The 72089-nt window shown below is 39.9% G+C and overlaps 1 protein-coding gene across 3 annotated transcripts; it reads left to right on the top strand.

Annotated features, from left to right (window-relative positions):
- The first annotated feature begins 25295 nt into the window (after positions 1-25295).
- FAS (Fas cell surface death receptor) lies at positions 25296-52965 on the top strand. 3 transcript variants are annotated; one of them, XM_081226286.1, is made up of 9 exons: positions 25296-25651; positions 38586-38748; positions 44864-45001; positions 46051-46159; positions 47890-47948; positions 48108-48179; positions 49391-49452; positions 50508-50532; positions 51270-52965. In XM_081226286.1, the coding sequence occupies exons 1-9, from the start codon at positions 25622-25624 to the stop codon at positions 51599-51601; spliced, it is 990 nt and encodes a 329-aa protein (XP_081082412.1). In that variant the 5' UTR covers positions 25296-25621; the 3' UTR covers positions 51602-52965. The 3 variants fall into 3 exon arrangements, with proteins under 3 accessions (XP_081082412.1, XP_081082411.1, XP_081082413.1); XM_081226285.1 differs by having other exon boundaries at positions 48093-48179; XM_081226287.1 differs by lacking the exon at positions 25296-25651 and adding an exon at positions 25903-26123 and having other exon boundaries at positions 48093-48179.
- Positions 52966-72089: the final 19124 nt, after the last annotated feature.

Below are 72089 nucleotides of genomic sequence, written 5' to 3'. Positions count from 1 at the left end.
TTGTACCAATAGGCCTCTTTCCTTCTATGTTGCTGTAAGAATTCAACTATCAGGAGAGCAAGAACATTCAAAGGAGGCTTCCTTCCACGCCTCCCATTTGCTGCCCCCTTGCAATTTCCACTTCAAGCTTTACAAACTTTTTTTTGTGTGTGTGCGGGCCTCTCACTGTTGTGGCCTCTCCCATTGTGGAGCACAGGCTCCGGACGTGCAGGCTCAGCGGCCATGGCTCACGGACCCAGCCTCTCCATGGCATGTGGGATCCTCCTGGACCGGGGCACGAACCCGTGTCCCCTGCATCGGCAGGCGGACTCTCAACGACTGCGCCACCAGGGAAGCCCTACAAACATTTTTAATGTCCTGAGTTTCCTCTTTCCTTCAAATTTAGACCGTTCTGCCTCAGAGCCCTCATGCATCCAATTTCCAGAGCCTGAGATACCCTCCTACTTCTTATTCTGCTAAATCAGGTTCCTGCCTTATTTCAAAAGCCTGCTCAAATAAAGCTTCTTAGATTAATTTTTCCACATGGAGAATGTTCTATCACTCCAGTGATTCCCTCATCACATTTCCTTGTTATAAGCCTCTACATTTTCTCATGTGTGCCCTGCGTCCACCATTAGCTTGCCAACTTTTACAGGCAGCCTGTGTGTTCATTATTCCCCGAGGGCACAGAGCCTTTCCACACAGAGTGGGAACTCAGGAATGCAGTTAAGCAACTTCCTATTTCCCCCAAACCTTAAAAGAGCTGCAATGACCATCTCAGACATTGAAAATAACATTGTTATTTTCAGAAAGTTTTCCTAACTTTTTTAAAGAAAAGAACAGATAAGATGCATACGATAAGGAAGTGCTCTGGCTCCAGGCTTTCTTTAGCACATTTCAGGGTTATTACAACATTCTAGCATGGCCCTCTTTCTCTTAAACAGTGTGGCTGTCTAGTATCGCAGCCTTAGGAGGTCAGGCACACTAACTGTATCAGTACACAGCCGCTGAAGCAAACCAATGCCCAGAACAGAGCCCTCGGCCAAGCAGGCTGGACCACACAGTTTGGGAGGTCAGGTTACTCAGCAAAGCAGCCAAGGGTGGCTATTAGGCTTCCCTTTGCACTTCTGCTGCAAGGGGCAGATTTTCCCAGGATTGTTGAACAGAGGAACTTTTTACTAAAGGAACAACAGACTCATTGGAGGAGTCGCTATTTTATGATACACCACTGGTTTGGGTTGACTTGCTGCTAACCGATTACTGATCACCATTATAACTGGTCTCTGGGACAGCCTTACAAAAAGTAAGGCTTAAGTGTAGTTAACCAATGCATTTCCCAACCCAGTCCTTGAAAATAGTGAGTTAGAGCAGAGTTTCTTAAAGCGTGGCCTAAGTTTATAGAACCTTAGCCATTGGAATTACTCATTAGTTTCTCAAAATGAACATTCCTGGGGTTCACCTGAAACAGATTCTTTGGGGTGGGGCTTGAAGATGTGCATTTAAACAAGAGCAACCCAGAAGCACTGGAGCAGAGTGTAGGGAGATAATGTGACATAGAAGTATCGAAAGTATAGGAAAATTGTGTAGGTCGGTTCATTACTATCATTATCATCTCTCGTTAGATTACAGGTCCCAGGCACATGTCTCCAGAGAGCAGACACAGAGACAGGGGAAGGCAACTAGGCAAGACCAGAAGGCTTTGTTCTATTTTAGGCTCTGTCACTAATTGTCTGTGTGGCTTTGAACAGTTCACTAACCCCTGTGGCCTTGGATTTGTCATCCATAACTATAAGTTTGTGGGCCTATATATATATATATTGTGTGTGTGTGGTACGCAGGCCTCTCACTGTTGTGGCCTCTCCCATTGCGGAGCACAGGCTCTGGACACGCAGGCTCAGCGGCCATGGTGCACGGGCCTAGCCACTCCATGGCATGTGGGAGCTTCCCAGACCGGGGCACGAACCCGTGTCCCCTGCATCGGCAGGCGGACTCTCAACCACTGTGCCACCAGGGAAGCCCTGGGCCTATATATTTTAATGTCCTTTTTACTTCCACTTATCTCTGATTGAAATATTAAATCTGAAAATATACAGTATAAACTGGCCTGATGGCATCTATGAGGTAATAGGCTAAAGAGGTTGATAGTTTTCACAGAAGGAAAGTGTGACCCAGATACAGTGGCTGAAATTCTGCCCCAAGAGCTGGTACCTTATTATCCACTGGCTGTGTGTGACTTGCACCCCAGTCTCCTCATTTGCAAAATGACAACGACACTGGCTCAACCACTGCACTGGGTTCCTGAGCTAGTAGAATTTACAGAAAGACATAGACTACCCGAGTGTCTTGAAAACTATAAAGTGCCAATCCAGGGGGCATATGATAAGCTGTCACCTAAAGGAGGATTAATTCAGCTGAATATCAGGTGTCGGGAGATGCTTAAATGTTTGTTGTCCAGAGTGCCATGGGAAGCTTTGGAAACTTAGGGTTCTGTAAGATGATCCTGAGGTTTGAGTGAGATGATTCCATAGAGAGAAAACGTGGCTTGATTGGCACTGAGGGAGGGCAGGCTGTGTGCCGAGATCGGCCGGGAGCTTACACAACACTCTCTCTCTAGCATCAGACACATTTTTAGTCCCTAGAAAAGAAAGTGAACAGGAAGGGCCCCATGAGATATCTTCGGATGCTTCAAGAAGTCTAAATGCTACAATTTGGAATTCAAGGCATTCACTTCCTTTTCCAACAAAATTGAGACCCTATAGGGTAATTTCAGGCTGAGGAACTCCCAAATCTTTAAAACCTGATTGGAATTTGAGATAGTTGGAACAGGCCAAAACTCTCACTGTATGTGATGAAAAGCTTCATAAAGTAGGAGAAAGCATATGGGTTTTGGAATTAAGTTGGATTCAAATACCAGTCAGTTGTGACTCAAACACAAGCTAATTTGAGTCATTGGGCAAATTATCCAGCATCTCAGCTCCTCAGTTTTCTCATCTGTAAAACAGGAATATTGTAACATCTACTCCATCAAACTGTTGTGAGTACTGACAGGAGAACGCAGTGGAATACTGAATTCTGGTGACTTTCAATAGAATGTTCCTCAGCACTGTTCCATTCTTATATGCATTTGATCACAATCCACATTGCCTGAACCCAAATTGCAAATGCAGCACATCTTGGCAACCTTCAAACACAAACAAAAATAAGCCTAAGAACCCTTGTTTCTTAAACTTTCAAAGATTAAAGATAAATGTATAAAGTAGAACAAATTTTTTCATAATTTTCTTATCATAGGCCATGTCTTATAAAGGCCAATAAAAAAAAAAAAGGCTGAATCTCTGTGAATACTTCAGCCAGTCCAGAAGCCATGAAGCTTCACATCCCTAAATCCAGTTTATTTTATTTTTCTGGTGATATATCTGATTACCTTATGCATTTATACTTTTTCTTTTATTGAAGTATAGTTGATGTACAATGTTTTGTAATTACAGGTGTGCAACATAGTGATTCACAATTTTTAAAGGTTATACTCTGAACCCATTTTAATCATCACTAAATTAAAAAATAGGAAGATGGTTGACAATTTTCCCCCATCCCCTAACTTGGGACCTTACTAGAAATAAATATAAATTTGAGTTTTTTAAATGAATCTCAAGATTTTGTTGGTATTATCATCATACTGCAATCTTATATTTTATCCAGAATTCAAACTATAGTGTCCAAATAACAACTGTTTATTTTTTTTGGTGTAACATATAACAATAATTGAGATTTTTCAGTTGTGACCTGAAGGTGTGGCATGGTCCTGACAGTTCTTCAGAAATAAAGCATTCAATTCAGTAGGAGTGTATATATAATTATTTGTGGACAGCTTGCATGTTGTATAGTAAATCTATATGTAAGTCTTTGAAAACTTCTAACTCAGATATGTTAGATATGGCAACTCTCATTTATCCAGACTATCTGACTAATCACAATATTTAATTATGTTTCCATAATGGTCACATCTATGCATTAATGAAATTCTTTATTTTGCAGTAATTTTCTTATATGTAATATAGATGATTCCTCACAGGCACAGGAACCCAGGAAGACTTCAGGCAGGGTCTTTGGTCACCTTGGGTTTAAAATTCATAATAGAGCAATAAAACATGTTTGTTTTCCTGAACCCATGACAACGAAGACTTTACCCAAAAACCCACTGTGGATGCTGGTAACACAGGCACTCCGCTGACCTGAAAGAATGCAGGCAGGGTCTGTATCTTGCGCACATATTTGTTGATGGAGTACTTTTTTGGTAGAGAGGAACAAAAAGTTCTGGCTTCTTCAGAGAACTGGATGTAGGCAACCCCTCCTCCAAAAGTAGTCAAAATACCACTTGGGAGAACCTTGACTTTATAAGGGAAGGCAGCTTCTGAGTCACAGAAAGTCTTTTCCTGCTTAATTCTCACTGGCTGGCCTGGAATGAGGCTCTGCTAAAAATGTTTCAGGCAACTGCTGATTTAGGAATTTCTGTCCTCTTTTCTAGTAACGAAATGTGTATGTGTTGTGGAAATTCTACAGATCCCTATACCTCATTCACCCCTTTTAAAGTCTTTTTCTTGGAAAGTGGATGTGGATGGAAGATTTCCCAGACATACAGAAGGAAAAGTTTCTGTCCATCAGAACTTTATATGGGTTTGGCATTTGGTGGTAAAACACTACATTATTTTATTTTTTTCCCAGACTACATACAGACGGAAAATGTGTCTGGGTAGAAGATCCTTCTGAATAAAAAGAAACATCCCAGAAAACATAAAGGTTTAGGGGGTTGGAAAATTATTATCTACGTTGCATTAGGATCTTTTCCCTCACATTGAATGGTACTCAAGACAATTTAAAAGTAGGATCTGGATGGTTGAACCAACAAGTATAATCCTAAGTGATGGGAGTGGGGGAAATGGGGACACATTATTTCCATAAAATTAAAATAGCTTTTTCCAATTCCCTGTATGCCCTGCCACTTATCTCCTGAAAAACTTTCTTAACTTTAGTGCCAATATTCCATCTTTAAAAAAAAAAAACTGCTTTGTAAGAAACAAATATTTCCACATTCTGGTATGTTTGGGGCATCAACTGTGCCTAAACACATGTTGTAACCTGAACATCACTCTGCCTCAATATGACTTTGATGTCTCTATTTGAAGGGAAACAACCCGCCCAGAATAGCGTATTGTCTTATTGTGCAAAGGAAACTTTCAGATCTTTTGGTTTCATCTCTTATCATCCTTTTCTGGCTGGTTTACTCCCACTCAGATTTTTCAGATCTCTGAGATGATCAACTTCTTGGAAGGCTTTCCTGAGCACCACACTCCCTCTCAACTAGATCTCAATATGTACTTTAAGAGCATTCAACCTTCCCCTCATAGTACTTTTCAGTATTTGTGATAGTGTATGATTATTTCATTATACCCACCTTTCTCACTAGGCTAGGGCAGGGACCCTGACTGTTCATCACGGTATCTCCAGTGTCTATTAAGTGCCAAGGGCACAGCAGGTGCTCAGTAAACGTCTCTCACGTGAATGTTGATAAATGATCAACTCTGCCTGGACTTTGATAATGAACGAATGCCTCTAATCCTTCAGGAAATAGGCGCTTTTTGCAAAATATGCTGATAGCAGACTACACTAATAACTAAAGAAAGATGAACTTAAATGCATTTCTAGTGATAGAACAGTGTTTTCAATATTCAGGGAATCCATCAATTCCTTACGTTTAACGTTAAAATGCAGGATATGATGCTTAAGAAAAATTTTTACTTTTATGTAAAAAAGTAAAGCTTGCAGCTTACCAGCTCTTTCTCCACTCACAGGCAAAGTCACCAGTCCATTCAAGTAGATCTATTTCTCCAAGAAGCATCACTCCAATCTCCATATCCTATTCCACTCTTCAGAAACACTCTGAAATCCCAGCAAAGTCTTTTTGACCTGACTGTCCTCTCCTCTGAGTTCCCTTTTGAATACAGCAAATTGCTGAGTGTTCTCTGACTTCCATCCCCACGTTTATCCCAAGGTTTCCTTGGAGCTCAGGCCCCTGCTCCTAAGAGAGGGCATTCAGTTAGGAATGTGGGGACCATCTGAATAGAGCTAGTTCTAGCTAAAAACAACTCAGCCCTAGCAGTGAGTACTAGGGGGTGGGAAGAAGGACATCATACCAGAATATTAATATTGCATTTGGATAGTCCTGAAACTAGACACTTTGTGCAGCTTTAGAATTTTCCACTTGGTATTTATGAATCCAAAAATCTGACAAAGAGATATGTCTGAATTTCTGTCTGACACTGGGATTTTACCACCAAAACACAACAAAATGTAATGACAAACTTTGTCTTCGCTTACTCTTATCCATAAAAGGGACAAATAGTAGACATATTCCTGAGTGATGGAGTCTGATTTTTAAGCTCTTCTCAGACAACTGTGGATTGGGGCAGGAAAGGGTTTTCCAGAACACCTAAGCTGGAGAAGGCAGGCTCCAACCAAAAGACATAGACTTGCTGAATGGATACAGAAACAAGACCCATATATATGCTGTCTACAAGACTCCCACTTCAGACCTAGGGACACATACAGACTGAAAGTGAGGGGATAGAAAAAGATATTCCATGCAAATGGAAATCAAAAGAAAGCTGGAGTAGCAATTCTCATATCAGACAAAATAGACTTTAACATAAAGACTATTACAAGAGACAAAGAGGGCACTACATAATGATCAAGGGATCAATCCAAGAAGAAGATATAACAATTGTAAATATTTATGCACCCAACATAGGAGCACCTCAATACATAAGGCAAACGCTAACAGCCATAAAAGGGGAAATCGACACTAACACAATAATAGTAGGGGACTTTAACGCCCCACTTTCACGAATGGACAGATCACCCAAAATGAAAATAAATAAGGAAACACAAGATTTAGGTGACACATTAGAAAAGATAGACTTAATTAATATTTATAGGACATTCCATCCAAAAACAACAGAATACATTTTCTTCTCAAGTGCTAATGGAACATTCTCCAGGATAGATCATATCTTGGGTCACAAATCAAGCCTTGGTAAATTGAAATTGTATCAAGTATCTTTTCCGACCACAATGCTATGAGACTACATATCAATTACAGGAAAAAATCTGTAAAAAATTCAGACACATGGAGGCTAAACAATACGCTACTAAATAACCAAGAGATCACTGAAGAAATCAAAGAGGAAATAAAAAAATACCTAGAAACAGATGACAATGAAAACACGATGACCCAAAATCTATGGGATGCAGCAAAAGCAGTTCTAAGAAGGAAGTTTATAGCAATACAATCCTACCTCAAGAACAAGAAACAAGAAAAATCTCAAATAAACAAACTAACCTTGCACCTAAAGCAAATAGAGAAAGAAGAAGAACAACAAAAAAAAACCCCAAAGTTAGCAGAAGGAAAGAAATCATAAAGATCAGATCAGAAATAAGTGAAAAAGGAATGAAGGAAACAATAGCAAAGATCAAAAAAACTAAAAGCTGGTTCTTTGAGAAGATAAACAAAATTGATAAACCATTAGCCAGACTCATCAAGAAAAAAAGAAAGAAGACTCAAATCAACAGAATTAGAAATGAAAAAGGAGAAGTAACAACTGATGTTGCAGAAATACAAAGGATCATGAGAGATTTCTACAAACAACTATATGCCAATAAAATGGACAACCTGGAAGAAATGGACAAATTCTTAGAAAAGCACAACCTTCCGAGACTGAACCAGGAAGAAATAGAAAATATAAACAGACCAATCACAAGCACTGAAATTGAAACTGTGATAAAAAATCTTCCAACAAACAAAAGCCCAGGACCAGATGGCTTCATAGGTGAATTCTATCAAACATTTAGAGAAGAGCTAACACCCATCCTTCTCAAACTCTTCCAAAATGTAGCAGAGGGAGGAACACTCCCAAACTCATTCTACGAGGCCACCATCACTCTGAGACCAAAATGAGACAAAGATGTCACAAAGAAAGAAAACTGCAGGCCAATATCACTGATGAATATAGATGCAAAAATCCTCAACAAAATACTAGCAAACAGAATCCAACAGCACATTAAAAGGATCATACACCATGATCAAGTGGAGTTTATCCCAGGAATGCAAGGATTCTTCAATATATGCAAATCAAACAGTGTGATACACCATATTAACAAACTGAAGGATAAAAACCATATGATAATCTCAATAGATGCAGAAAAACTTTTGACAAAATTCAACACCCATTTATGATAAAAACTCTCCAGAAGGTGGGCATAGCGGGAACCTACCTCAACATACTAAAGGCCATATATGACAAACCCATAGCCAACATCATTCTCAATGGTGAAAAGCTGAAACCATTTCCACTAAGATCAGGAAGAAGACAAGGTTGCCCACTCTCACCACTACTATTCAACATGGTTTTGGAAGTTTTAGCCACAGCAATCAGAGAAGAAAAAGAAATAAGAGGAATTGAAATTGGAAAAGAAGACAGTAAGGCCGTCACTGTTTGCAGATGACATGATACTATACACAGAGAATCCTAAAGACACTACCAGAAAACTACAATAGCTAGTCAATGAATTTGGTAAAGTAGCAGGATACATAATTAATGCACAGGAAACTCTTGCATTCCTTTACACTAATGATGAAAAATCTGACAGAGAAATTAAAGAAACACTCCCCGTTACCATGGCAACAAGAAGAATAAAATACATAGGAATAAACCTACCTAAGGAGACAAAAGACCTGTATGCAGAAAACTATGACACTGATGAAGTAAATTAAAGAAGATACAAACAGATGGAGTGATATACCATGTTCTTGGATTGGAAGAATCAACATTGTGAAAATGACTATACTACCCAAAGCTATCTACAGATTCAATGCAATCCCTATCAAACTACCAATGGCATTTTTCACAGAACTAGAACAAAAAATTTCACAATTTGTATGGAAACCCAAAAGACCCCGAATAGCCAAAGCAATCTTGAGAAAGAAAAACGGAGCTAGAGGAATCAGGCTCCCTGACTTCAGACTATACTACAGAGCTACAGTAATCAAGACAGTATGGTACTGGCACAAAAACAGAAATATAGATCAATGGAACAGGATAGAAATCCCAGAGATAAACCCATGCACATATGGTCACTTTATCTTTGATAAAGGAGGCAAGAATATACCATGGAGAAAAAAAAGCCTCTTCAATAATTAGTGCTGGGAAAACTGGACAGCTACATGTAAAATAATGAAATTAGAACACTCCATAACACCGTATACAAAAATAAACTCAAAATGGACTAAAGACCTAAATGTAAGGCCAGACACTATAAAACTCTTAGAAGAAAACATAGGCAGAACACTCTTTGACATAAATCACAGCATGATCCTTTTGACCCACCTCCTTGAAAAATGGAAATAAAAACAAAAATAAACAAATGGGACCTAATGAATCTTAAAAACTTTTGCACAGCAAAGGAAACCATAAAGAAGACGAAAAGACAAGCCTCAGAATGGGAGAAAACATTTGCAAATGAAGCAACTGACAAAGGATTAATCTCCAAAATATACAAACAGCTCATGAAGCTCAATGTCAAAAAAACAACCCAATCCAAAAATGGGCAGAAGACCTAAGTAGACATTTCTCCAAAGAAGATACACAAACTGCCAACAAACACATGAATGGATGCTCAACATCACTAATCATTAGAGAAATGCAAATCAAAACTACAATGAGAGATCACCTCACACCAGTCAGAATGACCATCATCAAAAATCTACAAACGATAACTGCAGGAGAGGGTGTGGAGAAAAGGGAACCCTCCTGCACTGTTGGTGGGAATGTAAATTGGTATAGCCACTATGGAGAACAGTATGGAGGTTCCTTAAAAAACTAAAAATCCCACTACTGGGCATACACCCTGAGAAAACCATAATTCAAAAAGAGTCATGTACCACAATGTGCATTGCAGCTCTATTTACAATAGCCAGGAAATGGAAGCAACCTAAGTGTCCATAGGCAGATGAATGGATAAAGATGTGGCACATATATACAATGGAATATTACTCAGCCATAAAAATAAACGAAACTGAGTTATTTGTGGTGAAGTGGGTGGACCTAGAGTCTGTCGTACAGAGTGAAGTAAGTCAGAAAGAGAAAAACAAACACCGTATGCTAACACTTAAATATGGAATCTAAATAAAACTACCTAGGGGCAGGACAGGAATATAGACACAGATGTAGAGAATGGGCTTGAGGACACAGGGAGGGGGAAGGGTAAGCTGGGATGAAGTGAGAGAGTAGCATTGACATATATACACTACCAAATGTAAAATAGATAGCTAGTGGGAAGCAGCCACTTCACACAGGGAGATCAGCTGGGTGCTTTGTGACCACCTAAAGGGGTAGGATAGGGAGGGTGTGAGGGAGATGCCAGAGGGAGGGGATATGGGGATATATGTATACATACAGCTGATTGTTATACAGCAGAAACTAACACACCATTGTAAAGCAATTATACTCCAATAAAGATGTTAAGAAAAAAATAATAATAACCCTTCCATTGTACTGATCTAATTCAAGATTTTGGTTCTCAAATTCTGTAATTCTATAGTTAAAATACACTTCCTCTTCAGTGATTTGAAAATGACTAACATTATCTGTAATGAATGCTGAAGTCATTACGATTCAGCGAAATTATGTTAAAATGTATTATTTTTAAATGTATGCTAAGTATTGAGACTCTAATTTTAAATGAATACAACTGTGTTCTCTTGGCATTTTAAAATGTATATTCATAATTAAGAAATTATGATAGAAAGAAAATGTTGAACAGAATTCCTTGAAAATGTTTCATTAAATAAAGCAAAATGTAAATGTCCAGGCACTTGGGTAGAATTGAGGTTTGAAAATTAAATAATTATTTCTTTTGTCCAACATTTAAGTCTCTTAGAGACTTAAATCAATACTATGTTTGTAGAAGAGGTTTACATTGAGATGCTTGACTCTGGTTCAGGGAGTTTTGCCTATGCCCCATAGATTCCTTTGAATAAGCAGCAAAATGTTCTCCTCCAGATCCCAAAGGAAAAACTTATTTCAGACATCTTTGGCATTGAATGAATTAACACTTTTGTGGACTGAATTATTAAAAAGCTAAAAGGAGTCTTGACTCACACTTTCATATAAATAGGTGAAGCTGAGAAAACATAACTGTCAATACACTTGTTGGAACTCTACACATCTGCACAAGCCTGTTTTCTGTGGACACTGGGAGAACTTGTGCACACCTCATGCAACCTGTCAGCTAGTGGAAGGAGAGAGAAAAGACTCTGTACTATTGGTAGCAACCACAAAGGAAGGAAAAATTAAAGCTGTCAGGCTTGTGCTGAGAGCTAGTCATCAGTCAGGCCCGGTCCATTTGCACTAAAGCTCCAGCTTACCCTACTGCCAGGGAACCTAGAAGTTCCAAGGTATCTGGGGACCAACCTGGGAAGGGGATTTTATTAAAGTAGGTCTTCTCTCCCATGAACACACAGTAAATTGTGCCACTCCTGGCAGCAGCTTCTCCATAAATCCTTCTGTGGTACCTGAAGCTATTACAGAAGCAACCCTTTGTCCTCTTGAATCTCTTAGCAATTTTGCCCTTCTTATACTAATAATAACACAAATAGGAACTAATATTCATCAAGAAATGACTATGTGTCAGATTCTGTGCAACATCCTTTCCATGAATTACCTCTACCTTCATAACAAGCATATAAAGTACTTTCTGTTGTTAACATCTTCTTTTCACAGACCAAACTAAAAGCTCAGAAAAACTAAGTAACTGTTCCATGACCACCTACTTGATGTTTATGGAGTCAGAATTTGACTTCCAGAATCCATGTTATGAGCCCATCGATTATACTGGCTGCCTCTGTTCTTCTAGGAGTCAGGACCCATGTCCTGTCCATCTCTACATCCTAAGTCTTCCCTTTCTCCTGCCGCTGCAAAGGTAGAAACTTGCCCAAAATGCAATACATAGTTTTAGAATTAAAGCCCAGAAGTGAATTGGTCTTCAGTTTCACTTCTGGGTGGGGACAGCCTGGCTTGTTATTACTTCCTCATTGAGGGACATGAAAGGGTCATGTAGCAATGTGAACTATTTGGGTACAGAATTGAAAGAAAATAAATTTTCTCCATATACCTTCAGAATTATAAACCAAGTGAAAACCAAACCGTGGTTGATAGTCAGGGTAACCTAGAAAGGACCCCTTCTCCCTCACCCTGTTTAATAAAGCAAATCTGTTTTCACTTGGCCACCCCACTGTATACACCCAGAATTCTACCACCTTCCATAAGACAACAGTAGAGAAAGGCCCTTTGATACAAGTGAGCCTTTGAAAGCAGTCGGTATGGGAAAATGTGGTTTGTACAGACAAAAGTTTCAGTCCTAAGAGGATGCTGGCAGCCGACACTCTCCCAGAGCAGACCTGAGGACACAGCCTTTTCCTTGTCCTGACGTTCATCCACACTAAGCCAGTTGTCCTTCTGTCTCTTTTGTGTATTGCAGGAAAAAGTAGGATGACCAGAAGCAGAGAAAGGAGAAGAATAAAATGTGCGTCAAAAAAATGTGCATTGGGCTTCCCTGGTGGTGCAGTGGTTGGGAGTCCGCCTGCCGATGCAGGGGACGCGGGTTCGTGCCCCGGTCCGGGAAGATCCCACGTGCCACGGAGCGGCTGGGCCTGTGAGCCATGGCCGCTGAGCCTACGCATCCGGAGCCTGTGCTCCACAACGGGAGAGGCCACAACAGTGAGAGGCCCGCATACCGCAAAAAAAAAAAAGGGCACTGGTGAGAAAAAAAAACATGCTATTTTATGTTTAGGAACACGGTCCAATGTCTGAAACACTGGAAAACAGAGAAAAACGAGCACAATTCAAATTATAGATTCTTTAGCTGCTATTAAGCCAGTTCTAATGGGCTGCACGGGTGTGTGTGTGTTGGGGTGGGCGACACAGACGGGGGAGGTGAAAGCTGAGATAAAGGGAAGAAAAAAATGGGGTCAGTGAGTTTCCAGGCTCTGCAGCAGAGAGGTTTGGCAGCCTTGGCTCCTAAGGAAGCCAGGCCTTGTGATTCATCACAGACCAGATTCCTGCTGACTTCAAAGAGAGATGTTCACGAGAAGATGCCAGCTTTCAGGAGGGAGGAAAGTCTGGCCAAGTAATTGTCATGAACCCTTAAAATGTAGGCTCCTCATCTTGAGATGATATTAAACTCTGGTTAGTGTAGTAGTCATAAGCCTAGCAAAGAATGGGAAAGAGAACATAATGGTCTCAAGCTGAGACATCTCTCTCTTTCCCTCTCTGTCTCCCTGCTTTTCTATTGTTGATGATGACATTGTTGTTTATCTTAACATGTCTGCAAGCCCTGAGTTTTGGGAAAAGACAGCATGGATGTAATTATTTTGATCTTTCTGTCAAAAATCAGGACAAAATGAAAACCTCATTCAATCAGAAAACGATAAAGGGGCTTGACCTTATGATTTGCTAGCCATCTGGTAGTGCGTCTACAATCAAATGCCAGGTGAGGCCATGAAGAAAGAGCAAAAGCCATTTCCAGTGTCTGTGTCCTTATCACACACCTCCTCATACAGTAGAAAGTGCTTGGGAGACTTTGGGGGGAGACTCTGACAATACAGAATAGTAAAAGTTACACTTCCTACTTTTAAGGAGCTTCGAATCTAATTATGGAGATTGACAGACAGAAGCAGCAAAACAGAGTTGCAAAGTCTATGGGTTCTGAAGACATCCAGATGGGCCCACAGACTAAAGAGGGCTTATTTCCACTTGAAATTTTATTTTATGTTTCATTTTGTTCACTGCCTCCAATTTCCTTACCTTTATGGTTTAGATGAAAATCGAACAGCTCAGTTTTAGGCACATGAAGAGTTTGAGGTGACGACTGGAAAATGAGAAGGAACGTAACCTAAGTCAGAGCATGAGGTAGAGATTTTTTTTTTTTTTTAGAAGATGTTGGGGGTAGGAGTTTATTAATTAATTTATTTTTATTCATTTTTGCTGTGTTGGGTCTTCGTTTCCGTGCGAGGGTTTTCTCTAGTTGTGGTAAGTGGGGGCCACTCTTCATCGCAGTGCGCGGGCCTCTCACCATCGCGGCCTCTCCCGTTGCGGAGCATAGGCTCCAGACGCGCAGGCTCAGCAGTTGTGGCTCAGGGGCCCAGCCGCTCCGCGACATGCGGGATCCTCCCAGCCCAGGGCTCGAACCCGTGTCCCCTGCATTAGCAGGCAGACTCTCAACCACTGCGCCACGAGGGAAGCCCTGAGGTAGAGATTTGAAAGTCGTCTGGAAAGAGGTGATGGTCAAAGCTTTAGGGCATCTTTGAGAAAGTGAGGGGAAGAGAGGGCTGAGGAGAGCTTTCATATAAGTAACAGGAGGCCAAGCATAACCAGTGTGAAGACGGCAGGGTAGGAGGAGGACCAGAACAGTGGTGTCTGGTGAACCAAAGGAGATAAGTATTTCTCAGGCCAGAGGAGGCCAGGGCTGACTGTTATAATCACTCTGTAAAATCCATGAAGGCAGGGACCACACTTGTCTGGCTCATTGCTATTCCCAGGACCTAGTACAGTCCATGTCACAAACTAGATACTCACTGATATTCACTTAATTAAGAAGATTATTGGGATCCAGACTTCAGCTCAAAGCCTCTGTTCAAAGACAGTAGAAAAGGATGCCCTTCTCTCAAGCAACTTGTTTTGTGATTAGCAACGTGTCTGGTGCCAAGTAAAGTCAACTCCATTTATAAGGCAAAGATAAGTAAGAGCGGGGTAGTTCAGTTTCAAGTTGATATGGATTTGTCTGAAGTGTAAAGTTTTAAAAAGAGATAATTTTCACAGACTCCAGATATGAAACTCAGTCTCACTCAGTCTTCGAAAGTGCTGAGAGGAAAGCTCTTGCACTGTTGGTGGGGATGTAAATTGGTAGAGCCACTATGGAGAACAGTATGGAGGTTCCTTAAAAAACTAAAAATAGAACTACCATATGACCCAGCAATCCCACTACTGGGCATATACCCTGAGAAAACCATAATTCAAAAAGAGTCATGTACTACAATGTTCATTGCAGCACTATTTACAATAGCCAGGACATGGAAACAACCTAAGTGTCCATCGACAGATGAATGGATAAAGATGTGGCACATATACACAATGGACTATTACTCAGCCATAAAAAGAAACGAAATTGAATTATTTGTAGTGAGGTGGATGGACCTAGAGTCTGTCGTACAGAGTGAAGTAAGTCAGAAAGAGAAAAACAAATATTGTATGCTAACACATAAATATGGCATCTGAAAAAAAATGGTTCTGATGAACCTAGGGGCAGGACAGGAATAAAGATGCAGACGTAGAGAATGGACTTGAGGACATGGGGAGGAGGAAGGGTAAGCTGGGACGAAGTGAGAGAGTAGCATTGACATATGTACACTACCAAATGTAAAACAGATAGCTAGTGGGAAGCAGCTGCATGGCACAGGGAGATCAACTCGGTGCTTTGCGACCACCTGGAGGGGTGGGATAAGGAGGGTGGGAGGGAGATGCAAGAGGGAGGGGATATGGGGCTATACATATGCATATAGCTGATTTATTTTGTTATACAGCAGAAACTAACACAACACTGTAAAGCAATTATACTCCAATAAAGATGTTAAAAATAAATAAATAAATAAAACAATGAAAAAGAAAAGAAAGTGCTGAGAAAGTTCTACATTTGGAAAGGTCGCAATGGGGTGAAGCAAGTCAGGGAAGGCTGCGAGTTTTCAATTTTGCCTTATGTGAGAAGTGGGATTTGGATTGTCAAAGTGGAACAAGAGGGTCCTTCCAGAGGGGCAGTTTGATGACAGGGTGGGGAGAGGGTGTGGGGAGGCCAACTGCCAGGAAGTCAGCAAAAGCAAAGGGCAAAGACAATATACCATCAAAGAGGGAGTGGGGTCAGTTGACAGAGGGGTAAGACTGGTGGTCCAATCCAGCTCTAACATATACTGGCATGCGATAGATACTTAGGCAAGTTACTTAAATTCACCACATCTAAAGTTCTCAACCTGTAAAATGAGGATAATCTTAAATAGTAAGATATTAGGATCAAATGAGATTGTGCATAAAGCACTTTCTAGTGCAGTTAAACTCTTGATAAATGTTAGTCATGTGTCAATCATTGGGCTGAGAGAGGAAATGCTTTTTTTGAAGAAATTGTCCAATGCTTTATCCTTTATCATTGTGGTTTATGAACTTTCGCTATACTGACAAACATGAAAAGATAGGAAATTCTATTTTGCATGAGGGCTAGACTAGTATCTAAGGAAAAGAAAGCAAAATGAAGAGATGCAATCCCACAGTGTAGGGAAGCCCCAAGGGAAAGCAAGGGAGGGATATTTTCCAATTCCATCTAATGTCTACTTTGTTAATAAGGCCACAAAGAGGTAGATGGGCAGAGATGGGAGACATGAGGTCATAATAAGAGGGAACTGTGAGAGAGGTAGGAAAGATGAGGTGGGGAAAAGGGTAGGAAAAATTTAGGCAAGGTATTTTAGACCCTTTCAGAAAGAGTCCCAGAACCAGATAATATATGTTCTAGTCTGTGCTCTAGTGTATGCAAAGGTTTCCGATTGGTCCTATACTAAAAAAAAAAAAAAAAAAAAAAAGCAAGAGGCAAACTCTCATTCACTAAAAAGGATGTAGATATCAAGATATTGTGCAAAGAGCATAGGCTTTAGAGTCAGACAGACCTGGGTCCCTTACTTGCTTTGAGAATTTGATCAAGGTACCTGCTTACGTGAATAAGAATGAATATATGTATATGTATAACTGAATCACTTTGCTGTATACCTGAAACTAACACAACATTGTAAATCAACTATACTGCAATACAATAAAAGTAAATAAATCAAAATTTTAAAAAAGTTAGTCTTTCCTCGTAGATGTGGGTAGAATTAAATGAGATAATATATGGAAAAGGGTCTGATGCATAGTGAATGCTCAGTTAGCTAGTATGTGCTGGCTCAGGAAGAGGGCAGCACACTGTTAAATGTAAGAAGCAATTGTTTGGTTCATATCCCAGCTCTACAATTTACTCACTATGTGACAAGTGCAAGATCCTTAACCACTTGGGGCCTCACTTTATTGCACCTATATGATGGGTATTAGAAAGACCTATCTCTCGGGATTTTTATTAGCATTAAATGACATGATATTTATAAAACCCTTAGAATAGTACCTGGCTCATATTAAATGCTCTAAATGTGTTAGATATTATCATTAAAAGGTAATCAAAAGCTGCACGTGTACTAAGTTTAACATAAAAAAATTTTTACATGAGAGATCCAATGTGGGTTTTTTGGGGTTTTTTTTCTTTTGAGAAGGGGAAAGTAAGACATAAAAGGCAGAGTATGTGGCACCGAACTGTAAGATACATGTCCCCATGACAGAAATAAAGAAGGCAGAGATTCACTGAGGGGGGTATTTATGGACATTTATGGTCATATTATTCTGATTGGCTGAGAGGATCAGCAGGCTTCTTGCCAGTTTTCTTTCTGTTCACGGAAATAAAAGCTCAGTGTGTTTGAAAATGAACTAAGTTTTTTTTTTTTCCCTTCTTTCTCTTGATAGGAAGGATTTATTTATGTAGTCAGGGCAGACTTGTTTCTGCTAAGTGAAAATTTGGCCTAGGGAGTATAAGAATAAGCTAAATGGAAACCGGATAAAAATATGTTTATTATGACATTATTTGGTTTGTTGACTTCCCTACATTCCCTACCTAATACCATAAAAGAAATCCTCAAATAATAATACAGCTGGTCAAAATGTTAAAAGTGAAGTCAGCTTGTTTGTATCTGTATGAGATCAGACAACTGGACTGATGGCTGGTTTTCCTGAGCTGATTACCTTGCCAACCCAAGGGTCCTCTCCAGCTGTGCCATCTACATCTTGTGGGAGCTTGTGAGAAATGCAGAATCTCATGCTTCTCTTCAGACCTACTGCATCAGAATCTGAACTTTAATAAAATCACCAGGAGATTTATCTCCATATGAAGGTTTGGAAAGCATTGAGTTAGAGTGTGGAGTTATGGCCACACAACCTTAATCATTACAGTCTTCATTTCAATCCAACTGACATGGACAAGAGCTATGATTCTTAGAAGGGGTGAATGGATATAAAGACAGCAAAATTTCTTACTTGATAGAATTGCTCAGTGCAATAAAGAGTACCCTTAGCTCATGAAGTCTTAGGAAATAAAGCCTGAAATTGAAGAAAATAAAATGATAAAAGTATGACATTAATCAACAGGAAACCATGCGTTCAACAGAACCACAAGACAATCAGGTTCTGTACTTGCTTAGAGAGTTTATGTCTTGATCATAAGGCCATTGATGTAACTTGTTTGAAGAGGAAGTAGATTCAGCATGGACTTCAGAACTTCACCTCGGCTACCACATAACCGTGTGACTTTGGGTAAGTTGTTATAACAAGTTTCTTATCTATGAAATGGGATGGTAACAGGACCTACTTCATGGGGTAGTTATGAGGCTTACATGAGTTAATAGGAAGGCGAAGAACACACAAATGTCTCTGTGAAGATTAGTTATTATTAAGCGTTAGACATTACTATTAACATCTGTTTATGTATAGCTGATTCACTTTGTTATACAGCAGAAACTAACACACCATTGTAAAGCAATTATACTCCAATAAAGATGTTAAAAAAATCTAATTAATATTATTGGATATTATTATGAATAATACCTTAGTTTTGTTGGATTTCACATTCCTTTCTCCTTAAACAATTCTCCCCAACATATTTTCATGGTTTAAATAAAAATAAGTTTGAAGAAAAATTTTAAAGCCCCTTGGATGACTTGGAAATGCCAAGATTTCAAAGCCAGGTGAGTGGGCAATGCCTGCTTTGTATCTTTGCTCAGTCTCAGCCTCTCCAAACCCAGCAGACTCATACCCACTACAACACTTGGGAGAGTCTTCTAGAGAACCACCTTTCCTAGAAGGTGGTGTGTATATGGGAGGAGAGGATGCTTAGAAATTTAAAACAATTTTAAATCATATATCAATGACACCCTCCCTTTTTGGGCATTTCTCCTTATGGGTTTGAACAACTTTGTAATAATCACTGAGGCACATCACAAAGCAAGTTATTAAGATCTTTGTTCTTTGTCAATACCCATTTGGTGGACTTGAACCAACAAATGAACCACAGACATAGCACAAACTGGGCATGCAATTTGCATTTAGTTCTTCATGAAACCTTTGGGCCTGTCTAAATGGTCAAGTCACATATGAAGAGAGAGACCTGATCAGAGCCAACAATAGATGATCATGAAAACGAGGAGCCTGAACCAATGATTTCTTTTCCAAAAAGTTTAAAATATACTGTTTCCTTTGTGGAGAAGCCAAGATGAGGGGCTGCAGGCAATGTTTATGCTCTCTGACCTGGTGAAGAAGGAAAAGCAGTACAGATAAATAAAAGGGCACCAATGTTGGTAACTTTGGGCCAAGGCCACATAGGTTGTTACCTACAAAAGGTGTCGGTGATCCACGTAGTCTTGAGAGGACATTTGCACACTGCAAAAAATTAAAATAATATTACAAAATACAAGACCAACTCCCAGACAAATCATTATCACTGCAAGCGCTTAGGTTCGCCAGGTGAGAAAACTGAGGCTGAACGAGGTTAAATATTATGCAAAGCTTCTCACAGCTAGTGAAGTAACTGAACTAGGATTTAAATCCACGGGTCTATCCTCCTGACTCTTCTGTATTAGTTGACTAAGGCCATCTTCTGCAGAAAACCATCTACTTCTTCCTTCTCTCCAGGTGCTCTGTGCTCTAAATTAGACTCCTGTTCCCCTAACATCTCTCCTCTAATACCTCACTCTGCATTTTCTCTCTAGCTTTACAGGACTTGCTGTAAAGCTCCCCTCTTCTGCATCCATCATCTCCCTTGACCTGTCACTCAGCCTGTTCTAATAGGGAAAGGTTTGTGCCCTGGTGGAGGGTTGCCCCCAATCACACTCCTCCAGCACTAGATGGGGCTTAACAGGCAATGACTGTCCCTAACCCCATGCTGCTCTGACATCTCTTGCTGTTGACAGTACCTAGAGATGGGCCTGAGGTCCAGGTTTGCTGGTCTTTTCTCTGGCTGTCATTTTGGAGGCAGAGAGGAAGGCTAAAGCAGAGACTTTCATGTCTTAGGTCAACCTTTCCAGAAGTGTAGTGGTACCCTTACCACAGGTGGTTTCGGAAACATTTTTTTTTTTTTTTTTTTTTTTGCTGTACGCGGGCCTCTCACTGCTGTGGCCTCTCCCGTTGCGGAGCACAGGCTCCGGACACACAGGCTCCGCGGCCATGGCTCGCGGGCCCAGCCGCTCCGCGGCATGTGGGATCTTCCGGGATAGGGGCACGAACCCGTGTCCCCTGCATCGGCAGGCGGACTCTCAACCACTGCGCCACCAGGGAAGCCCCGGAAACATTTTTAGTGGTATGCAGGCAAATATTTTGTTTCAATGGTTGTGTATTTATTTTTATGGATACCTTCTATCTTTGGTAAGGAATGCTGATTTTCCATTTATAGTTACAAAGTAATGCTTTGCTTTTAAAAATAAATGACTTAAGAAGCAAAGCAAGTTGACTTAAAATATATATATTAGTTAAATGAAAGTACAAGTGGACCAGAGATATGGCAAAATGTAGACTGAGGCTTAAGAAATATAGCCTTAAAATAAGCCTTAAATCTCATCTGCCCCAGATTAGCACTTCTTGAAAAGTGGTCCCTACCTTTTCGTGTGTCGGTTCTGAACACCTTGGGTGGGCCCACTTTTCGTGTGTGGATTCATAGAAAATCTGTGCTTTCAGGGCACTGAGGGGAGGAATGCCCAACTGGATTACAAAATCAGGCCCTACAGAAGAGCTGTTTTCTCCAACTACTTGCTGCTCAGGGTGCTCTCTTGGTCCTAGCCACTACAGTCTAAATGCTTTCTAATCCATTGTCTTTTTCAAGTTCTTGGTCAAGAGGTAGGTTAATATACCAGTTTTCACGGTGGAAGACATTGGGAGATTGAGTAACTTGCTCCATATCCCAGGGCCAAGCTTTCCAGCCTCTGTCAAGCACTTTTCCTTGGAGAAAAAGGAAAAGTACCTTTCTGTACCTTCAGGCCCATGAACACACTCATATAGGAAAGTGGAAAGTGGTTGTAAGCTACTAAACTTGCCTTTCTTTCTACCTGAACTGTGACCCCAATTAGCAACCTGTCCTGTGACGGCACCTCATTTAGGAAGAGCAGTGCCAAAGTAGTAAGTAGTATTTATTGAGTGTGCTAGGTGCTCTGTATATATCATTTCTTTAACCCTGAGAGAAATCAGATGTTCTTTGGGAGATGAAAATGTCTCAATGATCAGGTTCACAGATTACATATCCAAATCAAAACATTCCCTCTCCTTTCTTCCATCTCCCAAGAACTCAAATATATTTCTATTCATGGATGGAAACAGTATTCAATTTTCTTCATCACTTGGCTGATGTGGTATCTGGTGCCCTCTAGCTATAGAAAAATTCTTTGGTGGAAGTGATGTCCCTAGATCTTCGGCCATCTCTCCAGGCTTGTTTAGGCCTTTATCCTTACTTGAGCCTGAAACTGCAACAGTCCATTTGTAACAACTAATTTTGATAACAGAGAATTTCTTACACTGATTATAAGCTCTGATGACATAGTAGTTAAGATTCTTTTAGCTGTAAGAATCTGGCGTAAGCAAACACTGAGAATGTACTGAGCCAGGTAACTGTGGGTAGCCTAGGTTTCGATTTCAGGACTAAATCAATCCAGGACTCAGGCGACACTACTAGGCTCAGCCTCTCAGTGTGGTTTTCTCTCAGCGTGGGTTGACTCTGTCTCCAGCCCTGGCAGGAACGACCTCACCAGTTCCACACTTCAAATATTCCCACTTCAAATGCAGTGGAGAAAAAAAAAAGAGTTTGTGTCCCACTGTTTCCAGGAAAGCTCACAACAGAATGTGATATGCTGGTTGCCTTAACCAAGTGGGATTCCCTGTCCTCCTCTCCCCTCACTACATACACACACAGGCCCTGGGATTGGTGTCAATGCCACTGTGATGGTTAATCCTGTGTTGACACATAGGATTATGTGTCACTTTGACTAGGCCACAGTACCCAAACATTTGGTACTATCTGAGGTGTTTCTAGGTGTATTTCTTGAATGGGATTAATATTTAAATCAATAGACTTTGAGTAAAGCAGTTGCCCTCCATAGTGTGGGTAGGCCTCATCTAGTCAATTGAAGGCCTTAAGAAAAGGACTGACCTCTCCTGAGAGAAAGGGAATTCTGCCAACAGATGGTCTTTGGATGAGAACTGTAATTCTTCCCTGGGTTTCCAGCCTGCTTAGCCTTCCCTGCACATTTTGGATTTGCCAGCCTACATAATCAAATAAAACAATGCCTTACATCTTTCTCTCTCTATATATATATACATAGGTCTATCTATCTATCTATAGGTAGATAGATAAATACATAGATCTAGCTATATAGATCTTGATATCTGTCTGTATATATCCTATTGGGTTTGTTTTTCTAGAGAATCCTAATACAACCACCCACATCAAATAGCTAAGAAGAGGGAAGAGGAACAAAGGCAACTTAGAGATGCTATTACCAGGAAGAAGGGGAAAAGATGTAGGATGAACAATCATGAATGTGCACTTGGGGATTATTAAAATCAATTTGTTGCTATTTAGTAAGAGCAATCTTTTGATAACAATTTTTAAAACATTCGTGGAGAAGAAATAAAAGTAGTCTTGATGGTAAAAAGGTATTGGGGGTTTTCTTCCTCCCAGCTTTTTAAAATAGGCAGATGTGTGTTTAAATGTTATTCAGAATGAAATGTTCAATGGCAAGGATATCTTTAGAGTAGAAGAACAGGCTTTAGCTCATATGGTGTGGTTTCAGTAAAATCAGGACGGTTGTCCAAAGCATCTCCCACATCTGGTAGAATGCCGGAAATTCTGTTATTAAAACTGTATTTCTTTGCCCTTGAAGGCTTGGAGGCCCGTAGGAATGCTTTGTTAAATAAAAATAACCATTAGAGATGTCTGAACTGTTTCTCCCAGAACACCAGCGTTCCTAAGGTGGTCATTCAGAAGGTGTTCTTCAAAGGACTCCATAAAGAAGACAAAGAAGGCTGGGGAACAGTATATATCATAGCCCCGTCTTAGACAGTCACAGTGCATATTAGCATATTGAAGGCTCTGAGAAGTCTTGGATTAAGAGACCTGTTTAAATGAACCCAGAATTTTCTAAAATCATTTGATCATGAAACACATTTCTCCCCACAAAGCATCTATAACTATTTCATTGAACTTGAGGGTAATTGAGTGGAGGGGGGCGGAGCGGGTTAGAAAGAGCAGGGCCTCAGGAACAAGAATATCTAAGTTTAATTCCTGGATCTGCTATTTATTAACTAACCAAATTGCCAATGTTGCTTAAACTTTTTTGGCTACAATTCTTTATTTATAAAGTAAGTTTAATAATCACCTACCTCACTGGGTTAAAATGGTAAATATTAAGTAAGGAAGACCCATTTGTAAAAGTTGCTGGCTCATGATTCACTCTCATGAGATGCTGATTTTGTCAACTGTTCTCTCTGTCTCTCTCTTTCTCACTATCCTCCCTCCCTTCCTCCCTCCTTTCTTCCCTTCCTTCCTTTTATGATTCTTTTTTTTTTTTTTTTTTTTTTTTTTTTGCGTTATGCGGGCCTCTCACTGTTGTGGCCTCTCCCGCTGCGGAGCACAGGCTCCGGACGCGCAGGCTCAGCGGCCATGGCTCACTGGCCCAGCCGCTCCGCAGCATGTGGGATCTTCCCAGACCGGGGCACGAACCCGTGTCCCCTGCATCGGCAGGCGGACTCTCAACCACTGCACCACCAGGGAAGCCCTATGATTCTTTTTTAATTTCAATAAACTTTTAAATTTCAGAACAGTGTTAGGTTTACAGAAAAGTTGCAAAGATAATACACAGTCTCTCCACATCCCCCCCCCAACTTCCTGGCTTCAGCCCCCCACCATTCACTTCTTTTTCTGTCTGTTTTGGGCTGGGAACTGTAGGAATTGGACTGGCCAGCCAGGGTCTTCTTCACAGCACTATCAGTCTGCAGGGAGATGAAGCAGAGACAGGTAAATCCATACCTACAAGACTGGGCCATGAGGGCAGTGCAAAACCCCAGGTGAGTGAAAGCATTTAGGAGGGTGACGTCACCCAGACTTGGGAGCCTGGAAAGGCTACCAGAAGAAAATGTCCACAGAGAGGGAGCCTGACGGATGAGGAATGAGCCAGGCAAAGGGAGGCAAAGGAGAGTGTTCCTAATGGGATACAGCCAACTGGGAAGGAAGAAGAGTACCAGAGTGAGGGTGTAAAGCTTAGTGAAGGACGCTGAGGAAATACCGCTTCACCGGTGCCCAGCCTAGGAACTACTTTCAGAGTCATTCATGCTCGTTGATGATGTCATTATACAAACTTTCTTCTGTAAAATTCTTGCAGAACTGGCTAAACAGACAGATCAATTTTTCCAAAACAATAGTGACTTCGAGCTGTTAACCAAAGCACTAAAGTACTACTTTTTTTTTGTTTTTAAGAAAATTGGCCAGGAAATAATGAGTAACAAAGGAGAGGAAGTAATTGTGAACTTCTAACACAGCTGGAGCTGTGTGATTTGTCTTGGGAGTTAGCTTTGTACTCCTCTTGAGAAATAAAAGGTAAGGGGTCCGTCCTCTTCGGAATCCCCATAGCACAATATCTGAAACCTTTCGTTCGGTAACTCTCACTACATACACTAGTCCGGGGACTCCTGTGAGCCTCTCAGGTCACCACCACAACATGTGGAGCTGAGGGGAGACTGGGTCTTTTCTGAGAATCCCAGCAGTTAGCCGAGGCTCCTGCACGGAGGCAGGATGTCTGCGCTCTGGACCCCAGTCCTCCCCAGCCTTCCCTGTTTAAACTGCGGAAGAGTTTAGAAAGGACATCAAGCCCGCTCTCAAGATCCTCACCTGAGCTAGGCATGCCAGACGACTGCGGAAACGCCCGCAACGGGGAATGCCCGTTTGTGCAACAAACCCTGGCTCTTTCCCTACTCCCGGCTCTACAACACCCCCGTCACCCCCCCCCCACCCCGCCCCGTGCGCGCGCAAGCTGAATTGCAGAATCGAAGGCGCCCTCCCCCACCCAGGCGTTCCCCAGCAAAGCTTCCTCCTCCAACCTCGGCTCCCCACCCTGCCCCCGGGCCCGGGGACCTTTCTTTAAGTCTTTTCGGGTCTCTCAGAAGAGACACGCAGGTGCTTGGAGACGCTACTGGAGAAGGAGAAAAGCGCTACCGGAGTAACTGTGCGTGAGCGCCCCGGGGCGGGTCCCGGCGGGAACACTCTCCCAGGCTGGCTGGAGCGCGGGGAGGAGCCCGGCGGGGCTGTCACTTCCCACGGGGTGTGTGACCCTCTCGGGTGCCAGTTGAAGAGGCTTCTTCACTTTGGCGATTGCTCCACAGCCATGTCCAAGATCTGGGTTCTCTGGCCACTGGTGAGTCTTCTCCTGCCCGGGCGGGGGCCTCTCCCAGCTCGGCCACTGGGCGGGCGCGGTGCGGGCGGGCGCCGGACTAGCTCCTCCGGGGGAGGCAGGGGGATGCGCGCGTGGGCGGCGGGCTTGTCAGGCCTCTGACAGAGAGGCTGGCTCACCAGGGCTGCCAGGACTTTCCCCGAGGGCGGGATCTCAGGAAACCAAGGAACTCGTTTTTCTTGGGGCTGGATATAGAGCGGTAAGCCCGCGGGGCAGGCGGAACAGCTCCGGATGCTCCCCGGGGAAGCTGTCCGCGGCCCAGAGAGGGGTGGGCGCGGGGGGCGGGCCGGGGCCTGCGGGGTTTGAGGGTCGCTGGAGGGGCCGGAGACAGGAGGGGATCTTCTGGACAAGTCCTTACAAGTCACGCCGAAGCACCGCTTCTGTGCTGGTGGATGTGCGCGCCGCGGGGCGGTGAGAACCTGCACTCCCTGAACTGGTAATACAAGTTTCCCGGCAGTTCCCAACTTTAGGGAATAAATCAGCCCCGAGGCGGTGGTTAAACCTGAGGCTTTGGACTGAACCGTTTCTTTCTTGAAAAAGTTATCTTGGGGCTGAATGCGCCTTAAGAGACTTGTTTACCTTCTTATCACTTCACAGAAAAAGAAACTGTTTTGTTTCCCTTCCGGTAATCCCTCTCCTTAAGACCGTGAGTCATTATCTCAGGTTTGGTCTTTTTTTTTTTTTTTAATTTTCTTCTCTCCATTTTCTTTCTTGTTATCTTTCGTTGCTTGCTGAACTCCGGGGCGGTAGGGAACCTGGGCCTCACTGCTCAGGCGGTGGTACCCGCTGCCACCGCGCACGCGCTGAGGAGCCTGTACTTGGCCTAGAAGCCTAAGCAGCGGCCACCTCGTTTGGAGAGTCCCTACCTCAGCAATGCCAGCTTGGTGATGGCTGCTCGAAGACACTTGGCCTCCAGAGGTTCATGTGAGTTCCGAATTCTCTGAAAGCCAACGGTTTCTTATTTTGTTGGACCCCATCAAAGTGCCAGGCACTGTGATCAGAATGTCTGCGAATGGGATCTCAGTTCATTAGCAGCTGCGCAGTAAGGAAGATGTCCTCATCTCCATTTTACAGATGGCGAAATGGGGTTCAGAAAGCTTAAGTAATCAGACCATGGCGAAATGGGGTTCAGAAAGCTTAAGTAATCAGACCGAGTCCAAACAGTAAGCGGCAGGGCTGGGATTTAACTTAGATCCAGTTCCAAAGCCCGGGCGGTTCGTTGATTGCACCTGATGTCCAGATGACACCAAGAGTTGAAAGGAAAAAAAGCATGGATGTCTGGAACAATCTTATGATTGGAAAAAAAAAAATTCTCCCTGATCCTTTCAGAAATAATGTACAATATTTGGGCTCCTTTAGAAATTTTCTTCGAGAAAATTTAGGATTCAAAATTGAGAAACCATTTATACAACCTCAGATCACACTCTTCTCTTCCTTATCATTAACCACTGCCTTATTGCAGTGTTAGTTGCTTTGACAATCTCTTAGCTCTTGGAACAACAATACTAATAAGTGTAGCAAAGTTATCAAAGCCCAGAGTTATGCTTAACTTTTATACTATAGCATCTTTACCAGAGGTGCATGTTTAATGCACCAAGGAAACTGCTTTTCTGAAAGAATGCACACACATTCATACACACACATATGTGCATATATATATACACACACATTTATTTATATATACATGTTATAATATCTATAATATATATTAAACATAATTTGCTTATTACTGTTATAAATGATATATGGCCTAAGAAATTAACATTTATCAAATAAAATTTATCAATACAGATGTGTAAAAAGAAAAAATCTGACATAACCCTATCACCTAGATAATCATTGTTTGCATTTTGTAGTATATCCTCTATTTTTCTTTTCTAATATGACTCTTAAATTTAGTTACACAGAATGCTGCCCTGCACCTATCACTGGCACAATACACCTCTATTCTTAAAGAAGTTTCCACACCATTATGTCACCTTGTGTGTCTCCAGAAAATGCTTGCTTTTATGACTTCGCACTTAGTAGGGCTTTATTTACCAGTGTGCAAATAAATTAAATGGGGGCGCGAGTGCTAATTACATGGAACACAGAAGCAAATTTGGTTTAATCATGTCAGTGGACTGGAAGTGGATGGGAGGGAGCGGCCATATTTTCTCTTTTCCTCTTTCTTCCTCTAGTCCTCTTGTCCCTAGCGCAATCTATGGTCAGCAAATATCCCATCCTTTACCTCTTTGCTTCTCTTCCCTTCTTTCTTCCCTCTTGGAGTTAGTTTTCTGTCCCCTAGTTTCTGGGTGTCATTTCCATGGGACCTACGATAAGTAAGTTTGAAAGCCGCAAACAATTCACAAGTGTCTAAAGGATACAGAAAAAGAGGCAAACTTACTTTAGAAATCTGTGTGAGAAATAACTGTGAGGACTGCTGCTGCTTCTTTTAATAGCACATAGTCCTGATAGGTTTTGTCCTGTAATGTTTAGGTCTATGGTTAGGCAGTTACTAGAATAGCCATTTTCCCCTCCTTTATTTCTTAGAGCACTTCTCAAAATTATGGTTGAGGACAAGGAGAGGGCAGCTGAGAAAGAAGTCGGTGTATTTATAAGTAATCATACAGAAGAGTTTCAGGGACAAAATAAAGGACAGTTGTTTAGTTTATAATTTAATAATTTTTCTTTAACCAGCCTAAGAAACATGAAATAGGTTGCAATGTGTTTCTGTTTATTGTTGTTTTTAACAGATTTTCCTTAAATCATAAAAAACTTGAAAATTCTTATGAATAAAATAAATTATGAAATGTAATTTAAAACATTAACAACCAGGATGGAAAACCAGAAATTTATAAAAGATGGCCAGATTGGAAAGGAAAAATGAAATTGATATATGGAAATCTTTGGGTCCTTCACAACTAGCTACAATTGGGTGAATGAAAAATCTTCTATTGTCTGTCTCCATAATACAATTACCACCCTTAGTGGCAAAATTAGAGTTTAATTTAGAAAAAGCAATTTTTATTCTTGCATTGAGTTTATAGAAGGATGTTGCCTCTAAGTAAGTTTCTTTGGGACACTAAACAAGTAATTTACTTCTAAATAGTTCTTAATAGTGGAAATGTCAGTATTTCAAAGGAATCTCCCTGAAGGCTACTAGCACTATACCACAACTGCCAAGGTCAGAGTAATCATTTTCTAAGAGATGATCAAAAACCTGAATAAGGAAATCCCCCACTTGAAAACCCCTAGTGGGTTAAGTGCCTTTTGGTGAATTATCTTAGGTTCCAAAAGTCCCTTAAATGAGCACATGCTTTGTAATAGGTACTAAAGACTTATTGACTTATGATGAAAAATAATAAGTAATAATGTAAAGATAATAACATATATAGCTTATTACCAAAAAATTATTTGTAGGACCATTGTAAGTACCTTAATGGATAGTATTGTATTCTTTTTGCTATGTGTGTGTATCTATTCACAAAAGTGGGAAAACAGCATTTAACTACCTAATAAGTCCTTTCATTTTCTGGAAGACCCTTGCTTTGAAATGAAAGAAATAAAATGAATAAATAAATAAACAAAATGAAATAAAATAACGTATCTTTAGCTTTTTATGTAGTTGGACTCCTAACACCAATTAAGTATCTTCCATTCAGTCTTAAACAGGAACAAATAATTCAAAAGTACTTGCCTACTTTCATAATATTTTCTTTGAAGTGAGACTATGAGTTGTAAGGCCCAAATTAGAAAGTTGATGATTGTAAGATTGTTAACTTCACCTTCCTCAGAAGGAAATGGCTAGTTCTCCTCTTTGATCACAGCTCCCTTTCTGATCTGGAATGAGCTTTTGTGCAACCAAGCCATCTCCATCTTTGGGCAGTTAGAAACAGCAGCCATTGCTCTATTGGACACCTGGCCCAAGATCCACTAAGTGGGGGATGATAGACTGGCTCAAGATCCACTAAGTGCAGGATGATAGTGACTTTCGTATGAAATTGTACATTTTGAGTAAGGCCAATCTTGTAAGTTAGCAAATCTGACTACAAATTCAATCGGCAGATGTACTCAGCCCAGCAAGGCAAACAAGCCTACCGTAGGTAGGTTTTGTTAAGCTGTGAACTGGGATAAACTTGGAAAATTAGAATAAACTTTGCTTCGGAGTCATTAACGTCAGGCTGTCCTACAGTCCAGTGATGCAGCATTATGGATTTAGTCACCTCTGTGTTCTGGGAGGCCATAAAAATGTAAGATGTGAGAAACATCAACACTTTTGATTTCTGAGGTCAGAGATCTTAGAAAAAAGAGAGGGGAGACAGAGAGAGAAAATGAACTCAGAACATATGGTGTAAGGCTCTTGCCCCTTGCTGAGGATTGAGGTATGGTTTTTAGCCATCCTCACAAAAGGATCCTTGTTCCTAATGGACTGTTTTTTCACATGGATGTCTGTATGGATTTAGGCCTGATTTCAAAAATTGGGCTTACACTGCCCCAGACTATGTTTTGTCTACCCTGCACAGTATTGACACATACAGTATGTATGTATGCAGATATGTATTTTTAATATTAGCTGCCACCACTTAAATGTTGGAAGATTTTGGTTTCTCTTGAAAAATGGAAGATCTGGACCCACATGCCACCTGACCCTCACTCCCCTGGATCAAATGGCTGCCCCTTTGGTCCATGTGCACCTCTCCATTTGACCAGCCCCTCCTACACTTTGTTGTCTGTTCCACCTGGATGCTTTACTCCTGTGATAGCCCTGTGACCCCTCTGGGCATTTAAGAACTCTAGGGTTCTAGTTTAGGACTTTGTAGCCCTCCCATCACCCATTTCCTCCACCAAAGATGACTTCTTTTCTTTTCGGGCTTATTTTTAGAAGGGTCATTATTTCTCCATGAAAAGTCAAATTCTGATTTGCAAGTGCAGAGCACAGATGCTGTTACTCTATAACACTCATATCTTCTCACATGTAAATGTAGTTGCCTGCTAACCTCAAATTGTGCTTCCTCCAGTTGGTCTTCAGCTGGGAGGAGCATCAAAATAACCACCAGGGTTATTAAATATTAAGTAACAAGGTGGAACATAATCATAAATAGACCCCATTCTCAGAGATCCAGATTCTTTAGGTCTGTGTTGGGACCTAAGCATTTTTAAATTTTTAATCCATCACTACATGATTCTAATGTCTTTCAGGGTTTTGAAAACGATTTTTCTAACTCTAGCACTAAACTCGAAATCTAATCCCAGATGGAATTCTCTGGGTTTCCTCATTTTGTTTTATTTATGGCTTGATTCAGTCAGGGGTCTAACCAGTCACGTACTCCCACTGCCTCAACTATCTCTCTCCTGGTCTTCCCAAGAAACTAGCCTTAAGAAAGGATGAAAACATTACTGGAATAAGATTACCTTGTGTAATTTTATTTACACATTTTGAAAAAAGTAAGAACGAATGGAATCTTCACTTATCTCTTTAATATAGAAAATTTTCTTTTATTTGTTTTTATTTCAGTTTTTCAATAATGCACCTACTACAAAATGTCATTACTATTTCCTTACCCTTTACACAAATATATTAGAGATGCATTATACAATTGGAAACGGTGAACTATTAATGGTCTTTTTAGAATTCCTTTTTCCTAAAGTATTGATAAGTAATTAAAACTCTAAAAAGCGAATGACCAGAACTAGCCTGTTGTTCCAGTTGTGTCCTGGACAGTAGGGGACAGTGAGATTTCAACCCCCTAGTGGGGCCTGTAAGACTGGGAAGAAGTTCAGGTTCCTATGGGCCCCTGATGATTCCGGTTCTAAGACTATTTGCAATCTCTTGTCTATTTAGTTCAGTGATAGTTCAAGATGGGAAATCCTAGTGCTCAGCTATGAGGAATTCCCAAGTGTGTCTGCACCACTGACCTCCCTCAAATCCAGAATCTGATTGAATTAAGAGACGGTGGTTTGGGCCTGTATTCATTTCCTGTGGCTGCCGTAACACAGCACCAGACTGGGTGGCTTAAACAACAGAAATTTATTTTCTCTCAGTTCTGGAGGCTAAGGAGCCTAGACCCTGAGGTAATGATCTCTTCCTCACCTCTCTCCTTGGCTTGTCAATGGCCTTCTCCTTGTGTCTTCATGTCATCTTCCCCTTGTCTGTGCCTGTGTCCAAGTTTCTTCTTATAGGGACACCAGTCATATTGGATTAAGGTGCACCCAACGACCTAATTTTAACAATTTCCTCTTTAAAGACCCTATCTCCAAACATGGTGACATTCTGGGGTACTTGGGGTTAGGACTTCACCATAGGAATATGGATGTGAGGGAGATAACAATTCAGCCCATAGGAGTCTGAATCTCTTGAGCTAGCTGTGTGACATGGACCAGTCACCCCACCACCAGTTTGGGGCATAGCTTCTCCTATAAGATGAAGGGCTTGGGTTGGGTCATCTCTAAAACTCTTCACCATGATTACTGGAGAGCTTGTAGTCAGCTTGAGTATTTATAATCAGTCTGAAGTGTGTGTTCAGTATTGAAAAATCTCACTGACCCAGAGATGTCTACTTATTGCCATTTGAAGGGCTGCCATTTTTCACCACCAGACACCTTTTTTTTTTGCCTCTGCTTTTTAAAATTCTTTTCCTGTTTGCTTTGAACTTAACTAAGAACAGAAAAAAAAAAAAAAAGGTGATTTTTTTAAACTTCCGTTTCAAACCCTAGCTCATATCTTAGGGCCAATTGCCGCACTGCTTCTTTGAAGTAATGCTAATGGGATTCTCAGTTTCTTCCAGTAGTTTGTTTAATTCAGTCACTGCAATGTTACTCTATTTGTAATTGCCATATTAAATCTTGGGTGTTTATGATTCCTGGGAAAGTGTGGAGGGCTTGTCAAAGTGAAGTGATATACCTCAAGGGTTGTCATCAGTTTCTGGGTCTGGCCATTCCTGCTCCATTCCTGCTTTGTTTCTTCTATGTAGTAACCAGGTTGGCTATGAAAAGTGATTCATCACTGATGCAGATAATTAATAAAAACCCAACTGTTCTCTCAGTTTCTCATCATCTGATACAAAGGACAAACTCTCACGTCACCCTGTTTCTGAGAGTTTCAAATGGAGCAAATGCAAAGATCGGAGGATAGGAAGACTTCTGATTCCTATTTGTGCATTGCAGATCCCCACCCCTGCAAGGGACTCACAGTGGGTATGATGGCACCCAGGTTGGAGGAAGGGGAACCTAAACTCCCCTTCTTTTCAAGCTGCACACCAGGGCTGGGAAGTTTCACCTTCCCTGCCAGCCAGAACCCCAACCTGGACAGTCCTGCTACAGTTTTCCCAGACTAGAGGTCAGGGGACTGACTCCTGGTTTCCAGGAAGTTCCTGCCAGACTCCCTCCATCTTCAGCGTGCATTTGCTTTGAGGTTCATTGTATAATTAACACACAGGGCCAGAGGTGTCAAGTCCTCCCTTAGCCAGTCTTTTTTTTTTTTTTTTTTTTTGCGGTATGTGGGCCTCTCACTGTTGTGGCCTCTCCCGTTGCGGAGCACAGGCTCCGGACGCACAGGCTCAGCGGCCATGGCTCTCAGGCCCAGCCGCTCCGCGGCATGTGGGATCTTCCCGAACCGGGGCACGAACCCGTGTCCCCTGCATCGGCAGGCGGACTCTCAACCACTGCGCCACCAGGGAAGCCCCCTTAGCCAGTCTTAACTGTGGGTTATTGGACGAGTCATTTCATATACTCTGTGCTCAGCTTCCTCCGCTATAAAATAAGACCGTAATAATTCCTCATGTGTAGATTTATTGTGATGACCACGAGGTGATGTATGTGAATGAACTTTGTAAAAAGCTAGGCAAATGCTAGGGTTTGGTTTCCTGACAACATTTTCACGAACGATTCAGAAGGAGAGAGAGAAGCAAATTTTCTGATTTGTAGAAAATATTAAAATCCTGTAGATAATGAAAGACGCAAGGAGATCGATTTTAAAAATCTATATTGAAGCTGAGCAGGTGCTCATATGGTCCCTTTCTGCTTTGACGTTCCAGAATTCTATGAGATTGAAGCATCTATGGTTATGATTGGCTGTATGATCCCACTGTGGCTTCAGTGGTCAACATGTTAATTACCAGTGTGATTCAGGAGACATTTACCTTTATCTCTCTTAATAGCTAGCTGCTAATAATGCTTTTGCTGAGGTCCTCAGGTATGTCCCCACTTGGGCTAAGCCAAGTTCCTCTGGGTGTGACCTGCCTGGAAAGCCCTTCCCAGCTAGTCATCCACTTGCAACAAGTCACTGCCCAAATGTCTTCTTATTCCGTGGCCTTCCCAGACCACTCTTCCTAAAACATCACTAGCTCACCCTTCAAACTCTCCATGCCCCCAAGCTTGCTTTATTCCTTTAAATAGGACTTATTCCTCCTTGACATATTGCTTATTTCTTTGTTTCTTTATCATTTCCCCCCACATGATGCTTAATATTATGTGTCGACATGACTGGACCATGGCACCCAGATATTTGCTCAAACATCATTCTGGATGTTTCTGCGATGATTTTGCTTGTTTGTTTTGGATGATTTGTACACTTAAATTGGTAAACTTTGAGTAAGTTAGATACCCTCTGTAAGTGAGTGGGCCTCATTCATTCAGTTGAATGCCTTAATAGAATGAAGACTGAGATTCCCTAAGGAAGAAGGAATTCTGCCAGACCGCCTTTGGACTTGAGCTGCAACTCCTCCCTGACTCCTCAGCATACTGGCCTACCCCATCAGCAGAATTTGGACTTGCCAAGCATTTACAGTTGTGTGAGCCAATTCCTTAAAATAAATCAATCTCTCTCCACACACACACACACACACACACATGCGTGCACACACACACACACACTATTGGTCCTGTTTCTCTCAAGAACCCTGACTAATACAGTACACTTTATTTACATATAAACTCTATGAGAGCTAAGTCTTTATCTGTTTACTGCTCTGTTCTTGGATGTCTGTCTGGCACATAGTAGGTACTCAACAAAGTATTTACTCATTTAAGTAATTGATTAATGTGTTAGCTAATATTATTCCCAGTGGAATATAAAATTGAGGTCTCTGACTTTTTAATCTTTGTCATGATGGAAATTTTAAATTAATTTTATTCCTTTTTTTCCCATTTGGTTATCATTTGCCTTAGTTTATCCACTTTTCACATCTTTGATTTAACTCATTTTCTGGCCTTTTCAACTTTTTTGAAAAAAATTTTTTGAGCATTCTGATCATTTAGTTCTTTGTGGGTTTCCTGCCTTGTTACAGTCAAAAACACACCAGTTTCTGCCTGGAAAGTTTAGGTTAAATCTTTGCATACTACAAACTTGAGCTAATGCAAAAACTTAAAAAAATACAAGCTGTGTGGAACACTGCTTACATAATATCTTGTAAGAGTTAGAACATGCTCTTTAGACCCATCTTTCTTTTTTTATCCTTGACATAATTCTTTGATGCTGAACTAAGTAGGAAATGTTTCCAGAAATTCAGCTCTGTGAAGCAGGTGTGATCAAATATGAGATGAGTTTGGTGCTGGTATCTGCTCCATGGCCAGTGATGTTTATGTCTTTCACTGTTCCACTCGAAGATTCACATTTCTCAAATTCTGAATGTATTTTGGACAGTGGGTTTTGATTTCCAGTCAAAAACTTCAAAACTTCAACAAAATTAGAAAGTACATTTCTTTTAGACATCTCCAGAACGTTTAGTATATGCACAGTTTTTTTTAGAAATAACACTAAGGTAACAATTCATAAATGTTACATTACATAAATGTTAAGCACTCTCTGAGTGCTTGATCATTTAAACCAGGAATTGTGGACCTGCTTGTAATATTGTCACATGACTGCTGGATGACATTAGCTTACCAAGGAAAGGATGGGACCTATAGCTGTAGGGGACACCCACACACACACCCACACACTATTGGGTATCAACTTTGAGCACCTTTGACTTGTCAATTTTGGCTACCCAATTTTGACTCAGATCTCTTTGAGTTTAAATCTGTGCCATTTTCTTCAGTTTCTGGTGAGAAACCAGAATTGAAAGAGAAGGAGAGCAAGTAATATCTCACTGTTAACTCCCTCTTCCCAGCAACAGAGGTGGCTGATAACAGAAAGGAATTGCTTCTACTCAGTTTGGTTGCTTAGATTCAGTTTTCCATTATCTCTTGCAAAAAGGACTTACTGATTTCTTCTAGCTACAGAGATTTTTACATTTGTTTGAGAATTTTCATGTGCTGGCAATGTCTGGAATGTTACATGGTTAGTATATTTAATTTCTGACTGTCAAATAGAAAAAAGTTTGTTATAGAATAAGGATCCTAAAAGGTGAATGACTTTCATTTGAAAGCCCTTCCCATCTTAGCAGTTAACACTTTGGTGTGATTTCAATCACATTATTATTTCCTAAAGCGCCCAATTCAGTTACTATTCATTAGCTATTGATGCTCTGATCTAGAAGAGGGACTAATATTAACAGGATGACAGGATGACCTTCTGTAGAAAAGGTAAGAAGTGGGGAACTGTCATCTTGAAAAGAGAAATTGATACTAATAAATACTTTTTGTTCAAAGCTGCTTTAGAAGAAGATCATAGATTCAAATGTGTTTTAAAAAGTAAGAGTCATGCAAATACAACGTTAAAAAATCCCCCAGTGGGCTTCCCTGGTGGCGCAGTGGTTGAGAGTCCGCCTGCCGATGCAGGGGACACGGGTTCGTGCCCCGGTCCGGGAAGATCCCACATGCCGCAGAGCGGCTAGGCCCGTGAGCCATGGCTGCTGAGCCTGTGCGTCCGGAGCCTGTGCTCCGCAAGGGGAGAGGCCACAACAGTGAGAGGCCCACGTAACAAAAAAAAAAAAAAAAATCCCCCAGTGATTAATACATTACAAATAATATGCCCATGTGCAAATCTGCTTTTGGAAACTTAACATTCATTTTCGATTATAATCGATGTTACTTGTCTCTGTGTTCACAGAACCTGGCACATAGAAGGTGCTAGTGAAATGTCTGTTGGGTTGAAAAGGCAGTGGTTTGATAGTGAAGCCAGTATATTTAGGCATAATTCCTCTGATCTGTTTACCATTTCCAATTATTCTTTACATAGAATTGTTCATATAGAGAAAGTAAGCTGTATTTTATGGTGAGTTGGGTGTAGGGGAAAAAACACTGTAATAAGAGTGAGGAGGGCTTCCCTGGTGGCGCAGTGGTTGGGAGTCCGCCTGCCGATGCAGGGGACGTGGGTTCGTGCCCCGGTCCGGGAGGATCCCACATGCCGCGGAGCGGCTGGGTCCGTGAGCCATGGCCGCTGGGCCTGAGCGTCCGGAGCCTGTGCTCCACAACGGGAGAGGCCACAGCAGTGAGAGGCCCGCGTACCGCAAAAAAAAAAAAAAAGAGTGAGGAGATTCAGACAAGTCGTAGCTCTCTACCTTTTGCTCATGAGTGACCCTGGATAAGTCAGGTATTTTCTTGATATTTTGGTGTGATATTCCCTCCTGGAGTCTGGATGTTAGAAATGTATTTTTAAATACATCAATACATCCATCCCAGGAGGAAAAGATGGCAACTGCATCTCCTTCATCCCTCCTTCCTTGGAGGTCCCATGGTATTTTGTGACTTAGAAGGGATGCAGGCTTTGGTGACAAAGGGGGAAGGGCTATATGGGAAGATGTGGGGACTCCTGTGGCAGTGATTTATATGCGAAGAATATTTAGTTCCCTTGACCCAGAAGATGCCATAAAGTAGAAGAAAAAAAGTATGCCATGAAAACTATGAAAAATGACCTTGAGGAAAAAATCCTCAAGTAGTTTAAAATTTTTTGATGCTTAGCAATGAATTTACATATTCCACACAAGATGAAAAATTATTTGTATTTGTGTTTAGAGAGACAATAAATGTTTAGAAAACCTGAGAAAGGAATCAAACAGACATTACCCCCAAATGTTTCCATACATTTTAGAGGCTCATTTTTCTAAGGAACTCAAGCCTAACTAGGATAAATTTGACACAATGTCACTTGGACCTATGGGTTTTGTCTCCAGAAAAAAAGGAACAAATAATAAATTAAAGATTGGTTCTCTATTAAGAGAAGTTCATTTTTCCTGAATAAAAGTGAAGAAAATCCTGTTGGATTTATTGTATGGTTAGATAACCAGGAAGGAGTTCATCAAAACTGTAGATTCTATTGCTATATATAAAAAAGGAAGAAACAGAACATGCTGTAAGCTAAGTACCAGGTTTGGGAGAAATTATCACTTTTTATCCTCACAATAACCCTTCAAGACAGAAAGTACTGTTGTCACTTACAGATCAGGAAACTGAGGATCAGTGAGGCCCTTTAACTTACCCAAAGTCAGTGTTGGCAGCAGAGCTGGGATTCAAACCACAGTCGTTTTGAAATTTCATGTTTTTTCCTACTCTGCTATGTTGTCCCTCACTGGAACTTTATAATAATAATAATACTGCTTACCAGGCACCTATTTATTATGTGCGAGGAATTGTGCTAAGAACTTGAAGTGCATTATTTTATTTAATCATCACAGCAAACCTATGAAGAAGAGATTATTTCCACCTTATAGATAACAAAACAGAGACTTGGAGAATTTAAGTGACTTTTCCCTCAATCACAGGGCTGATAAGTGGGAGCCATGACTTTGGAGCCCAGAGCTGTGGCTCCTACCATCCGTGATGCTGTTTCTCGGGTAGTTTGGAGAACCCGAGGTCTGGACTGTCATGCAATTGATCTGCTCCTTTTATGGAGATGAGTCAGTGGAAGGATGGAACCCACGTTGATGTTGCCTGTGCATGGCAAATAAAATACAGCCATTTGGGGCGGCTTACACCTATTTACCAAGTTGCTTAGTTCAGAAGTCAGTAAAATTCTCTTCATGTTTTCCTTTTACAGATATTTACCTCCATTGCTGGACCATTGTCTAAAGGTGATAATGCCCATGTGGCTGATAGCAACTCGGAGATGCTGAAATTGAGTAAGAATATTACTAAAAGGGAGAGCTGCGATGAAGGCCTGCATCGTGAGCACGAATTTTGTTGTCAGCCGTGTCCTCCTGGTATGTTATACAAAAAAAAATCTAACGATCAGAATGAAAATCAGGGTGAGCAGTAGCATACCATAATAATGAAGAGAGTGTTTTTACAGCGTTTAGTTCTCCTGCATTATGGCCTGACTGGGAAGGAAAAAAAATATGACATGATTTTCCGAAGACCAGCTTATGTCATCTTTATCACACTGGTTTGATGTGAGAATAAGTAAATATAATTTATAAATGACATGTACCTCAGAAATGAGAGGATTTATTTATTTAGCTCCATTTTTCAATAGCAAAAGCAGACTAATTTTTGGATATTAAAACTTAGCACATCAGACTGGTTAGAATATATCATAATAATTGTGGAGCTCTGAAAGCAAGGGACTTCTATCCTTAAGAGATGTAACAACACTTCCCTTCGATCAGAAAGTCTCTGAGAAAGCTGTTTGTCCTAGCACTGCAGCCTGCAAAATTTGCATTTGACAACCGAATAACTAGATAAGCTAGGAAAGCAATGGACAAAAACCAACCATTTTTTAACATCAGTATTTTTGAAATGAAAACCAATTTCAGATTGGAAATCCTTCAAAGAGTAGCAAATTGGAAACCAAGCAAAATGCAGTTGGGCAGAATTTTTTTTTCAACATGGAGTAGAGCTGACTACTATTTTATACAGATCTGGATCTCCCAGTTGCATTCTGAAGGAAAACAGGAAGATAAAGGAAAACAACACATGGGCATATGCGATAGATTAATAGAACCATAAAGGATGGTGGTAAGTTTCATGTTTGGCTTTCCAGGCCTCCAGCACTCTAGTTGCTAAACAGGCACAGGCCCTGTTTATAAAAAGATTCTAACAGTCCTTCTTGGCCTTCTCTCCAGGTTTTAATAACCCTTATGGAAAATCTCTCATAATCTAACCCATTTATATTTAAGCGTATTCACATTTACTCTTCTCCAAATGAGAATGAAGAATGACTTTCTGGCTTTTTTGTAACTTGCTAAACACCATCTATTTTTCCTGTGAATTGAGACCTTTACTCATATTTTTAAAACCTAAAATGGAAATTAAAATGAAGATAATAAGCTTTGAATATCAAATTGTTAAGGACTTTGTTTGCTTTTTGTTTGTTTGTTTTGCTTTGTTTTATTTTCGTTTTAGAAGTGGTGAGTTTGCTGTGAGATAACTCTCATATGTCATTCTTGGAATGTAGATTGTTTAAAAACCTTTTAAGAAGGAAATTTGGATATGTGGATCAAAAATTTGAAAATACACTGATACAGTAATAGGTTTATAGAAAAATGTCTTAAGAAAATAGTCAAAAATAAAAGAAAATATTTTATGCATGACATTTCACTATGATACCCAATGATGTAAGTTTTGGTAAATTTTGGAGTATTCAAAGACTGGAATATTATGTATCAATCAAAGTCATGTTTTCTGATATATTTCTGATATAAGCCTCAATGTATATAAATTCCCTTAAGAGATTTCTAACTGATCTGCTGGCTGGATTAACTAATTCTCTCTGCTCCATCTCTAAAAGATCCTGGATGGTGTCCAATATATACTAAACACTCTTTCCACTTCTATTCCTTTTTTTTTTAAATTTTAAGCTTATCAATATTCAGATTGCTTCCAAATTTGTTTATGCTCGTTGGTGTTGTGATATTAATATGTAGTTTAATTAAATATTACATAAACCAATATATGAATACACAGAAAAAACAGATTTTATTTCTATGAAAATTATTTTGAATGCTTTGGAGAATTTCAGTAAAGTCGGGTTACTAAAAAAAATGTTAATGAATTAGGTGGAGGCAAAATACATGGAAAAATCACAAAAATGTTAAAGCCTTTCATACAGATTATTGGTGTCTTTAAGTTTTCTTTCCATCAAAGAGAAAGGAAGAAAGAAAAGAAAGAAGGAGGAGAAAAGAAAGAAAGAAAGGGAGAAAGGAAATCAGGGACTTCCCTGGTAGTCCAGTGGTTAAGAATCTGCCTTCCAGTGCAGGGGACTCAGGTTCGATCCCTGGTCAGGGAATTAAGATCCCACATGCCATGGGGCAACTAAGCCCGCATGCCACAACTACTGAGCCCACGCACCTCAACTAGAAAGCCCATGTGCTGCAAACTACAGAGCCTGTGCACTGCAACGAAGATCCCATGTGCTGCAACTAAGACCCAACGCAGCCAAAAATAAATAGATAAATAAAATAAAGATGAAGTCAGATTTTGCCCCCCAAAAAAGAAAAAGGAAATCATAGGCGATGCATTTTGGAAGTGACTTAAGTGAGAAAGACTGTGGAATTCTAATAACTTGTTTCTACATCACAAGAGTGGCAAATAATTATATAGTTATATTTTATAAATTGAAATATTGACAGTATTTTTTTCAATGATCCCTTATGTGAACTGACATTTTTAATCAAAAAGTCCTCATCACATCACCATATCCAATAAGAAGGATTCTATGGTACACTGCATACATTATATATATATATATATATATATATATATATATATATATATGCACACACATACACACATATATATGTACACACACACATATACTCACATGTATATATGTGTGTATTTATGTGCATAGGAATGCACCAAAATGAAAACAGTATCTCAGAGTGGTTGATGTATAGGTGCTTTTTACACTTGCCTAAATTTTCCAAATTTTCTACAATGAGCATATGTACTATTATACTCAGGAACAAATATATTTTAAAATATTATTTTCAAGAAAACAACTACTTTTTAAATATGTTGATAAATTTAGGTTGTATACATTGGAGGAAAGAAAGAACTTGTGATATTGTATCCCTGTCATGCTGTAGGCATTGTGCCAGGCACATTCTGCAAGGTAATTCATTAAAGAGGCCAGTTCATTTAGAAAGCAGTATAATTCCACTGACAAGCAATTAAAGTTGTACTTTGGCTTGGTTTTCTTAAACATACTGCTGCAATGGTATAGAACCCTTATGCACTGTATTTAAATTTGATTCTGAGTTTCCACAATGTATTTTTTTTCTATTGACCTATCATTGCCTTTGTTTACTAAAATATTGTATATGTTTAAATTTCATAATTTGTTTATGTAGTATTTTGTTTTATCAAAAAGAATGCTATGAAATCATTAAGAAAGTCATGTTCCTAGGAGACAGCATACATTATTTTTGCTGTTCATGCACATACGGCAGATGAAACTTTAGACTTAAACTGCACACCAGCTCTGGGAAACATCCTGGAAGGTATTACTGGACACTTCTGCTAACATCCCATTGGCTGGGACTTAGTCACATGACCATGCAAAGGAGGCTGGGAGATGTAGTCTTGACTCAGGGCAGCCATGTCCCCTGGTAAATATCCTATTCCTATGGGAGAAGGGAAAATGGATATTGGGTGACAATCAGGGATCTCTGTCACATTGACTAATTCTTTTCAAAGTCCTAAATTAGGGAAAACGTAAAGACATTGTAATGTGTTAAACTGTGTACTAATCATTTGCAGTTAAGTTTTTAGCATCCAGAGTGGGCATACCAAGTAAATAATTCCTCCATAGAGTGATCCCAGGAAGGCAAATGGGGAAGCTTTGACTTCAGAGAGAGAGTTATGGGACAGTGTTAAAAAGGAAAAGGCAAAGCAAGTGAAGAACCATGTCCCAGGGCACACATTCTCCAGTGCAGCAGACAAGCCACGGGGACTGTGAGATGAAGGCAGAGAAACAGGACAGAGCCCCTGACCTCAGGGAGCTTCCAGTCTTGGAATGTAAACTCCTACACTTTACCAGCTGTGGTAACACTTCAAAAGTTTTGTCTTAGTTTGTAACATGGTAGCTGAAATCTTTACCAAGCAGATATCGAATAATGTTTAATAGCTCAAGTTCTGGCATCAGACCCTGCTTTCAAATCCTCCATCTGACATTTAGAGGATGACCAACATATTTTGGTTTGCCTGAGATGTCCCCAATTTTAGCACTGAAAGTCCCACATCCTGGGCAAACAGGGATGGTTGGTCCTCCTAGCTATTAACAAGCTCCTTTGGCAGGTTACTTGACTTCTTTGAGTCTGGTTCTTTAACTGTAAAATGGACATAATAATAGTTCTGACCTTTTATGATTATTGTGAACATTAAATGGAAATGTGTTAATAGTGCTTAGCAGAGTCCTTGGCTTAATAAGTATTAATATTATCATTTATTATTACCATTATAAGAATTGTTATGGATCTGATGGGTGCACGTATATTTTACTTGCATTCTTCTGGATGGAAACTACATGCTGTACTGGAATAGGTGAAACTGAGTATTTGTGTTGGTTTTATAACATATTTCTCATGAATGGCAAGGAGCTACTGTTACTGAGGAATTTTCTTTTCAAATTTAATATAGATCTCCAATGTTCCTTCTTTCACCTTCTCTGTATACTAATCTTTTTTGTTGTTGTTCTACTAATCTTTTTTTTGTTGTTGTCTTGGGATCTAAAATGAGAATATTTTCTGAACAGTCATGTAAAGTAATTGTCTGAAATGTTACAATAAATTTTCTTTTAAAAGGCAAAAAAAAAGAATGCTATGAGGTTATTAAGAAAGTCATGTACCTGGGGAAAGAGCATAAATTATTTTTGCTGTACATGCGAGGGGGGCAGATTAGATTTTGCCTATTCTTTTTAATTAGTTATAACATAATAATTACAGTCACTAGTCAGGCTTTTCTCTTAGATTTCCCTTTATATTTTCTATCCCTTTCATCTTCATTCTCTATTTCCTTGCCCTAAACTAGCTTTCCCCACAGCACTTATCACCACTTGCCATCTTGTATTTATTTGTGCATTGCCTGCTTCTACCTTGACAATGTGAAGCCTTTTGAGACCAGGCTTTGTCTTATTTCCTGCAGTATCTCCAGCTCCTAGAAAGTGCCTGGCACACAATAGGTATTTAATAAACACTTATTAAATAAATGAATTTTCCAGAAAGCATTGTTGTATAATGCTTACTAATAGAAATCCAATGACTCATTTTATTTTTAAAGTAAATAAAAGTAAATGCGAATATGATTTAAACTTTTGCATATTAAGATAGCAAACCTGGTAATAAATTTTGTTGTAAATACGTTCATGCCTGCACATCATAACGTATTCTGTCCCTTAACGGCAAAGGAATAGAAAGAAAGGGGAGTGAAAAGGGAACTGTGAGCACTTACTAGGCAGGTCCTGTGGGGTAATGTTAGCCATGCAAGAGAAGTATGATTATCTACATCATATGCACAAAGAAATTAGGCTTAGAGAGATTAAGCACTTATTTTTGTTTGTTTTCTTTTGTTTTATTTGGCTGTGTCGGGTCCTAGTTGAGGCATGTGGGATCTTTTGTTGCAGTGCACTGACTTCTCTCTAGTTGTGGCACATGGGCTCAGTAGGTGCAGCACAAGGGCTCTGTAGTTGCGGCATGCAGGCTCTCTAGTTGTAGTGCTCAGCTCAGTAGTTGTGTCATGCAAGCTTAGTTGCCCTACTGCATGTGAGATCTTAGTTCCCTGACCAGGGATCGAACCTGCATCCCCTGCATTGGAAGGTGGATTCTCACCCACTGGACCACCAGGGAAGTCCCAGATTAAGCACTTTGTTAAAGATATTGTTGCTATTAAATATTTGACCAAAGTCTTCAGAACTTCAAATGTTCTCTTCCTTAAACAGTACTGTCCTTGTCAGGATTTGTGGACTTTGGAAAGTAAAATAAGTCACAGAAAGGAGAATTAATTAGGTAACCTCAGTGGCCAGTGGCAGTCATCTCTACCATGAATTTATACTTAGCAACCTTCTTTTCTCCTCCCGCCAAAGTTGGTAAAGGCGTCTCTTCTAGTGCTGTTTTGGTCATTCTAACCTCTGTTTTATATGCTCCTGTTTTCAATCATCCTATTTCTGTAGGCATATTCCTTAGTGACTCTTTTAGCTTTTGTCATGGGAGAAATTCTGTCCTCTTGCCACAATTTTTACAACAACTTTCTCCCCTACTATATTTTTATTTCATTAGCTTAGCCCCTCCACTCCTGTTTTATTATCATCCCTGCAGACCTCCCTTGCTGTTGCATAACTACCTTGCATTTAAACACTTGCTCCGTTTTTTTCTTGGGCAGGCAAACGGATAAAAGATGATTGCAAAATTGATGGAGGTGAACCAGAATGTGTGCTCTGTGCAGAGGGGGAGGAGTACACAGACAAGAACCATCATTCTTATAAATGCAGAAGATGTAGAGTTTGTGATGGAGAACATGGTAAGTGTCTTAAAAAACAATCGAAAGGGACCAATCATGGTACTGCATGTAGCACCATGTATAATACAGTCTGAAATTGGGACTTATTCTGGCCCTATGTCAGCATACAGGAGGGACAGGATGGGCCTGGCTGGGGTGAAGCAGGACCAAGTACTGAGTGACATTTATGAGTCAAGTCTAGGCAATTCTCCCAGATGTAGGAGAATGACTAAATGTAAACATGGTGAGCAGGGTCCATCAGCTCCAATCAAAATTGCGGGGACTTTTTTTTTTCCTGCTTTGATTTATGCTTGTATAATGGCTTTTGTTCTTAGCCAGAAAGAGCTCAGACGCCTGCAGATACAAGGACAGAGGAACCTAAGAGGTGGGTGGGTTGCTCCCCCTTCTTTGGGGATCTGGTTTGTCTTGATAATTCCAACTGGGGACCTGAATTTTCATGGATATCCCAATCTATCTTGAGGGTTCAGATTAAAATAAAACGGAAGTATTCCCAGTTTTGTTAGACATCAAGAACTCTCTGGATGTAAAGCTTTTCTCATCCCTATTTAGGCTCTAAAGCAGTGTTTCTCAACCCTGGCTGTACGTTAGAATCAAACAGGAAGCTCTGAAAAATGCCAACATCTAGGTCCCGTTTCAGAGCAATAAAATAAGAATCTCTAAGCAAGGGTTTTGGCATTAGTCTGATTGAGTAGGTCTGGGGCAGGGCCTGACATTCTGCATTTCTAACAAGCCTCCAGGTGATGCTGATGTTGCTGGTCTATAAGCCATACTTTGAGGAGCCAGGCTCTAGATGAGAAAAAGGGAGCCATTTAAGTACAGGTGGGGTTGTCTAGGTTGCTGGATTGTCTGTCTACTTAAAACTCTGCTAAATGATTTCAACCTGGGGTTGCCCATTTGGCATTTAAATGCTAGTTGTGTTACAAAAGTTGTGATGGTGTGACTGCTAACAAGCGCTGGATCTCAATAATCCATGCAGCTCCTGCCCATCCTTTTCATCGTCCATTTATAACTAGCTGCTCTAATTAATAGTCTGCAAATTGGTTTTCTAGGCCTAGAAGTGGAAAAAAACTGTACCCGGACCCAGAATACCAAGTGCAGATGTAAACCAAACTTCTTTTGTAACGTATCTCTGTGCGAACACTGTAACCCTTGTACCACGTAAGTTTTAGTCTTTCTCTGGTTAAAACACTAGGTATATCTTGAGAGAGAATGATTTCCTAAAGGGAAGCCTCCAAGCAACTAGATAACCATTTCTTCACCCAAAACGTTCAAAAACGTTTATTGAACACCTCCTACATGCTTGATACTGTGCTGGCTGCTCAAGCCAACGATTTGAGCAGACACGGGCCAGGCTTTGAGGGTCTAAGGCTAGAGGCAGAGAGTGTCAAGAAAAGCAGTGGTTATTGTGTTCACACCACGTGGCAAGAAGAGACTTGTACTCAGGGTGTTGAATTATATAGGAAAAGCTTTCAACTCTGCCTGGGGAGATGGGAAAAGATATGACACATGGCTTGAGTCTTGAAGGAAAGAAAGAGCCTTACCAGGTGTACATGGATGGAAAGGACATTTCAGGCAGGGGAACAGCCGCTGCAAAGAGATAAAAGGAAGCTCTGGAGAACAGACGACCTGGCTGGAGTGTAGGAAAGACTGAGAAGGAGCCGGGGTCAGATCATGAAAGACCTGTCTTTCATGCTAAAAGAGCTTGGTTTTGACCCAAAGATAGAACACCTGATTATAGATTTCACTTGTCTTCTGATTAATTGGATGATTTTGAGCAAATCACTTAACCTCTCTGAGCTTCAGTTTCCTCATTCATAAGATGCAGATAATATTCATTTTGTCTTATCAAACTAATTTCTGTGAAGATCAGACTGGGTAATATGTGTTGTAAAAACAGCTTTCGCTTTGTAAGATGTTGTTTTGTATAAATATAAATATTTAGGATTATATTCTTGTGCCTTTCATTAAACTTGTAATTCACCTTGGGAAATTTTTAGTTCACTTAGTAGACTTGAAAAGCAGGGACACAATGCCTTATGTCTCTTATTTACTAGAAAATGTTAAATTATATGCAGTTAACCTAGACTCTCCTTTCTAGCCTAAGTGTCTGAGAGTACGGTCATGGTGACAGTATAAGTGGGGATTGGGAGGGGAACTAATGTAGTAAAATAATGATAATAATAATAATTCTAAATACTTCATAATCTTGATTTAATTTTCTTTTCACAGTAACCCTTTGAGGCAAGTAGTATTATCTCCTTGTTATTGATGAGAAAACAGGCTCATGGTGGTTAAGTGACTTGCCCAAGCTCACCTAGTTAAGTAACAGGCAGAGCCAGGTTATAATTCAGACAATTTGTCAGTGTTTGGCTGTCTGAAGAAAATCCCACAGGAACCTCTTGAGTGTTGTGATCACCACTTGATGCTAAAATGGGTAACCTTTAAGGACCACCTAGGTAGACTCCCTAAGCAGCAGCCTGGACAGTGGCTATTGTTTGGCCATTTTATTGTTCTGTTTGGAACTGTTATGGGACTGTTTGGAAATTGCTTTTGGCAATTTATGATTTTAAGAGCACAGCTTATGACCAAATTAAACTTTATTTTTGTGTCTATTTCATCCTTTTTCTTATATGTTGATGTTTTAATACCTTCTTTTACCTCAAGGCATTTTAAACCATAGTCATTCTTTAGGATATTTTTCATCTAAACAACCAAATTATGTTATGAATTTGCACCAGTGTAGATGCTAATTTAGAAATATTTGAGGGAATATGTTTGCCAAAAATGCAAAAATGAATAAAATGGCCCTGGATTTATAGTGTGTCATTGAAAATGATCAAGGAATCAGTCCACCAGGCTTTTTGAATTCCCTCTGTATTTTTTTCTAGGTGTGAACATGGAATCATTGAGAAATGCACACCAACCAGCAACACCAAATGCAGAGAAGGTAATTATTTCTTTTTATGATTATATTCTCCTTTCTTCCAGCCCCACTGTAAAATATGAAGAAAAGCCAATCCCAAACTTTTGATTCTTTGAGAGTACTTTGTTTTAGTCTTAAAAATTGCTTACTTTCATTTACCATGTCCAGTGTTCCAATCTACAGGATCCAGATCTAACTTACACAGTTTATGGGCCCTCCTGATCCTCATTCCAATATCTGCACTAATATACAGGGGTAAGTTCTTACTTTGTTCAAACTGTAGATTGAAGTAACTTGGGAAGTAGTTGTTCACAAGAATTCCCTCCTGTCTCCTACCTACCAGGAGAAAGAAAGCTCCTACCAGGTAGGCAGCTCAGGTATGGTGTTAAATTCCTGCTTCTAAATGCACCCCTGAGAGCTGGTAAGAACAGATGATGTTATCTCTCAGCTACTGTTTTTGAGCAACCATTCTGGGGCACTGATTGGGTGTTCCCATTCTCCCCATGAACAAGGGTATTTGTATTTAAGCAGTAGCTGAGTTGGCCAAGAATTGGAAGTAGTCCTTCACTCTACATTGAGATCATCCCATGCACAAAGAGAATTCAAGGAGCGAAGGCATTGCAGGGGACACTTGATAAATTCACCCCTGTCTGTGACTCCTTTCCCTTGTCCAGACTCCATGCTTTTTGATGATTTCTCCACCTTAACATACTGTGGCAATACCTTTTATGCGAGGGTTACTTAGTAAAGTCAGCACATAAACCAAAATTGGCTATACTTATAATTACTCTAGAAAAATCCCTTTAGATCATTCATACAACACATGGTAGTGCCAACTTTCAATAACTCTGAAACATCCAATTTTTCTTTTTCTGTTGGAACAAATCACTGTTTCTCCAGGTCAGCTGAAGATAAAGAGATTGCCTTGCCGTTAGAGATTGTTTAACTAAAAATATAAACTCAATGTTTAAACACTTAAATTGTGCTTGGAGACTTCTAGATTTCTTTCTTCCACCTCATGCTGACTTCAAGGCATACACTTATTGAGCATATATATTTGAGTTATTTGTGAGTGTGTGTACTTGAGTTTTGGGGCATTAAATTTGCCACTTCATGGCAAACTGATGTTGACTTTCCATAGCCTATGGCTTCTGTGCCCAGCTTCAAGCCAGTGAGAGGGAGTGGTGATGGCCATACAATAAGTCAAAAGCCAGCTTCAGGCTAGGCCAGTGTGTGGTAACTGGATGGCTCCATTAAGGTGTGGCATACCTCTAGACCATTTGACTCGGTGGGATGGAATTTTCAAAATCAGGATGAATCTGCCTCTTATGGTGCTTGGTTGCTTTAAATTTCAATGAATAAGTTTCTCCTTTCTTCTCACACTTCTCTTAATATGAGAGTATATTCTCACATGCTTCCCACAAGGCTGAGACCTGAGTCTGATAGAAATTTCTTGGATCTTTCAGAGGTGAAAAGACGGCGCAGGAATAGAAAGAATGGTCACCAGAAATCTATAGCCTCAAATACTGTAAGTGTTGAAACATGCATCAGCTTTCTTAAAAAAATAGAGAAGGTAGTCATTCAGCTTTTTACTTTTACTTTTTTAAAAACAAACATTTATGATGCCTGTGTGTGCATGGGTTAGAGGGGCATCAAAAATGAATTAAGATATGGTGCCCAGTTGATAAGAAGCTTCTATACAAATAACAAGAATTAATTCTTAGTAATAAATTCTCACTTACACAAAGGGAGTTGAGAAAAGGATGTGGCCAAGCTTCCATGTTCCATGTTGGTATTATCCTGAAGATAAATACAGAAAGACATCCTTTACCAGAGTAGGGATTCAGTATCCAAGTCCAGGCACAGAGATAACACTTAAAGCCATTGTAAAGGTACAACTCAGCTCTTTCCAGACACTTGTTACCTTATCTGTCACCATATCTTTTTACAACATGGAATCAAAGCATTTCAAATAGCAAAAGAGGGGGTTCCCTGGTAGCCTAGTGGCTTTCACTGCCGTGGCCTGGGTTCAATCCCTGGTCGGGGAACTGAGATCCCACAAGCCACGCACAGAGCAGCCAAAAAAAAAAAACCACACACACATATAGCAAAAGATACACTGGGGAGAGTAACCAGTTCACTTGATGAATAATGATTTTCTCATTTGGGGCCAGTGGGGCTTAGGGTTCTTTAAATCAATATGGTACAAAATCATTTCAACTTAAACTATGTTGTCGTGTCAAAAATTAGAATAGTTACAGTAAAGAAAATTTTAGAATGATTATGGTTATTATGTTTATTTTCATGAGTCTATACAAAGAATAATCTCAGCACATTCCACAAATTACTTAGGTTCCTTGCCTCCGTAAAAAAAAAAAAAAAAAAAAAGCCAATATTGCTTAGTTTCTGGTTAGGCTGGAAACTTTCAGAATAAAAATTTGAATGGTGAAAGAATCCCCCTTAGTCACTTAGTCTAAATTTATACATTTAGAGTATTTTATTACATTTAGAGTATTCTATTACATTTAGAATATTCTAAATATATTTTATCTTTCTCCTTCCCTCCATTTTTTTTCTTCCCAGGAATTGATGCCAGTGAATTTCACAGGTAAAACTTTTATCATTTTATTTTATCGAGATGGCTTCCTTAGGAGTCACAGGCTAATTTTAGAGTTAAATAATTTTGTGAATTTCAGTAACATATAGTGGGGTCTTGCCGTTTCTTGAGGTTCCAGTTCTTCCTGCTCACCAAAAAGGGTTTATTAAGCAGTTTGTTTAAATGTATAACCAATACTCAGGTAACATAAGATGCTGTATTCTGAAGGCTTAATTTTCCTTCACAAGCAGTTAGATGTAGTATAGAACTCCTGCTTACATTGACTCAGAGGCTAATCTGAATTGTAGACTCAGTTATTATTGGTGTATCCTAGTTCCGTAACAACATTCATGATTCTATTCTGTTCTGTTCTTCGACCTGTGAGTCAGTGATAAGATGGTCATATAAATTCTTGGCCAGCCTTTTAGATGTGTGGGTCATTGATCATCAAATCCATAGGGACATTAGAGGTGATCTTTTCCAGCCCTCTTACTTTACAGATGAGAAAAGAAGGCACAGAGATGTTATGTATCTTGCCCAGGTAATAGAGCAAATTCCTGGGGACACAGGAGGAGTTGGGATTAGAACTCAAGGTTGTTTCTGTTTTTGTTTTTCCCTGACTGGCTCTTTAGATCTCTAGGACTTACCCATATTCTTAAGTACTGTAAGAGGAGAAATAAACATGGTTTTCAGAAGTGGGAATTTTGTTTAGAAAAACAAATTTTCAGAAACTATTCTCTATTTTTCAGACATTGACTTGGGAAAACATATCATTAGTATTGCTGAACAAATGAAAATAACTGAAGTTAAAGAATTTGTTCGGAAGAATGGCATGGAGGAAACTAAAATAGATGAGATCAAGCACGACAATCCCCAAGATACAGCTGAACAGAAAGTCCAACTGCTCCGTAATTGGTATCAAAGTCATGGAAAGAAAGATGCATATTGCACTTTGATTAAAAGTCTCAGAAAAGCCAAACTTCATGCTCTTGCAGAGAAAATTCAAGATATAGTCCAGAAGGACATTACTAGTGAACATGAAAATGCAAACTTGCAAAATGAAAATGAAAGCTTGGCTTAAAGTGAAAAACAACTAACAGTTCTGAGAATATACTAAAGAAAGATTAATGTTCAAATAAGCTCTGGGCAGCTGCAAGCTATAAATATTGCTTGGCTTTTTTTTTTTTTTTTACTGGGTGTGTTTTCTTTTTTCATTTATTAGATTTGTAGAGCTAATATATTTACAGGCTTTGAGCATCTCATGATTCTGCCTTCAAGGATGTTTAAAATCTAGCTGGGAAGACAGACACAGTTAAGAGTAAATACAGGGGCATGTTAAGTGCTCAAAAAAGAACGTATGCAAAGGACAAAAGATTTCAGATCATGTTCAAGTATCTAACATATGATTCTGTAAGTATGAATGTAATTAACATATGTAAATACAAATGCCTATCCGCAGGCTGACCTCATTCCATAAATCAGTAGATGTGATCTTTTGTCATGTCACAATCAACTGCCTCTAAATTACCTCCCCAGCTCCACTGATAATTCTAGAGATTTACCATATTTGTAAATTTTATTTACAGCTTTGAGAGGAGCATACTCAGGGAAAGCTTGCACATACATCTGAATGTAGAATTTAATAAAGTTCTACCTCAAAGGTATTTGCACAGATTATTGGCATTTCATGGTGAAATATTTCAATTTTGAATTCATATAGAAAATGCAGACTCAGTTATAATGCTTGGCTATTTTATATTTGTTTGTCACTTTGGATCAAAATAATCCACTTCTTTCTCAGGTGTCAAAACATTTTGATCAGGAAAGAATTACTAGATCATTGGCACCTCTCCATTTCCTCCTTCATGTGCGTCTTGGTGGTCTGTGCACCCCCGACTTGGAAGGACTGCCTAAGCAACACTTAACTGATTCATGCAAAGCTGGGACTGCCCTTGGAAATACCTAGCTTAGTTTGGAGAGACTAACTGGTCTTACGGAAGGTAGCTTTGTGGCATAGCATGAACCCATGTCTACCACCAAAGCTGATAAGGTAGATTCTTATTTTGCTCCATCCACCACAAAATGTTTAGTAACTCCCCATGTGTTCTCTGTTGATGCAAAGGCAGCTTATACATAGCAAAAGTGAAATCATACCAGGTTTCAGGAATCGCTCTTGTTATTTCCTGTAGCTTCTTAGACAAACAAGCCCCTTTCCCCACTACCGCTTCCTTACTTTTACATTTAAACACTTTTGAAAGTTTATACTAAATGTGAATGTTAATAAATACTATTAATATTTATATAGTTGTAAGCTGAAGACAGTTATAAGCTGAAACAGATACTCAGGACTACCTAAAGAGCTTCCATTGATGGAAGATGTTTTCCTCTTATGTTTGGAAATAGAAAAATAGGCAAAACTATTTAATTAAAATCATGTTTTTGGTATCTCTGGTTATCTCTCTTTTTTGGTGGGGCCTTGCTTTTTGTTTTTGTTTTCTTTTTTCTATCAATTGCTAAATGTAACCTGTTTATAAATCTTTCATCCTTCCTTTGGTCTCTTAGGAGGTATTTCCTTTTTAAAGCCCTTTAGTAGTTAAATAATTTCCTCCATAGGCTGTTACTCTCAAAAATACCCTTCTCCTAAACACATAATTAGTTATGTGAGGATTTACTGTAACAGGATTATATATCAGGCACTGAACGTGTGGTTAAGAAAGTAAATATTTCAAAGGGTTGGTTTTACTGGTAAGAAAGCTAAATGGGGATTTTGAAATAATCCTTCCTGCATGCTTTCCATTTCTGGCTACGTAGTGACCACTGGACTATCTCTCTTTTTTAAAACTTAATTTTAATAATATATTTTGTTTAACCCATCATTTCCCAAATATTATCCTTTCAAATGTAAGCAGTATAAAAACTATTAATGATATAACTTCCTTTTTTTCATAGTAAAGCCCACAAAATCTGGTTTGTATTTTATTTATACTTACAAGCACATCTCAGTTTGCATTGGTTATGGCATTGATAGTTCAGGTCTATATCTTTGTTAAGGCAGATCTGGCAACCTTAACTCTATGGCTGGTTTAGCCCTACTACTAAAGTCCAGTACTCTCTGTGTCTTTTCAATGGGATCTCTTCACTCTGGTTGGTTGGAGTGTCAACAGTCTCCTATCCCTATGTCAGCTTTGGGAATTGTTCTGCTTACAGCACCCGCAGCTGTCCTTTGCTGGCTCTTGGAGTCTTATATCTTCATGTGCTCATAGTATCAGCCAAAGACTCCAGAGAATCTCTGTACCGATTTCTGGAACTCTTTTTCTATGTAGCTTCCTTCTTTTCGGTATTCTGTTCCGAAAAGCCTGGCAGCCTCAACCTCCTAAACGTAACCTTCTGCCCCTCAACTTGACAAGATGACTGTTCTCTGCTTAGAGTTCCTCCTGTACTAGGATCGGGAAAGGGCTTGGGGGAGGAAGGCTGAGTGGTCATAGGGATCACCTCATTCGTTTCTCTTCTCTAAGGGATAGTCCACACTGTGTGTTACCTGGTTTTCTGGTTCTAGACAGCAGAGGGGCAAGTCTGATACTAGTTAATCTTCACGTCCAGAAGCAGAAGTCCTACAGGCACACCTCATTTTATTGTGCTTTGCTTTATTGCATTTCACAGATACTGTGTTTTTTACAAACAGGTTTTGTGGCAACCCTGCATCGAGCAAGTCTATCAGCACCATTTTTTTTCCATCTGCTTACTTCATGCACATTTTGGTAATTCTTGCAATATTTCAGACTTTCTCATTATGATTATATTTGTTATGGTGATCTGTGATCAGTGATCTTTGATGTTACTGTTGCAAAAAAATTACGACTTGCTGAAGGTTCAGATGATGGTTAGAATTTTTTAGCACTAAAGCATTTTTAAATTAAGGTATGTACATTTTTTGACATAATGCTATTACACACTAAATAGACTGCAGTATAGTATAAACATAACTTTTATATGCAGCGGGCGACCAAAAAATTTGTGTGACTTGCTTTATTGCAATATTTGCTTTATTGCAGTGGTCTAGAACAGAATCCACAGTATCTTCACCTTGTACTTTGCAAGGTGAAGTTGAGTTAGAGAACATCCTATACCTACTCTGGTAAGTTCCAGTCCGAGAATTTCAGGTTCCTTTGGGAGGACGAGGGAAGTTGAGAAGGTCTTGAGACTTGGTGGTATGGCTCTTTCCCTCATAGTTTCACTTGAGTGTGACCATTCCCAATAATCACAGCCAGGATCCAGAGCTTGAGGTGGCCCTTGGTTCAAGATCACCCTTATTGTGGTGAACCTGGTCTGGTCCCCTTTGTGGTGGACAGCCTGGGTAAGAGTGTCACCCATGAGCTTCTGAAAAAGTTATTTGTAGAAAGAGGTCGTAGATCATATGGTGAGACTTGCTTACTCAGACATCTTGGTCTTCCTCATTGGTTTGCATATGGAGTTCTCCCAACTTTGATTTGATCAGAAATTTTTTAGCTATTGAATCATCAGTTTCTGTAGAGCTGTCTGGATAAGGTATATAATCAATGCAACTTAGAATTTTTTCCATCCTCGCTCCTGAAAGGTAATTTATCTGAGTATAGAATTTTATGCCAGAATACTTGCAGTTTTCCCTCATCACTTTGAAAATGTTAATCTACTGTCTTCTTACATTTATCGCTGCTGATGGAATGTCTACTGTTTGTCTAAATATCATTCCTTCAAAGGTAATGTTTATTTTTTAATTCTGATTAGTTTTAAAGTTTCCCCTACCTTTTCCTTGGTGTTCTGCTGTTTCACTACAATGAGCTTTGATGTAGATTTATTTTTACTTAACTTATTTAATAAGAGTAAATTTTTAATCAGAAAGATAGGGCTGTAACTTCTGTCCTGTCTGGAAAATTCTCAGCTATTTTCTCTTTCAGAAGAGTTTATTTAGAAACTCTTAGTATTATCTGGTGAAGTTTCTTGGCTTATTGTTAAGGTCTCTTACTTTTACTTTTTTTATTTTTAAATATAATTGTCTCTGTATATTGCATTTGGGGGAATTCCTCTTCATTCTCTTCAAATTAACTGTTTTCTTTCTTACTAATCAGGCTGGAGTATTATATCCACTGAGGTATATATTTTGTTGTCTACATTTTTCATTCTTAACATTTCTAAGTGCTGCTTTCACATTTTCATTTGTACCTGTTTCATTTCTGCTTGGTTTTCATTGGCAATTTATTAGAGTTCAATAGATTTTATTCCACCATCTATCTCTTTCAGGATCTTACAGTCATTTCAAAGTCTTTTTTAGAATTGCTTTGTTATCTTAACCTTAACTGCAGTGATTTCATGCTGATTTTGTAGTGTGGCTTTTCTGGTGTGATTTTCTTCTTGTATTTTTGAGCTCTGTAGGTTCATCTTGAATAACAGATTTGGTTTTTTTTCTTATTTCTCTTCACTCACCTCTATCTAGTAGTTTTGTGGCTTCTTTTACCAGGGCTTCCAGAGTCCCCAGTTCTGAGCCTGGATTTATAGATGTGTTTTGCAACTCACAGCCCTTGGTGACACTGGGGCTGTCACATATTCAGTCATGTATCTGGGGGCAGCTTGGCTCCGTTCCATGTCATGAGGTTGTGCCTAGGTCTTCCTGGATCCCAAACCCCACAGCATCATATAAGCCATAGTCCCAGGCAGTGTTTGGCAGAAGTTCTGTTTAGCTGTCCTTCACCAGTCAGAAAGCTCTGCCTCAGTCCCCGAGTTTAAGAAGGGAGCCTGGCTCTTGTCCTCTGCCTCAGGTGGGCACATTTATTCTTGGCTAAACCCAGGAGCAAACTCTGCTTTCCTTCCAGGCATTGATCTCACAAGGCTTTGGCTTCTGTCCAGGTCATTAATTATCTTGCTGTTGTTTTCCATTCTTCTAGCAAGGAAGGATTTCTTATTCTTTAGCCTGGCTATGCCTTTTAGTTTTCCTTTTAAAATGTGTTGTGTATCATTGCTGTTTGGTCAGATTGAGAGGGGGTGGCCCTCAAGAAGTGCACTTACATTCTATATTAACCCCAAGGCCCCAATTTTGTCATTAGATGATCAGAAACAATGTTTTGTTTTGTTTTACATTTTTAAGTTACAACTAACACTCAAGTTGTTTTCAGTTACGTAGAGCCCTTTGATAGAAATCAAGAGAGAAGAATAGAGACCGTAGGGTTTCCCAAGTGGACCTGAGGTTTATTATGGTGGTGAATCTAGAGTTTCTGGGATTAAATATTTATTTTCTCCTTAAGGGTAGAAACATATGTTTTAATCTCTTTGAGCCTTAGTTTCCCCATCTATAAAATGGGAAAATTGTTTCAATATTTTGGAGTTTTTATGGGGATTAAATAAAATGTATATGAAGTATATACCATGGTGCTTGACTCTATACCTTGGAAGATAGTAATAAAAAATCCAGGGGGCTTCCCTGGTGGCGCAGTGGTTGAGAGTCTACCTGCCAATGCAGGGGACACGGGTTCGTGCCCCAGTCTGGGAAGATCCCACGTGCCGCAGAGCGGCTGGGCCCGTGAGCCATGGCCGCTGAGCCTGCGCGTCCGGAGCCCGTGCTCTGCAACGGGAGAGGCCACAATAGTGAGAGGCCCGCGTACCAAAAAAAAAATCCAACTGAGATGCTTAAGGAAAATGTAAATTGATTGGCATATTTTACTAGAAGTTCAGAGACAGGGTTCAGAAGCACTAACCTAATCCAGTGCCTCCAGTCATGATTCCTTGTGATTCTCTTGGATTTACCGTCTTCATATAGATCTACTTGTTGGACTGATAGTGACAAGCTGCCAGGACCTAACTGTGTATCACAACATCCAGAAAAGACAACAGTTATGTAGGGGGGTAAGATGTGCTGGTTGGCTAAATCCACATGCCTCATTCTTTGAGCCTGGGGTAGGATCAGTTTCCCCTGAGTTTCCAAATATGTAGTTGGGAGGAGGACTCTTGTTAAGAGGGTAAAAGGGTGTTCTGGGTAGGAGTGCTAGGATGTTTTGGGTACCCAACTCAAACTGACAATAGAAAAATGTAGTACCTTATAGCACAGGCAGTCCAAAGTCATGGCTCAGTGGTACGGCGAAGCCTGCTTGTGCCAGCTCACAAGAGTCAATTGTTCAACACTCAGGAATTTTGTAAGCCAACTGTTAAAGTGTTGGTAGCTTGATGTTGCTATGGTGGGAGTAATTACCTTACATTTTTAAAGTAGAAGAGATCTGTTTACTGTGAAACCCAGTGAGTATCAGGAGACTTCTGCAGGTTTTGCTTAAAAGTCAAATGTTTAATTTCTAGCCACCAAGCAAGCATCTGTCTGGTAATACTTACGGTGATGAAGCTAAGACCAAGCTCCTTCTTCTTTTTTTCCATGAGAATGTTTGAAGGGAGGGACTAACTTCCTGATATCAACAGTAATCGTTTTTTTTTTAATGAGAGGAGACGAATCTAGCTGGTAATGTTAGCTGCCTTGTGAGACATCTCCAGTCATCAACTGTCAGCTCCTATTGGAGCCACTAACCCAGAAACATGGAGGCTGGCTGCCACCGGTGGCCACCGAACCAAGAAAGCAGACCCTCTCCTTTCCCTCCTGCTCACCCCATTTTCTCAGCTTTCTCCTCTTCACCCTCTTCTATAGCACCGGCATGAAATCACCTCTCTCTTGCCCTCTCCTCTCTTTGACTTCTCTTCCCCATCTTTGTTCTTCTTTTCCTCCATCCCATGCTTTTGCTGTGTGGTTTCCCTTCTTTCTCTCTCTCTTTCACATTGGTTTCATTAGGAAGGTTATGTAACCATGGTAAAAAAAAATATTTTTAACTTAAAAAAAAAAAGACTAAGGATCTAGAGATCCAGGATATGTTGGCCGCAGAAAATATTTCATCAGGGTACCTTGGATCTACTGTGCATATGGCACTAATGATCTTGTGGCGTCTGCCCTAGATGAACAAGCTAACTTCAGCTAGGAGGAAAAAATCTCAACTACAAAATTAAAGGTCAAAGGACTAGTCAGCTGGTCCTTCAAATGCATCAGTGGAGAGTGAGGATGGCTCAACACATATCCATCAATGAAAGGTACACCAGGGTCAGCAAGAGGAAATGTTCCCTGTTCAATGACAAAGCTAGGGACTTCTCTGGGGGCGCAGTGGTTAAGAATCCTCCTGCCAACGCACGGGACACAGGTTCGATCCCTGGTCCGGGAAGATCCCACATGCCGCAGAGCTACTAAGTCCGAGCGCCACAACTGCTGAGCCTGCGCTCTAGAGCCCGCGAGCCACAACCACTGAGCCGGTGCACCACAACTACTGAAGCCCACGCGCCTAGAGCCTGTGCTCCGCAACAAGCCACTGCAATGAGAAGCCCACACACCACAAGGCAGAGTAGCTCCCGCTTGCTGCAACTAGAGAAAGCCCCCGTGCGCAGCAACGAAGACCCAACGCAGCCAATTAATTAATTAATTAAAATAAAGCTTAAAAAATAAATAACAAGGCTACACTTTGCTTTCAGTTGGCCACAAGATGGCAGTGTTTCTTCAAGTACTAACTGCCCTGCTTGTATAAAAGACTTATCCCTACCAAAGCATATCCCAGTCATCTCATATTTTGATTCTTTTTTTTTTTTTTTTTTTTTTTTCTAGTAGAGGCGAAGCACAGCCTGGAGTAGTAGGTCAAGACTCAGTCTGGAATCAGGCAAATCCAAGTTCAATTTCTGGCTCTGCCACAAACTGACTTACGACCTTGAATTAAACATCTCCAAGTTTCTGTTTCCTCATCTAGAAGATGAAAGACACATCTGGCTTGCCCTTCTTGTGACTTTGAGAGGAACAAGAAGAAAATACATGGGCAAGTGTAATAAATTATAATGTACTATGGAACGAGTTGTTAACCATTAATGTACATAAGAATCACCTGAGGAAATTTTTCTTTTCTTTTTTTTTTTTTTTTTGCGGTACACGGGCCTCTCACTGCTGTGGCCTCTCCCGTTGCGGAGCACAGGCTCCAGACCCGCAGGCTCAGCGGCCATGGCTCACGGGCCCAGCCGCTCCGCGGCATGTGGGATCGGAATTCCCGGACCGAGGCACGAACCCACGTCCCCTGCATCGGCAGGCGGACTCTCAACCACTGCGCCACCAGGGAAGCCCCTGAGGAAATTTTTAAACTGCGTATTTCCCAGGTCTTGCTCCCAGAGATGTTCTGTAGATCCAGGGCCGTGCCTGGGAATGTGCATATTACCAAGCACCGTTGATAAGCATCATGTTGAAGGCCCTTGGACCCTAATTTAAGAAACCGCATTATACAAATACATACCAGTAGAAAGAGAGATTAAGGCACAGAAGTTATTCTTAACTTCCTTTGTAATGGCACTTATTATTTTCTATTTTGAATAAAATTTTATGAAATCCCCTCTCCTCATAGATTAACTAATCAAAGCAGAAATATGCATTTTGTTCATCCTTTCATGTTCACAGCAAGTATCTGGACATATTTATTGTGTGATAATCAGATCTAGGACAGTCTGTAGAGCATCCCTAAAAGTTTTACCCCATTTATGGGTATATTTGGGTAACAGGACTTGACAGACTCAACAGAATTGTCTTAGCTTTGCTTTTGGACTCCCATGGGCTTATCTTTGCTTCCAAATAAGTGACCCAGTGCCTTCTGGTAATGGCTGGATCGTGCGCTTCACCCTGCCGAAAGAAGCAGATGTGCAGGAAGTTTAGCAATGAAGCTTCTGGAATCTCCTGGAGTTCTCTGTCACTATGACTATCACAGACCACCAGGATTTTTTGACCAGTACTGGCAGCATTTTCACAATTTCTACACAAAGCCTCGGCCCCCCTACTCTTCTAAGGGTGCTCCTCCAGTGGGCTGTTGCCCCAGCAGAGAAGGTCCCACTCAAAGGATGAACAGAGCAGGAGAGCTATGCAGTCTGGCCCCTTGGGTGCAGGGCTAGGGTGGGATAGCACAGACGTGACAACCCCAGCACCTGGATGTGGGTGTTTCTAGTTTCACCTTAGGCAACAGGAGATAGCAAAGTTTTCCAAAAGGGCTATAGAAATTTGCTTCACTTGGACCTTGTTCAGACTTCACACTGCTACAGAAAGGATGGTGCTTAAACAGAACTATAGGATTTTTAGTCTTCTAGAAAATCCTTGTTGAGCAACTGTTTTTGAACCAGGCACCATTTTAAGCCTTTCACTAAAATGTTAATAAAATATCCAAAGACTCTGCTATTTGTGGAGCTGAGATTCTAACAACAGGAGACACACAATTAACAATAAGTGGACATGATTGCACTTGGTCTTTGTAAAGACCATTTGTTGAATTGGTGGAACCCTGAATCAGTAAATGCGGGGGGATCTCAATGCAGCACTTTCTACACCCCATCCTGCCAAGTCCTTGTGCAGAGTACACTCTACCCTTGGGCATTTTTTTCACTCTGCCAACTTTTCTAGGGATTGACCTATGCCTCACACCTTAGTCATCTTTTCACTGAGACAGGACTTTCTTGAGAACACAGCATTTGGAAAGTCCCTTTCTTCACCCCTCCCTTTTTGTTTTTAATTGAGATGAAATTCACATAAGATTACCCACTTGAAAGTGTACAGTTCAGTGGCATCTAGTATATTTGCAGTGTTGTGCAAGCGCCACCTCTATCTAGTTCCAAAACAGTTTCATCACTCCCAAAGAAAACCCTGTATCCATTAAGGGGTCACTTCTCCCCCTCTTCTCCCTCCAGCCCCTGGAAACCACCAATCTGATTTCTATCTCTAAGGGTTTAACTTTTCTGGACATTTCATATAAATGGAAACATATAATGTGTGGTCTTTTATGTCCAGCTTCTTTCATGAAACAGTATTTCCAAAAACATTCAAGTGAAGCTGCAGATTTTAATTCTGCACAGTCAGAAAAGGAAGTGTAATGCCAGCTAGTTCTTACCTGATAGTAACAATCAAAGGCTTTTCTGATTTCTTCAGCTTCAGAAGGTGACATATACAATGATTGTCAGACTTCTATTTCCTAGGGCGAGTTTTCTTTGGATAAAGATCTAGAATAACACTTGAAACTAACACAACATTTTAAATCAACTATACTCCAGTAAAAAATTTTTTTTTTAAATCCGGAATACAGGTGACAATGGTAATAGCTTTGATAGATCATTTCATAGCCTTACCTCAATTTCTGCCCTTACTGTCAATAAGAGCAAATGTTTCAGTAGGGAAGTTCAGTGAGATGTTTTCCTGCAGGGAGTGAGGATGGAGGGTCTCAGATGTGGAGAGCTTCGAGGTAGTCTTACTCTTCTATTTATGGAGAAATATCAATGGGCCCCTCAAGAATCCTTTTCAGTTTTAACTCCATCAATGCATCTTATTCCCAGACTTTGAGGTAGGTATTATTACACCCATTTTAAGGATGAAGAAACTGAGGCTTTAAGAAGCTAAAGCTTTGTACAAATTTATACATCTTTCTACTGACAACTGAGACTGAGTTTTTATACTCTAGAGAAAGTTCTAAAATAATGAGCAGTGTCATTTGCAGGAACTCTTCGTCATACCCTCACCAGAAGCCTAATGAACTTTCATTGAAAACCAACATGGGTCTGACATAAGATTTAGAGTTAGATGAGACGCTGCCTGCCCCCACCTAGAGAAGGCTCTCAGTGACACTCAGTAATGATGACCAGACCAGGCTCAATTCAGCCAGGTATCCTCTATGCCTCATACCGCTTTTCACAAACTCTGTGTGTGTGTGAGAGTGTGTGTGTGTGTGTGTGTGTGTGTGAATTCCCTATTCTGTTTCAAGTCTACCAGAGGCAGTGGTTCCTAATGAGAGCTATAGTAGCATTCTTTGTTTCCACGTGATGCTTTCATGATTGCTCTTGACAAAATGTTTGAGATGGCAGCTAACTGGCTTTAGAAGCACACACATACACACAGACCTTTAATATTACCCTTTGCTAACTCAAGAAATATATATTTCTTGAAATATATATATTTCAGGAATATATATATATATATTCTTGAGTTTATCTCATGGTGGAAATATATAGCAGAAAACATCTATACTAATTAATTAATTTCTTCTCTAATGAGGGATATCAAGAAAAAGTACAGGTGCTATGAATTGGTATAACAGGGAAACCTAATCTAGACTGGGATGGGGCTAGAAGATTAGGGAAGGGCTTCTCGAGGAAATGATGTCAAACTGTGTATTCTTCCATATCTAAATGTATCTCTATATAGATATGAACAGATATTCATGAAAAATTAAAACATGAATATCTCCGGGCAGTGAGCACTGGAATTATGTGGGGTTATTCTTTTGCACACACACGCATACACACATATATAAAACAAAAGTTATTTTTTAAGGCATTTCCTATGCAGATAAGGTACATACACATTTGTTGAATGTTAGGTTTAAGCACAATCAAATCAAAAACTGGTTTAATCTCTGCTGATTTTGTATCTTTGACTGTAACTTTTACTAAATAAGGAGCTATTTGATGTTCATAGAGAAACTTAGGAAATCTCAGATGTTTTATTTTTCCAAGAATTGGATTGCGAAATAGGTATTACAAACTCAAATAATGACAGTGTCTGCTGGACCCTAATTGAAGCCATCACACGTGGCTAATTTTCCTGTAACACCAGGCAGTGAGCCTCCTTTGTGATGAACTCACTCAGGTCACAGCACCTTTGCTGTGTGGGTATGTGAAGGAGGCTACTGGGCAGAGTTTCCAGTACTCGGGAGCTTGCTGTCTTGTGGGAAAGACAAGCCAATCACATAAAAGCACATTCTGAGTGCATGTGGGCTGCACTCTCTTATTCCTGCGAATAACCCAAAGTGTCAGGCAGGATATATTGACTGTGGTCATTTAATCTGTATGGTAATGAGGGCACATGAATCAACTTGTGGGGTAAGTTTAAAACGTAGAGGACTGTTCTCATGTGTAGATTCTAATGCAGAGGAGCGGAGCTGACATCTGAATTCCTAACATGGTTTTCCATTAGTGAATTCCAGTGAAGACCCCCTGAGAAATACTGACCTAGAGGACCTGTAGATGGGCTTCAAGGAGCCTTGAGTCCGCTAAAATTTTGTATTAAATTGAGCTTGCGTGTAAATTTGTCTAGGAAACAGCCCATCCTGTTCATCATCTTCTCTAAAATCCACGTTGAAAATGGGTTACAAATCGCCTCCTTGAAGAAGATTGATTGCCGTGCACTTCTCAAGGGCCAGATGCTCATCAGGCATTTCACTTCACTCCAGCAAAAACGTATGGACTCGGGGCTTCCCTGGTGGCGCAGTGGTTGAGAGTTCGCCTGCCGATGCAGGGGACACGGGTTCGTGCCCTGGTTCGGGAAGATCCCACATGCCGCGGAGCGGCTGGGCCCGTGAGCCGTGCCCGCTGGGCCTGCGCGTCCGGAGCCTGTGCTCTGCAATGGGAGAGGGCACAGCAGTGAGAGGCACGCGTATCGCAAAAAAAAAAATGTATGGACGAAGTATTGTACAGATGGCGAAACTGAAGCTCAGAGAAGTTAACTGTTCCCTCCACCTCCTCAACACCCCTGTACAATTCACCCATTTAAAGTATAGTTCAGGGAGGGTGGGAGGGAGACGCAAGAGGCAGGAGATATGGGGATATATGTATATGTATAGCTGATTCACTTTGTTATAAAGCAGTTATACTCCAATTGTAAAGCAATTATACTCCAATAAAGATGTTAAAAAAATAAAGTGTGTGTTCAGTAGTTTTAAAAATATTCATGGAGTTGTGCAGACATCACTATAATCTAAATTTAGAACATTTTCATCACCTCACCAAAACAAACCCATACCCATTACCAATGAGTCCACATTTGCCCACCTCCAGCCCTAGGTAACCACTAATCTACTTTCTGTCTCTGTATTCTGGACCTTGGATGTCAATGGAACCATGCAATATGTTGCCTTTTGTGACTGGCTTTTTTCCACTTAGCATAATATTTTCAAGGTTCATCCATGTTATACTATGTACCAGTACTTCACTCCTTTTTACAGGAGAATACTGTATAAAATATACATTGTATAGATGTATTACAATTTATTTATCAGTTGATGGATATTTGGGTGGCTTAAACTTCTTGGCTATTATAAATAATGCTGCTATGCACATTCGTGTACTAGTTTTTGTGTGGACATATGTTGTTATTTCTCTTGGGTATATACCTAGAATTGCTGGATCATATGGTAACTCTATGGTTTACATTTTGAAGAACTGTCAAACTTTTCTAAAAAGTGGCTATGCCACTTTACATTTCCAGCTGCAATGAATGTGGGCTCCAATTTCTCCACATTGTCCCTAGTACTTGTTACTGTCTGTCTTTTTGATTAGAGCCATCCCACGGGGATGTGAAATGATATCGCACTGTAGTTTTTATTTGCAACTCAGTAATGACTAATGATGTCAACTTATAATTTATGAGCCTATAGGCCATTTCTACATCTTCTGTGGAAGATATGCCTATTCATATCCATTACGCATTTTTTTGGCTTATTTGTCTTTTTTATTACTGAATTGTTAGTGTTCTTTATGTATTCTGGATACAAGTCACTTATCAGATATACTATTTGCAATATTTCTCCTGGTCTTTGGCTTGCCTTTTCACTTTCTTAATGATAGCATTTTCGGTCCAAAACATTTTAAGTTTAATACAGTCCACTTTATCTATCTTCTTATCTTGTCACTTGTGCTTTTGGTATTATATCTATGAACCCATTGTTTAACCCAATGTCACAAAGATTTATTCATATGTTTTCCTCTAACAATTTCATAGTTTTATACCTTTAGGTTTATGTGTATTTCAAGATAATTTTGTCATATGGTGTGAGATAGGCACCCAAATTGATTTATTGGCATGTGGATACCCAGTTGTCCCAGAACCATTTGTTGAGGAGACTGTTCTTTCCCCATTGAGCTGCTTTGGCACCCTTGTCAAAAATCAATTGATGATAAGTATAAGGGTTTATATATGAACTCTTAATTCTACTCCATCAATCCTTATGCCAGGAAGTTTTGAAACAAGAAAATATGAGTGTTCTAGCTTTATTCTTTTTTTTCACGATTGCTTTGGCTATTTGAGGTCTCTTGCATTTCCATATAAATTTTAGGATCAGTTTTTACATTCGTGAGAAATAAAAAAGCCATGTAACTGCAGACCACATTTTATACTTTATCTCCCTCTTCTTTCTTGATATTAGACCCAGAATATATATGTCATTGGCAGACATATATACTATTCAAGATGCTGTGTTATTAAATAATGTTTCCATATTCAATTTTCACCAAACTATCATCAAACAAAAACTTAATTATAGCTGTGAAAGAAGGAAAACCCAAAATATCTGTAATATTATGGGCTATCAAAGCTATGGGATCTTAATAACTTACTAAGTGTTGTGCTTCAAAGGCTTTTATACTGTTGATGACTGATTACTATATAGGAGTTAAGGTTACATGCTTAAAGTATAACATTTGAGATTTAAAAAATCTGCTGGTATATTGTTAAAATTTAACAATTTGTTTCTAAATGATGAGATGGGGATTCCATTCTGCTCTAGGTGAGCACTTTTCTATAAATAATATAGTGTAGGTGAGAGAAGTATCACTACCAATGAAAATTCACGTTGTATATAATTAAGACTCTCTTTTGTTTTCTTCTAAACTATATTTTTCAACATTCAAAAGGGGCCCAGAATCCTATGATTTTGAAAAATTACATAATAGGAAAGTTAAGGAGAAAGAATTGCAAATATAATACTTTTTCTAGTAATGGAGTGTCTTGTTTATTAAATTCATTTAAGTAATGCTAACTGAACACATACCATCTGTGGCAACAGAACAGACAAGGTCTCAACTTCACGATGCTGACAGTCAAGTGCAGGAGGCTTTCCTCCAAGCCTGCCAATTTAGTACTGTGACCCGTAAATTCCTTCCAAATCATTCTGCCTTTATAGCAGTGTGGCCTTGGCCAACACATGTAACCTCTCTGGATCTTAATTTCCTCGCCTGTAAAATGTCTATAAGGTTAAAAAGATTAGATGATGTGAACAGAACACTTAGTGTGCAGCAATGACATAGAAAAGAAGAATAGGTTATGTATGGAGCACAAATCTGAGCCCTTTCAGATTCCTTCAACTCCACCTGTCTCCCAGGGCCCCAGCTACTACTACACCTATCAAGTACGTCCCCTAAACTCTGCTTATCCCTGTCATCTGCCACCTAAGGCCACCCAGTAACTCGCGCTGAGTGTGTTGACTCAGGCTTGACCGACCACCTGCGCTCTTGGCATTTCTGGTTCTGATCATCATTTCTGGGTTTAGACAGAACGCCACATATCAGGGTTTGGAATGTAGCATCCCAAGAGGTTACTGAAAAGACTAGATGACACAACCCAGAAGTACAGGGGCATTTTCTCCTCGTGGGGAAAATTTTGACCATTGGAAAACATCCATTGGGAGGAATCTAGGCAGATAAATCCTCTCTCCCTCCTCTTTCTTCAAAGGATAGTTTCTCCTTGCCACTCAATTGGAGAACATCCAAGTAGACAGATATGTCTGCTGAGCAACCCTCTGTGTCTTTTCATGACTAGTCATGGAGCAGTAGACAGCATCATTTCTGATGGTTTCACATCCTTCCTTGCCAGGAATTCTCAGATACACATTTCAGCAGAGTTCAGGTCTAAATTTTATTGCCATTACTTCCTTTCTTGGTGTAAGAATTTTTTTCATGTATATTTTGAGTAAGAAATATCTAAGAGCTATGACACATTGATAAACTAATAGAAAACTCATGCCTTGAACATAAGTTCCTGGAAGACTTTTGCACATCAGGCTCTCTGGAAAAGTCGGAAATGATAACACTAGAAAGGAAACATTCCAGCTTTTCTGTCTTAAGGAGAAATCGTTTAAGCTTTAAAACTCAAGCATCGGCCACAACAGTGAGAGGCCCGTGTACTGCAAAAAACAAAAACAAAAACAAAAAAAACTCAAGCATCCTCATCTTCTTTTTCTCCCTCACTTCCCACATCCTATCTATCTCCCATGCTAGTCAATGGAACTTACTAATTTTTTTTAACCATGTACTTGGTCTTTGGCCCATTATCAATTTATTCAGCCTCTACTCACCACACTTCTAGACAAAATCCTCAGATTTGCTGGTTAGCCAGCCTCCAGTCTCACCCTACTTGAACCCATTTTCCAAATTGCCACCAGATCCATCTTTCTTTCTTTTTTTTAAACACTGTGTTTTTAATATTTATTTATTTCAATTAAAATTTTTCCTTATTTTTTTTTTTTGGCTGCATCGGGTCTTAGTTGCGGCACATGGGATCTTCGTTGAGGCATGCAGGATCTCCTGTTATGGCGCATGGTCTCTTCGTTGCAGTGCTCGGGCTTCTCTCCGGTTGTGGAGTGAGGTTTTCTCTAGTTGTGGTGTGAGGGCTCCAGGGTGCATGGGCTCTGTAGTTTGCAGCGCACAGGCTCTCTCGTTGAGGCACGCGAGCTCAACAGTGGTGGCACACAGACTTAGTTGTCCCGCGGCATGTGGGATCTTAGTTTTCCATCCAGGGATCGAACCCAAGTCCCCTGCACTGGAAGGCAGATTCTTTACCACTGGACCACCAGGGAAGTCCCCAGATCAGTCTTTCTAAAATATAAGGCAGATTGCTTTGCTCTCCTGCTCACAAATCCTCAATCATTCCTCACCGTCTCTTAGAGAAAGCCTTCAGGTTAAACTCATTGTGTGACCACCTGCCCACCAGTATGGAGTAATTACAAGAGTATGATAAATATTGAGGAGGGAAATACTAAGTGCTATGAGAACAGTGAAACAATCTTACACTCTGGTTGGGATAGTGGGCAATGTTTTAAGAAATGTGTTGATATTTGAGCAATGTTTTTTTGGAAACTAGATTTAAAAAGTGTCCAGCCATTGACTCTTTACTGTTCTTTCTCCTACATAAGGATGTTCACTCTGGCAGATCACATCATTGTCCAGAGTGTTCCCCCCTCCTCCCTGTGAAAGGGTGATGCATGCAGGCCCCAGTGTGGCTGGACATACAACGTCTGCTCCTTCTTGCAGGAGGATCATCCTTTCCTGCCCCATCTGAAATGTTGTCAGTCTGGGCCACGTGATTTCTTTGCCCAATGACATGTGAGTGGAAATGTGTGCCTCTTCTGAGTAGCAGCTTTAAGAGCCCTAGTGTGGTTCCTTCATTTCCTTTTTTGCCCTTTACTATGACATCATTATGCTGCAGATTGAGGCTGCTTTCATCTGGGTCCAGAGCAAGGATTATTTGGAGTAGAACTGCAGCTGACCCACAATGGACAAGTGAAATGAGTGAGAAGTAAACTTTTGCTGTTATTAAGTCTCTGGGATTTGGGGAGTTGTTCCTGTAGTAAAACCTAGTCTAAGCTGATCCACATATTCACAGACAAGGTGTTTCAGTTATCAATTGTTGTTTACAATCCACCTTAAAATTAATGGCTTAAAACAGCAATAATCATTTTGTTTGCTTACAAATCTACAACTTAGGTGGAACTTGGGGCTGGGGAGAGTTGAGGAGTGTCTTTCTGTTCCCTGCAGTATAAACTAGTGCAGTTCAGTGGCTGAGGGCTGGAACCACAAGATGGCTCACTCGCTCCCTCCCTCTCTCCCTCCTGTATCTGGTGGTTGAGGTTGGCTACCACCTGGGATCTCAGCTGGACTCCGGTCAGAACACCAGCATGCAGTTTTTTGATTTACCTTCCTCACAGCATGGTTACTGGCTCTCAACAGCAAGCACTCCAAAAGAAGCAAGCAGAAGTTCCATCGCCTTTATAACCTAGCCTTAGCAATCATATAAAGTCATTTCTACATCACACCTCATATCCTAAACAAACAAAAAACAAAACAAAACAAAAAAATTGTATTTGTCATACACAGTTCTCCACAGAAACAGAACCAACAAGATATATATAATAAGAGAGAGAGTTTTAAGGGATGGGCTCATGCAATCATGGGGCTGGCATGCCTGCAATTTGCAGGAATCTACATTACAGTTTTGAGTCTGAAGGTGGTCTAGAGGCAGAATTCTGTCAGATTTAAATCAGAGGTTACACATTCCCCAGGAGAAACACAGCTCTAACCACATGAGAGAGATTATCAGTTCTTTTTGTGATTCAACGACAACAACATATATTCATGGACACTAGTGAAAAGTAGCTATTTTACAAAAAATTTCATAGGGCAGAGGAGGTTAATAATACACATTCAATTTAAGATACTCTAATTACAATGGAAAAAAATCAAATCAGTTTAATGGGAAAGGAAATATTCGGAATGTAGAGGTGAAAAAAATGATTTGAAAGTGAATAAAAGGAGAAGATAACAAATATTTGTCATTAAAATGACTTTAAAGTTGTGATTAATATACTCAAACATTAAATAGATTTATAGATTTATTTCATCCAATTAATTAATAAAACAACCTAGGAAGGGGTTACAGAGTATCATCTAACCATATCATGTGACAAATTTGAAAGAACCCAGAGGTCAGGATTTTAAAACTAAACTCATAAAATGAGTATTAACTTGGAATCTCCCATTGCCTTCATAAAAACTCAGAAAGAATGTGTGTGTAGGCAGGTGGAGGGGGAGGGTGTTAGTGTTTCTGTCTGTGGCTCAAGAAGACTCATCTTAGAATTATGTAGCCTCCCGGTTCTTCATACTGGTCCCAAGCTTTTGACTGATACATAATTGTATTCAAGTTATCAATTGTCAACCCAGAAACAAAAACCCATTGCAAATTTTGAAGTATTTAACAAGAAAATTGAATATAAAAATTATAAATGCATTAAAAATGTTACATAATTTAATTTACTAAGTTTGTAGATAATTTAATATGTTTGAAATGAGGTTACCGAACGTTAATCAAAACCTCTCCCAGCAATAATAGTTCTTGTTTTACATAACCTGTACTCAATTAGTAAATATACAAGATTGACAAAAGATGTATAAAGTCTTAAAGAAAACTAGGTTTCTAAATTTTTACCTTAATAAGTCAACCAGTACAATTGAAATCAAAGTAATATCGCATATGACTAAATTAAACATATTAATAAAATTTAGTGGATAAAGAGCTGACATGTAGGACTAGCAGTGTTTGGAAGTTTCTTTTCTATTTCTACTTTATTCTCAGTACTGAAAATGTGTTTCTGGCACCACAGTCTTCATTCCATTAATTAGTTTGAATCCCTCACCATTTTTTGAGTATAACATAATAATCCTAGTGGTAATAGTCTATTAAGTAGCTCCCTACCAACAATGGCTTAGTTCTATATATAACCTCAGGTACTAGCCTGTATGAATTACAAAGAAGAACCTCATAATTTTAATTGCCAAGGAACTTGCAAAATTATTTTTATGACAAAAAAGTTACATCGATTTGAGTCCTTTATCATTCTATTTCCTTTTTTAATTGGGAAGAAACTAGTAAACTATTTAGAGACAAATATTCTCTTTCATCAAGAAGTTTTCCATATTGTATTCTTCTGAAGGCCAAAGAATGTGTTAAGTAAGCTTAAGTTATCAGTAAGATCTCTAAATATGCATATAAACATATAAAGTTATATGCTAAAACTTTTAACTCTGAGTACTGTACTCTGTGTGATTAGCTTCCCATGCACTTTGTATTGTTAAAATTATCTCTCATAAATATATCTTACTTTTCTAATTAGAACAAATTTTTTTTTAATTTAAATGACGTATACAATGTTCTAAATACCAAATAAGATAGTCATACTTACATAAGAATATATGACCACAGGGAACCAACCGAAAGCGCTCTCAATGGCTGAAGCTGGAACAATTTGAGCAACAAAATAACATAGTATTGGATTATAACCCAAAGTATAAAAGAAATATCCACAAGTCCGTACTGATATAAACAAATGATTGATTAAATTAACAAAGAAGAGAGAAGAGACAAGTCTCCCATGCAGAAAAATTCCAAATAATTGATGCAGATACTCCCTAATCTCTATGTGTGAGCTGTTTAGGGTGACTTCCTTCCAAAGAGTAGGATATGGAAATGGGGGGGAAAGTTACAGTGGAGAAACTGGACAAACACTATCCTAGCCACATGATCAATGTCAACCTAAAGGTCATTAAGCATATTGACAGCGTGTAACCTTGGTACAATGTGATAAAAATGACACTTTACCTATGTGATCTTCCTTTCCCTAACTCATAGCCCCAGTCTAATCTTGAGACCTCAGATAAATCCCAACTGAGAGGCATCATACTTGAGTAATAGTTCTCAAAACCATCAAGAAAACAAAGAAAACTCTGACAAACTGCCACAGCCAAGAAGAGCCAATGGAGATATATGACTAAATGTAACGTGGTAACTTGGATGCGAAAATGGAACAGAATAAAAACATTGGGTAAAAACTAAAGGAACCTGAATGAAAGGTGGACTTTAGCTAAAAATAATGTATGAATGTTGCTTCATTAATTGTAACAAACGTACC

The sequence above is a fragment of the Mesoplodon bidens genome (genome assembly GCF_964165515.1).
Source record: "Mesoplodon bidens genome assembly, chromosome: 1".
Taxonomy (NCBI): Eukaryota; Metazoa; Chordata; class Mammalia; order Artiodactyla; family Ziphiidae; genus Mesoplodon; species Mesoplodon bidens.
This window is presented reverse-complemented; position numbering and strand designations above follow the sequence as displayed.

Coding starts and splice junctions, on each gene's coding strand:
- FAS (XM_081226285.1), top strand. CDS start 25,622: ATGTCCAAGATCTGGGTTCTCTGGCCACTG. Junction 38,749..44,863: donor TTGTCAGCCGTGTCCTCCTG/GTATGTTATACA, acceptor TTTCTTGGGCAG/GCAAACGGATAAAAGATGAT. Junction 48,180..49,390: donor ATCTGCACTAATATACAGGG/GTAAGTTCTTAC, acceptor TGGATCTTTCAG/AGGTGAAAAGACGGCGCAGG.